This window comes from Pleurodeles waltl, chromosome 1_1 (genome assembly GCF_031143425.1).
Source record: "Pleurodeles waltl isolate 20211129_DDA chromosome 1_1, aPleWal1.hap1.20221129, whole genome shotgun sequence".
NCBI classification, from domain to species: Eukaryota; Metazoa; Chordata; class Amphibia; order Caudata; family Salamandridae; genus Pleurodeles; species Pleurodeles waltl.
Genome location: NC_090436.1, coordinates 627,243,940 through 627,316,028, shown reverse-complemented (window position 1 = coordinate 627,316,028; position 72,089 = coordinate 627,243,940).

Sequence of the window (72,089 nt, the reverse complement as noted above, 5' to 3'; positions counted from 1 at the left end):
ATGTATGTAATTATTATTTACCACCTGTCACTAAAAGTGGGAATATGAAGAAAGTGTGGAATACATTGTGAATTCTTGCCCACTGACTCACCTGGACTTATATACGATGTTCTTTGTTTTTTGGTATAGTTTGGTTTATTGTATAATAAACATTACAAAAAAATCTCTGAATGGTTGCATGGGAACACCCATGGACCACTTATAGAACGCCCTGTTGAGGCAAAGTAACACAAAGTGCTTTTTTTACTGTACCATAGAGCTCTTTTCCAACGCAAACCATAGGGTGAGGAACAGTCTAAGCTAATGTACCCTGCTTCAGAAAAAGGATGTGTGTCTGACTCCAGCGACCTCTAGTAACAAACTAAGGTACTGCAGCCTATTTCTAGCAAGGACATATAAGGACTTCTGTTAACAACCTACGATACAGCATTATGCTTACAAAAAAAGATGTGTTTCTGACTTCAGGAGCCTACTAAATAGTTAAGGTACTTACAGCCTGCTACAGAAAAGGATGTGTTTCTGATTTCTTGGACAGTGTTTAAATTGAACGAATTGTATCTCTCCATTGTTGAAGTCAGAGAATTGATTTTCTTTTTGCACGTTGCTGTACCATTATTCATTTGCTATTGGTCTTTTTGGTCAGCCTCATTTCCGTACTCGATGGGGCTGATTTACAATTTTTTCATGCAATGCAGCGCAGCAACCTAATTGCAGCTCTGCATTTCATGAAAGGGAAAGCAGTACAGCACAATTAAGCTATGAAGCTTCTGCTGTCATCCCCTATGCTGGTGCACTTTAGACTGCCTTGCGTCAGTCACACACCCTTTTACTATATATCTGACTTGACTCTCGTGACCAGTAGTAACGGTTGCAACCTTACAGCAAGGGCATATGCATGGATCCAGGGGTCTCTAGAAAACGGGTGACTCCAGTGATCTCTAGAAAAATGGTAAGAAATGGTAAGAAACAGCACTCTACTTCACAAAGATGCATATTTGGAGCCAGGAACTCATAGTAATGTACTGCAACATCCTACAGAAAAGGATTTGTGTCTCACACCAAGACCGGCACAGAAAATAATTTTGTGTGACTGAAATGACCTTCAGTAACTACCTAAAGTAGTGGAGCCTGCTACAGCAAGCGCTTATGCTTGATTGGATCGGTCTTTAGATAAGAAAACATCAGCAAAGCTGATAGGTCTGGCTTGTATTTTCATTTACAAGTTAGACCTATGGCTTTGGCAATGCTTGTTATCTTTTGGGATGCTAATAAGAAGGAATAAGAGCGAATGTAATGGCCTACAGTGAAGAAAGTCTAATCTACCAGGAAAGTGTCCTTTAACCAGCATGGTTCTGGTCTCAAGGCGTTTAGTACAGTTGGGCCAATCCGGCATTAGCCTACTGAGCAAATGTTCAGTCTATCCCTGCCTGCACACCTCTGCAGTGTTTCAGACCTCGATTCGTCGAGACCTGGTTGGTTCTTCTTGCAGTTTATCATCTCTACCTATAGCTTCCCAGAGAACTGAGTACTGGCTTTCCGGAGCTCAGAATTTAATAATGGGTGAGTGTGTCTGCTATCAGACAGGGAAAAAAGTGAAAATCACTTGTTTTCACCGGGATCAGGTGCTCTCCAGGGTCTCACTTTGTTTAGAAAAGTAAGCACAACTGTGTGACCCCTTTTGAATTTACCTTAAAATTATATTTCCTGAAACGCTTTCTTTGCACTGCATTATATTACAATCAAGTAATTTCAAGTATGGTTTTATGCATTGAGCTTACTTTATTACGGACCCTCAGGCCCATGTATACTAACCAGACCATGTTGTGACAGCTAGCGCATGCAATAAAAACTGCAGAAATGAGGAATAGTGTTGATGGGTGAACAGATGCCACAGGGGTGCCTGCAATGGATGCATTCCATTAAAATAAATCCAGCAGGCCTCAACAGGCCTAGCCACATTCTGTCAGGGGAGCGGATAACTAAGCACGTCTTGTGACAGCTGAGATTCCAAACGCTGTTGGCGTCATGGGTAACACTACACTAGTTCAGAAGGGAAGGTTTGGCAAATTGACAGCTCGTGGCGCACAGAGGCGCAGTCCGGAAAGCTCGCGCGGAAGAAATGCCCCCTGTGTCAAGAATAGGAGCGGGGAATGGCAGATACGTCCAATGTCTTCCATTCTCATTCTTTCATTACTTTTCAATGTAAGAGGTAGCAAAAATAGCATGACTGTACCTTATCAGTGTTTTCCAGAGACATAGCAGAATTCCGCCAGAAGCTTCAAACAAAGCTTTAATTCACAAATCTTCCCCGAAAAAATCTACGTAATTAAAATGTTAATACAGGATTATGGGTGTGATAAGTGTGAAAAAATAGGATCCCTGCTCACCTAATCAATCACCACAATACAGTAGGTTGCACTGAGTTGTGGTGTGTGCTCCAATTGAATTAAATTCATTTGATGTCAGCTTTGTGTTTGGGTTGAAGATGCAGAACACAGACATGCAGTCGATTTGAGCTTTGCCTTGTGCTGTATAAGAGAAGAGGAAAGTTAAAACTTGAATAGGAATACAAGAAACAATTAATAGCAGTTGAGTGGTTACTGGAATAATATATTAGACCTAAATAAACAATTAACTTATTTGGACTATGAAAGCCTTGCTCCTTGAAGCAGAAGAACACATCAAGCAAGGAAATCCTGAACCTAGACTTGAGTTCCCGCAATCCTTGCTCCTGACGAGAAAAATCATTATTAATATTTAATTAACAGCCAAATTAAATGTTCCTCTTTTTTATTGTTGTTTCTTGATGTGTATTAACTCACAAACTGTCTAGTTTAAGTCAGTCAAGCTATGCGCATGCCCAGCTTTCCCTACAATGCCCCACAAAAATAAATCAAAGCTGTGCTACCCTGCCTGAGCAGTTTTGGTGCGTCATCTTCTGGGAACTGGAATGAGGCAAAGGCAATTATTGCACATTTTCGCTACAATACGGATGATTCATTAATGAAGTAGTGGAGAATTGCATTCTGCTGTAATCAAATGTAAACTTGCTGCAGAAAGGGGCATCAGCACCAGGTTTTATAAGGTTCTGAGGCCGGGTCCCAGCCATAATCCTGTTTAGGACCTTTCTCCATCTTTATACTGGAGTAACCTGGGCACCAGCGAAGTTCACTTATGCTATATGCCAGGGTGGAGGGGTAGCAAAACTGAACAAAAACAAATCCTTTCATTTGCAGATTGATATATTGTCATGCACCTGCAGTTAAGAGGTCATATAAAGGTGTTAAATCCGGTTGTGAGTTTTTCTAAATGCTGGTCGAGTAGTTATCAGCGTTTTAGCACCAAACCATTAGCACTTTTATCTGACAATTTGTTCCGAAAATACCCCTTTTTAGGTTGAAAATAGCAGCTGTCAAGCGCTGCTTTTCTGACGATTTGATATTTATGTGGGCTTTTAACCACGCCCATCACTTTCACTCGTTCGTGGGCTTGCCTTTAAAAAATCCTTTGTTATCATTGGTAAATGCTTTACATTTGTCCCTCCTTGTGGCGGTTTTGTTACCACCTTGGGGACCGACCCTGTTACATGGATAATTGCACGTTTGCCGATATGTTTGATTGTGAGCTAACTTCTTTTTCCTTTAGTGTCTCTCCCTTGCACTCACACTCATGGCGGCCGTGGCGCTTTGAATCGGCTCACTTATGTAAACTTGTTGGACCTGGCCCTTTTTGCAGGGTCATCCCAAAACTTTTTGTCTTTCTCTTCTGAATTTTTCTGACTTCTTGTTGTTGGCTCTAGGACTATGGGCACTTTATCACTGTTGATCAGTGCTAAAGTGCAGGTGCGCTCCCTTCTAAAGTTGGTATGATTGGCTGACACCCAATTGGCACATTTAACTTACCTGTAAGTCCTTTGTACAATGGCATCTTTATACCCAGGGCCTGTAAATTAAATACTACTACTGGGCCTGCAGCGCTGTTAGCACCACCCACAGAAGTAGCCTCTCAAACCTGTCTCAGACCTGCTAGCGTAGGGCCTGCATGTGCAGTTACTGCCACAGGGACCTGGCATCTCAATTTACTTGCCAGGCCTGGAACTCCCCTTTTACTTCATGTAAGTCACCCCTAAGATAGGACCTAGCTAGCCCTATAGGCAGGGTACTATGCATGTGGAAGGCAGGACATGTGCCTGGTTGTGCGGCCTGTCCTGTTAGTGGCAAACAGCCTATTTGGTTTCTCACTGATGTGAGTGCTGCCTTGCTCATGGAATTGCATTGGAAATGCCCTGCCTTATCTCTAGGGGATATTGGCTGATCTATGGAGGGTAGAGTAGGCATGTTTTGTATGGTTGTAATGGTATTGAGAAATGCTGCTTACTGGTGTAGGTGGATTTTTGTATTACCATTATAGAAATGCCACTTCTAGAAAGTGTGCATTTCTCTGTGCTTATGACTCTGGTGTTTTGCAGCTTGACTCCAATCCACATCTGGGGCAGATTGACAGCTGTACTTTGTGCATACTTTTCAGACAGCCTGTATACAAGGAGGGTGGATGTGTCACAGAGGTGCATCTGCGTACTGAATGGTCTTCTGGGGCTGTGAGAAGAGAAGGCGGGGCACACCTACATTTGTAAAGGCTGTGCCCTGGCCTCACACAAAGGGCTTGGTTATCCCCAACTGATGTCTGGAGCCTGTACTGGAGGAGAGAGGGGACACTCCTAGGACTAGTGGAAACTGGTTGGCACCTCTTCTCCCACTCTTTGTAAAAGTTGAGCAAAACTGAGTATAGGTACAGGGGTTTTTCCACATGTTAGAGAGACACTTTGAGAGATTCTTGAAGGACTGTCCTGGACACAGAATGTTGCTGGAGTGACTCACCAGGAACCACCTTGGACTGCTGCTGTTGTGCTGACCTGTGACTGCTGAGTCACTAGGAGGAACTGCCACTGACTGCAACCCCTTGCACTGTCCTGTTTGTTGGGTCCTACCGCCCTGTGCTTCCACTTGTCTCCAGGGCCTCGGTGCTGTGGGCTCTACCCCATGCATCTTTATTGCTTTAAGTGCAAGGAGAGCTTTATTGTATGAAAAACCATCTGGACAGCACTTTCTGTCAGCTTTTTTGAGCGCATGCTAAGCGCTCCTTCTTGATTTGTGCTTGGTGCCTGGAAAGCACCCCTGTATCACAGTGGATGGCCCTACCCCTTAATGATGCCAGGAAGAGGGGCAGCCTCACACCTAGCTTGGACAATGTGCACTCTTTCACATTATGCATGGGCAAGGAGCACTTTCAGGAGTCGTCCTGGGGTATAAGCATGCACCTGCGGGAGAGGAATCACCGCCGCTACCCAGGCAGAAACTGGGAAAAGGAGCCAGCCAGCCCTGCAGTCGTCAGGGAGGCTTCCCCAGGCTCGGCCACCTTGTGGTGAAGAAAGGAGCGGCCCTGGGCGTGCACCTAAGAAGGATCACAGTGTGCCCGGAAGCTGCCAGCAATTGAAGCCACCTCGAGGACGCAGGCGGCTGCTAATGGAGTGTGAGACTCGACATGGGGAGATCAGGAGAGACCTCCCTGCCGAGGAAGAAGGTGTGTGAGGCCCTTCCTGTCCACCCCCGGAGTGGAATCCCTAGGGATCATGGTGGCCTTGTTGTTCAAGGGGGAGGCTGGTGTGGACAGCTGAGCAATGTTGGTGGCAGGCTGGGGTGGTGACCCTCAACAGAGATCCCCGGTCCTGGAAGTACTGTGCTGGGTGTGTGCCTTATTTTACACACCCTATAACATATGAGGGAAGCAGACATGCTACAACCTTCGTGCACAAAGTGTTTTTGCTGATCCACATGTTGCTTGGGGGATGCATTTCTTTCAGTGGGGAGGATAAGAATCTGCCTAGGGAGGACTGTGTCTTATTATGAGGTCATGGCCTCCATGTTACCTACCAGGAACATTCTTTGGTGATACTCTCACATTATATGCAATCATGATATTGTTTTACTGTATGCTAATGCCATGAGCTTTTGTGCTGTGTCATGCTATGCGCACTCATGATAATGTTTTGGGAATGATCATTATATGGTAAGTATGGCATGTGCATTCTTTTAGTAATGGTTACCTGACTACTGCTTATGTTGCAGTATAACCAGTAACCTACATGTTTTATGTGACTACTGATGGCTTTTGCAGAGTAATAATACTGTGTAATGTTCTGACAACTGCTTGGGGAGCTGGGTATTACTGACATGTTGTGTTTGGTCTAATGATGTTGTGTACAATACAGTTTATTTTTAAATAACTTGGGGTTGTGTTTCCTTTGTGGTGGGGATAGTGTGTCACATGTGTTGTTTGTGTTGTGTAATCACTTTACACATTGCCCCTGGAATAGGCCACTTTACACATTGCCTCTGGGATAGGCCTTACTGCTCGTGTCAAGCTACCAAGGAGGTGAGCAGAGGTTATCTTGGGTAACTCCCTCGTCCTGACTAGTGGGTGAGTTCTGCCTGGCTTAGGTTCATGGCACCCAGTAAAGCCATTTCCAACAATTTTTTTTACTTTTCGTTTTTCCTTTTGTGTGTCTCCTTTGCGCTCACGGCAGCAATGGCGCTTTGAATAGGCTCACTTATGTAAACTTTTGTACTTTTTATTTTTCCTTTTGTGTATCTCTGCGCTTATGTCGGCTGTGGCGCTTTGAATCGTCTCGCTTATGTGAACTGTTTTACTTTTCATTTTCAATGTGTGTGGCAAGAAAAGTCCAGTTAGGAATTTGCAACACCAGTAGCTTTAACTCGAGCAAATGTGAGACCCATTGTATTGCAAACGCTTGTATTTTGGAGTGGGGGGAGTTGAAAACTTTCTAGTCAGCCGTACAATTCTGAGTATTTGCCGAGAACCTAGAACTGAAGGTAGTTTCTTTTTTTGCACATGAGTGTATAGTGTCGACAATTAAGCACTAGCCATAGGTGTAATGAGGACAATGGGCAAACCTAATGTAACTCAGGATGAGAGTTCAGTAAAGAGTGATTTTGAGCTGTGTTGCAGCCAGTGCTGAATATGTGTTGGCCTGTGGGCCTCCCCGATCTGGCATGTAATGGTGTGCTGCTTGCAGCTTCCTACAGCCATGGAATTCCGGGATTGGTAGTTTAATAGGGCTCTTAGAGTGTTCTACATTGGCTCACGTTGAGTTCATGCAGTTCTTGAGAAAGTGGAATGAGGAATCCTTAGGCCTGGCTGTGCCAGGCCTTTCCAAAGAAGCAGTTGCCATGGGTATTTAAGGTGCCCTTGAGCACGCTGACAGGGAAGGTTCCATGTTACTTGGCATTTGTGTAGCTCACTAAACCAGGATTTCTTAGGCCTTTCCCTTGCGTGACCCTCTTGGTTTAGCAATTAATGTTCTACAGAATTATGAACCTGCACTTCCGTTTTCGATATATTAACTTTGGTGAGACTTGTACAATTGAAACGGCTCCACCAGAAGACCTCATTGCAGCCTTTAGCAGACAGCTGCACCATGCATCGCTTGCATCCTGGTCCACTGCGTGGTTGTAATGTTGTCACTTTGCCATGAGTATCTTTTAAATTAAAAGGCCTTCATTAACAAACGAGCTATCCGTTTTCGTCTCTCTCCAAAATAAACTGCTGTGTTAGGTTGCGAATAGGACAAACATGACACAGGCACACACTTGATAGCTGATCCTTGTAGGCAGTCACTTCAAAAACTACTCACCTAAACAGACAGTGGGCCTCATTCTGAGGCTGGCGGGCGGCAGTAGCCGCCCGCCTGGCGGGAACCGCCATATGGCCGCTCCGCGGTCGAAAGACAGCGGAGGCCATTCTGGCTTTTCCGCTGGGCTGGCGGGCGACCGCCAGAAGGCCGCCCGCCAGCCCAGCGGGAAACCCCTTCCCACGAGGAAGCCGGCTCCGAATGGAGCCGGCGGAGTGGGAAGGTGCGACGGGTGCAGTTGCACCCGTCGCGAATTTCAGTGTCTGCCAAGCAGACACTGAAATTCTTTGTGGGGCCCTCTTATGGGGGCCCCTGCAGTGCCCATGCCATTGGCATGGGCACTGCAGGGGCCCCCAGGGGTCCCACGACAACCCATACCGCCATCCTGTTCCTGGCGGGCGAACCGCCAGGAACAGGATGGCGGTATGGGGTGTCGGAATCCCCTTGGCGGCGATTCATGAGGGCAGCGGAAAACCGTCGGGAGACCGCCGGTTTTCCTGTTCTGACCGCGGCCAAACCGCCGTGGTCAGAATGCCCTGCGGGGCACCGCCAGCCGGAATGACCCCCAGTATGTATTCAACAAAGCAATGTGGGGCATATTTATAATGCTCTAGCGCCACCTTGCACCACATTAATGTCATTATTTTTTAGGTTAATATGGCCCAAAGAAGCCGAAATCCCAGAGCCTTATTTACAGGGTGGCGCAATGCATGCATTGTGCCACTCTGTAACCCGTTGCGCTACATTATGCCTGCGCCAGGCATAATGTATGCAAAAGGGGCGTTTCCCCTTTAGGGGAGCCAGAAAAAATGGCATAAGGAAATTTATGAGATTGCCTTGTGCCATTTTTTTATAGCACTTTTAACGCCTGCTCAAGGGCGTTAAAAGGGGGCTTCCAGTCTTTACAATGGGGACCTATGTACTCTGCAGAAGTAGCGCCAATATTTTGGCGCTACTCCTGCAGAGTACATCAACAGCGTCATGAAAAATGATGCTATTGCCTCCTACCCTGCGCCATGCTGCACCGTATTTTAAACAAGACACATACAGGGTGGTGGTAGGGGGTTGCTAAGTGGCGCAGGGAAAATGGCGCTGCAGTCGGTGCAGTGCCACTTTCCATAAATCTGTCCCAGTGTGTTAAGATAAAAAAAAAACTTCTGAATTCTATAAGGAACTATTGCCCATTCTAACACTTTTTTTGCGCTGCATTTGCAGAATTGTTTGATGCAAAAGCAGTGCAAACTTACAAAATACAATTATTTTTTAAGTTTGCGCCACTTTTGCATAAAAAATGACGCAAATGCGGTGCAAAAAAAGTATAAATATGGGCCTTTTTTGTTTTTACTCTACATAAAACCAAGGTGGTCATTACAACCCTGGTGGTCGGTGTTAAAGCAGCGGTAAAAATTTTGCAATTACGACCTTGGCGGAAACCGCCAACAAAGACATCCACTTTAACACTCCGACTGCCACGGCGGTACAAACAAACAGCGCGGCGGTCACCGGCACCAGACAGGCGGAGGACAATGTACCGCCCACAGTATCACAACCTACCAATCCGCCACCTTTTCCGGGGCGGATTCACCGCAGATAAAAACATGGCGGAAACAGGATTCCGAAGGGAAAACGCTCACCTCTACACACCCCACGAAGAACTAGGACACCATGGACCCGGAACTCCAAATTCTCCCTGCGATAGTCTTCCTGCTCCTCTACCAGGAGCACGAACACCGTCGGCAAAGACCACGGTGAGTACTGCACCTATGACACAGGGGAGGGGGGAGGGAAAAAACAGGGACACACACACGCAACACGCAACACCCCCACCCCCACCCTCACCCACGACAATACACACACTAATATTGATACATCACAGTTACAACCCCCCCAGAAGAATGCAAAGACAATAGAAAATGAGTGTAACCATTGTAATATATTAAAATCAAGTAGGCAAAAAAATATATATATACACCATTAACAAAATATACACCAAGCATAGTAGTCCAGGTAGTGCTCCAATTAAGTCCGTGGAACACTGGGCCCACACGGTATGGGCGAGGCCCACACAAGATCCCCGACCATGACGGAGCGAACACTGCAGGGGCATCAGAGAGCAAGAAAACAGGCACCTCAGGGGGAGGGAAAGGGGGGGCACTTCAGCCGCTTGAGTGCACGACGCCAAATCCACGAGAGGGCCACATGCCCAATGTTCAATCCTGGGGAGTGCAAAGCCACAGTCTCTCAAGTCTCACAAGTGAGTGGTCTGCCCACTGCCATATCCTGGGGAGTGCAAAGCCACAGTCTCTTAAGTCTCTACAGTGGGTGGGTTGCCCACTGTTCCATCCTGGGGAGTGCAAAGCCACAGTCTCTCAAGTGGGTAACAGTCTCCACTGGTTCTGGAGGGGGCCTTGTGCCCAGAGTGATTCATCCTGCTAAGGACAGAGGTAGTGGATGGATCTCTCCACTGGTTCTGGAGGGGGCATGGTGCCCAGAGTGCTTCATCCTACTAAGGACAGAGGTAGTGGATGGATCTCTCCACTGGTTCTGGAGGGGGCATAGTGCCCAGAGTGCTTCATCCTGCCCGTGACGGACTCAGTAGCGTCAGTGCCCTTGGCGCTCATGGGCCAGCGGTGCTTGAGACGGCGGTGCCCTGTTCAGCGGTGCTTGAGACGGCGGTTCCCTGTTCAGCTGTGCTTGAGACGGCGGTGCCCTGTTCAGCGGGTGCTTGAGACGGCGGTGTCCTGTTCAGCGGTGCTTGAGACGGCAGTGCCCTGTTCAGCGGTGCTTGAGACGGCGGTGCCCTGTTCAGCGGTACTTGGAGTGGCGGGCTCCTTTGCAGTGACTCAGCTGCTGGCGGTCCTTCATGGCCCAGCGGGGCTCGTGCTGGCGGTCCTCTCTAGCCCAGCGGGGCTTGTGCTGGCGGTCCTCTCTAGCCCAACGGGGCTTGTGCTGGCGGTCCTCTCTTTCCCAGCGGGGATGACGGCTGTGGCCTCCTGGGCAGCCAGGCTGGTGCTGGCGTGGCCTCCTGGGCAGCAGCGCTGGTGGTGGTGGCCTCGGGGGCAGCAGGGCTGGTGCTGGCGGTGGCCTCCTGGGCAGCAGGGCTGGTGGGGGTGGCCTCCTGGGCAGCAGGGCTGGTGCTGGCGGTGGCCTCCTGGGCAGCGGGGATGATGGTGGTCTTCTCCTCTGTGCTGCTCTTCCCAGACTTGCTGAGTTTCTTGTGCCCCTTCCCCACCTTGGAAGGTGTCGCAGCTGACTCCACACTCCCACCGGGACCCCTGGGAGCGGCTTTGGTGGCTGGAGTCTTCCCCCTCTCCCGCCGGGCACTGCCCAACTTCTGATGCTTGACAGGTGGGGGACTGTCTGTGCTGTGGCTCCGTGCCACACTGGCTGCCCTGGTGGCCGGTGCACTCCAGATTCCGGTGACTACAGGCACCACTGGTCCCGGAGATGTTGTGGCTGAGGTGCTAGTTCGGGACCTAGGAGACGGACGGGGTGGGGGAGGTGTGGGAAAGAGGTCAAGGTTGGACAGGAAAAGTTTTTGGGAGACACTGGGATGGGTAGCTGGAGGAAGAGGTTGTGGTTGTAGGAGGTGTTCGTTTGCTGACTTTGGGTGAAGGTGCATGCGCTGGAGGCTGTTGTGAGGTGGATGGCTGTTGGGTGTGTGTGTGCCTGCGTTTGTGTATCTTGGGAGGGGGCGTCACAGACACACTGGGAGAGGAAACAGGGGACGTGTGAATGGTAGTGGGGGTGGAGACTGCACGTGAGTGCGGTGTGGTGGTGGGTGTGCTGGTGATGGCAGTAGTGGCTGTAGAGGTAGTGCATGCAGGTGTGAGTGTAGACGAGACTGGGAGGGAGGAGGGAGGAGGGAGATGAGGAGGAGGGGGACACAGTGGAGGCAGTGGATGTTGGTGTGTCTGCATGGGTATGATCCTTGCGTGAGTGCCTGTGGGATGTGTGGTGCTTATGTTTGCCTGAGCTTCCCTTGTGTGTTAACGTGTGTGCATGCTGGTCTAGAGGTGTGCTTGGGATAGGCTGGGTTACAGGGGATTGGGTCTGGGTGGAGGAAGTTGGAGGGTGGAGGCTAGAGACAGGGACAATGGCTGCCATCAGTGCTGAGGCCAGAGTCTGAAAAGCTCGCTGAAGGGCCCCCTGACCAGAATGAATGCCCTCCAGGAATACATTTGTTTGTTGCAACTGCCTTTCTACACCCTGGATGGCATTCAAAATGGTAGACTGCCCAACAGTGAGGGACCTGAGGAGGTCAATGGCCTCCTCACTGAGGGCAGCAGGGGTGACTGGGGCAGGGCCTGAGGTGCCTGGGGCGAAGGTGATCCCCACCCTCCCGAGTGAGCGGGCACGGGGCAAAGGCTGAGGGGCTGCTGGGAGGGCGGTGCTGGAAGGGGGGGTGGCAGCTGTACCTGTAGATGGGGGGGCACAGATGTTGCCGCCACCACAAGGGAGCTCCCATTAGAGGACGAGTCCGTGTCACTGGTCTCAGCTCCTGTCCCCGCCGTGGAGCTCCCCTCGCCCTCTGTCCCACTGGTGAAGTCCGATTTCGTAGTGTGGCCCTCCATGGCCATGTGGGATACAGCCCCCTCGTGCTCCGGTCCCACAGGTGGGGGACGACAGAAGAAAGACATGTTGAGTGCATGCATTACCGCTACCGTTGGCGGACACGACAGACACAGAAGCCCCCTGCACTACGCTGCGCTCTTGGGCTCCTATGTTCACTTCCTGGGAAATGGCCTACTAGGCTATGGACGACATCTGCACACATGGATGACACAGGGGCATGACTAGGTGTAGTTGGCATTCTACAGAGGTGCGGTAGGGTGCCACATGGCCTGCCTTACGGAGGGATGTTGCCTACGGAACTCGCCCTGGCCTAGGGAAACCCACAGCCCATCTTCCCCACCCAGACCCCTCCACTGCGAGCTAAATCAGCAGAATGAGAGTGTACTCACCCACGTGTGGCTGCTGTGATGCCCTCAAGCGCCCATCCAACTCCGGGTACGCCACCGCCAGGATCCTTAACATCAGGGGGGTCATGGTGCGACGGGCACCCCTCCCATGTTGGGAGGCCATCCCCAGCTGAGCCTCCGCCGTCTTCTTACTCCAGCGGCGAATGTCCTCCCATCTTTTCCAGCAGTGGGTGCTCCGTCTGTGGTAGACCCCCAGGGTCCGGACGTCCTTGGTGATGGCACGCCAAATATATTTTTTCTGGTGGACGCTGACCTACATGAGTTGTACAGGGGGAAGAGAAACTTATTACCAACTGCACCGTCAAAGTGATTGGCCCCCATCCCTACCCTTGCCATGTGGCACATGCACTGACTGTTGTTTCATGCACGCCGCACTCTCCCCCCTTCCTTCTTACATCCACCCCTCTCCACACAGGCATAGCCCATACAGCATACTCCCAGTGTACTTACCTGTTTGTCTGGAGGACCGTAGAGTAGCGTGTACTGGGGGAGGACCCCATCCACGAGTTTCTCCAACTCCTTCGATGTGAAGGCAGGGGCCCTTTCCACAGACACTTGAGCCATTTTCTCTTCCAGACCGAGGTCACAGCAGCACTTGCAGTGTAGGTCCTCTCCAGTCGAAGATCAGGTATCGAGTGATTGAACAGATAGAAAATGACGGTCACGTCCGCGGCGGTGCATACCGTCACCGCCGGCGTACATCGTCATTGGCTCCTGGGACCCACAGGGTCCAATGTTAACCAATGCAGCACTGAGCCGCGGTCTTCGATCGCCTACCGCGATGGTGTACAACACCAGCGCAGTTACCCCACATCCCAATGTCTCACTTTACAGGTCAGGCAGCCGCCATTTCAGGGGCCCACATGGCTTAATTTTCAACTGCGTCACACATACCTAGGCCTAGACTCAACACACATACAGGCCACTTTTTAGATTATGATTGGTGTTCTGTGTAAGCTGTGGGTACGTACCTCTGAGTTGTTTGACTCTGTGCTTGCTGTTGTCCTTCATAGGCACCGTCGCTGGGACATGTGAGGAGATGGCGGCATCCTCCGGTGTACTGACCTTTGGTGGACCTGTCGACAATGGAGGAAAGACATGTGATAATCACATACAGGCTTGACCATGCCACAATCCAGGAACTGTGTACCCAGTTGGAGCCAGACCTGATGTCAGCTATCCGCCATCCCACAGGAATCCCCCCTCAAGTGCAGGTGCTGTCAGTACTCCATTTCCTTGCAAGTGGGTCATTTCAAACAACAGTGGCCATAGCATCAGGGATGTTCCAGCCCATGTTTTCCAACGTGTTGTCCAGAGTGTTGTCTGCCCTTCTGAAACACATGCGGAGCTACATCGTTTTCCCTCAGGTGGAGGATTTGCCTACAGTGAAAGGTGATTTCTATGCCCCGGGACATATCCCCAACATCATAGGTGCCATTCATGGGACACATGTGGCTTTGGTACCCCCCCACAGGAGTGAACAGGTGTACAGAAACCGGAAGAGTTATCATTCGATGAATGTACAGATGGTATGTTTGGCTGACCAGTACATCTCCCATGTGAATGCCAAGTTCCCTGGCTCAGTGCATGATGCCTACATCCTGCGGAATAGCAGAATCTCTTACGTGATGGGTCAACTCCAGAGGCACCGTGTGTGGCTATTAGGTGAGCACATGGAAGCTAGTCAGTGGGAATGGTTGTCTGGTCTGGGGATATCCCTCCAGGTTAGTGTGTGTCTAACAGTTGTCCCTCGCCATTTGCAGGTGACTCTGGCTACCCCAACCTGTCATGGCTACTGACCCCAGTGAGGAATCCCAGGACAAGGGCAGAGGAACGCTACAATGAGGCCCATGGGCGAACTAGGAGGGTGATCGAGCGGACCTTCGGCCTCCTGAAGGCCAGGTTCAGGTGCCTCCATATGACAGGTGGATCCCTATTCTACTCACCAAAGAATGTGTGCCAGATCATCGTGGCCTGTTGTATGCTTCACAACTTGGCTTTGCAACGACAGGTGACTTTTCTGCAGGAGGATGGTCCAGATGGCGGTGTTGTTGCAGCTGTGGAGCCTGTGGACAGTGAAGACGAGGAAGCAGAGGAAGAAGACATGGACAACAGGGACTCAGTGATCCAGCAATATTTCCAGTAAAACACAGGTAAGAATAAAAACCTGCCGACTACATGTACTTAAACACTACTACCTCTCTACTGTCCGTCGATTTCACCCAGTCTATGGTCACTGAGTTGTCACTTTCCCTTACGATTTCACAGATCTGCATCCCACAGTGTGACATCTGCTTTGATTCCTCATGGACTAGAGCTGTGTGACATAGGTATGTTGACATTACAAATGAAAGAGCTTTTTGCCACAGTAATTGCTAATACAGTATTCCGAAATCACAGACTGACTCCAGATTGTTTTGTGCTTTAAGGGTGTTTATTTTAGTGCTCAAAATTGGACGGGGTAGCAAAATGGTGAGGGGTGATGGCGGAGGAATGTCCATGGCAGAGTCAAGTCTATTAGTCTCACAGGTGCATTGCCCAAATGGGCATAGGAAGTGGAGCTGGGGCAGTTTAAGGATGGACAGTGTGACAAAGTGGGACAGTAGGATGACAATCAGGGTGGTCTCATTTCTTGGCGGGGGTCTTGGCATCGTTCTCTGTCTTGTTCCTGGATGTCAGGGACCGTTTGCGAGGTGGTTCTCCCTCTGCAGGGGGTGGGATGCTGGTGTGGTGGTCTTGTCGTGGTGCCTCCTGTCCACTAGCGCCGGCGGAGGTGGTGGGCAGTTCATAGTCCTTGTAGTGCCACAGTGTCCCTACTGGTGTTGAGTACTTCCTTCAGCACCCCTACGATGGTGCCCAGGGTGGAATTGATGGTTCTGAGTTCCTCCCTGAAGCCCATATACTGTTCCTCCTGCAGGCGCTGGGTCTCCTGAAACTTGGCCAGTACCGTTGCCATCGTCTCCTGGGAGTGGTGGTAAGCTCCCATGATGGAGGAGAGGGACTTGTGGAGAGTGGGTTCCATGGGCCTGTCCGCCCCCTGTCGTACAGCAGCCCTCCCAGATCCCCTGTGTTCCTGGGCCTACGTCCCCTGGACCGTGTGCCCACTACCACTGCCCCCAGGTCCCTGTTGTTGGGGTGGTGGGTTAGCCTGGGTTCCCTGTAGTGGTGGACACACTGCTGATTGACGTGTCCTGGGGACGGAGGGATGGGCCCGCTGGGTGGGTGCTGTGCTGGTGTTTCCAGAGGGGGGAAGCTCTGTGGTGGCCTGTGACTGGGTGTGGGGAACTGACTGTCCTGAGGTCTCCGATGGGCCGGGCTGGTCATCTAGATCCAGTTGGACAGAGGTGCTGTCATCACTGTTGGCCTCTTCGGTTGGTGGTGTGGACATGTGTGGACCCTCCTGTCCGGTGACGTTGGGTAGGGGTCCTGCGGGGGTATAAAAGGATGTTTATTACATCTGTGTGTGGCATGGTGTGCAATGGGTGGGTGACCGTGTACCCCAGTGCTTGCATTCCTGTGTGGGACCTTGTGTGATGATGGTTTAGGGGGGTGTATGGGTATGTGCAGTGGGCATGCTTTAGTGATGGGTGTCTATGCTTTGCTGTTGTATACAGGGCTTGGGTTTAGGATGTGTGGTTTGTGATGTTGGGACATTTGTGAGGAGTTGGAGTGATGGGGGTGAGGGTGGGGGTTTGTGATAGCATGCAGGTAGGGTGGGGGATGTAATAGTTAAGATTTGACTTACCACAGTCCATTCCTCCACCTACTCCTGCGAGGCCCTCAGGATGCAGAATCGCCAAGACCTGCTCTTCCCAAGTTGTTAGTTGTGGGGGAGGAGGTGGGGGTCCGCCGCCAGTCCGCTGAACCGCCAGGTGGTGTCTTGAGACCACGGAACGCACCTTCCCCCGTAGGTCGTTCCACCTCTTCCTGATGTCCTCCCGATTTCTTGGATGCTGTCCCACTGCGTTGACCCTGTCCACTATTCTTTGCCATAGCTCCATCTTCCTTGCAATTGAGGTGTGCTGCACCTGTGATCCGAATAGCTGTTGCTCTTCCTAGACGATTTCCTCCACAATGACCCTGAGCTCCTCCTCCGAGAACCTGCGGTGTCTTTGCCTTGCCATGGGGTTGTGTAGGTGATGGGTGAGGTGGTGTGTGGGGTGATAAGTGTGCTGATATATAGTGGTGTGTAGTGTGAGGTGCGTGGAAGTTCTGTGGGTGATGGTGCTGTGTGCCTGTGGATGCTAGTATTGTTGATGGTGGTGTCTCTCTCTGGCCTTCGTTCGTGATTTTGGGTTGTAGGGGTTTGTGGGTGATGTGGGTGTGTGTTATATATTGTATTGGGTGTGTGGGAGTGGTGTGTGTATGTGTATAAGGTGTGTGTATTTTGAATTGTCCAATGTGGCTGTGTTCTGTAAATTTGTGTGTATTTTGAGCGCAGCAGTGTGTACCGCCAATGGAATACTGCGGTTGGAAGACCGCCGCGTGGATTCGTGTGTCGTGATAGTGTGGGCGTATTTCTGTTGGCGTGACGGTGGAGGTTTTGTTATCGCCAGTTTATCACTGACCTTTGGTGTGGCGGACTTGTGTGGGTGTCTGAATTTTGGCAGATTCCGTGCTGTGGGTCATAATGGCTGTGGCCGTTTTCCGCGGCGGTGTGTTGGCGGTCTTCTGCTCGGCGGTATGCGGCTTTTACCGCCAATGTTGTCATGACCGCCCAAGTGTCTCACCGGCTGGTTTTAACAAACATTGCCATGTTTGAAGAAACACCTTTTTCTTAATAGCTGTAACAAAAAAACACTGAACAAAATACAGCCAGCACATGCACTATGCCCCTGTATTGCCAAGTCCCGGTTCAGGTGACATTTACAGACCTCTCACTCTTTTGTTTACTGTATCACCAGCAGGCGCAGCCTGTCCTTTGGGGTGGAGACGCCAGGCCCCCCACCACCTTTTGTCCCTCATGAAGAGTGCCTGTCAGGCTGAGCAGAGGTCAGCCCGACAGACACACTTCATGTTCAGCTCAGGCAGCCAGGAGTGAGACATGTGCGATTTGCACAAACTCCTGACTGCCTGAGCTGAACTTTGCTGGGCTGAAGAGGTCACAGCTCCTGTGGTCGTGGCCTCCTCAGCTCAGCAAAGGTGCCTCGAGGCCCTCCCCTGGGTGATGAGGGAAGCGTCACCGATTGACTTCGACTGGGGCGCTTCAGGTTTAAGCCCTGACGCGTCTAGGGCAAGTGTCAATCAGTGACACCTCGTCACAGAGTGCGGTGGGGTCAGCAGTCTCACTGACCCCATCCCACTCTGTGACGAGTTGGGACTGCTGCCTTCCCTCATTAGTTGACCTAATGTCAGCCAGTGAGGGAAGCCAGCAGTCCAAACCCTCCTGGGACCTCTGAGTTGAAGGTAAGTGTGTGTGTTTTTTTAAGTGAATGTTTGGTGCGTGCATGTATGTTTGAATGTTGATGAGTGTTGTGAATGGATGTGCGTGTGTGTGTGAATGAATGAGTGTTAGTGTGCTTCCCGCCCACCCCCCTTCCTCCTAAAATGCTGGCCACCACTGATCACCAGAACCTAGAACCCCCTTACTGCAACCAAGGACCCATGTATGTGGAATAAACCAAGGGAAGTACTGCAGACAACTGGTAAAATCACATTTGCCTGTGGCCTCCGCAAGAGGCTATTGGGAAGACAAAAGGTCAAAGCAGAGCCAAAGCAGAGGGTGTTCTCAATCAAAACAACGTTTATATCTTTCTGTTGAATTTCTTGTATGTGAAAGCCCATTGTGAAGAATTTGAGTATGTGTGAAATTCAAGTGTGGTCCTTTTTACGGCCCTGCAGTGCACACCCTCTGCAGAGCACCAGTGCAGTCTCCAACACAATGGAAATGATTACACTTACATCCTCCACATGGAACACAGACTCTAAGGAGAAAGATCGAATCACAAGAAACTAGCATAGGCTACGCCCTCCTTCTTTCTTGCCTCCCATTGTTTTGGGAGCTCTTGGTACGACAAAATTTCCAGTCATTGACTTAACAGCCCATGTAGTCAAGTCCAGTTGCATTATGGTCAGTGCATTTTTTTTTACAATGTGTTATATTACCTCACATTTAGCTTCAATGCAAATCAATTCTGCCATTATAATTATTCATGTGATAATACAAAGTCTACCCTGCAGTGATAAACCAGACGAAAAGCACGGGTTTGTCCTATTGTAATGTGTTTTGGAATTCAGTTGTGGCTTCTTAAAGCTGACGGAGATGGCCCAGTGGGGGAGTTCCCTTGCAAAAAAAGGATATTTACGGTACTGAAACATTATGCTGTAAGAATGTAACTGCTTTCGAACTTTAAGATTTAATAAAAGTGCCTTTGCACTATTTTTTTTTAATTACTGATCCAACTCTAAAAAAAATATGTGTGCATATATGCACACTACAAAATTATGTGGCTGCCGTGTCTTACTGCTGTGTTTTTTAGTTTGTTTTCTTTATCATGCTGCACAGCATCAGAGATGCTGCAGAACATGGCTAAATACCAATGGGATCCCAAAGGTGTGGCCTAATGGCTTTGCTAATGCTCATTTAAATTTTCAAATAAGGTGCCTTTTTCTGCAGTTGTCTTCAGCTTCTCATCTGCAAATTGAGCTCATGGATACAACACTGGGAGGGCTGGCACAACCCGTAACTGTTGGCTGTGTAATACACATTTTTAAACATGTCCACTAGACAGCCACACAGAGGTTTCTACAAACACCTATAGGTAGAGCTTAATTTGTGCTTTAGGTTGGGGGTTGTGGACACTGGCACTCATTTGAGACTGAGCTGTCTGTTATGAAGCGTATGGTGGCTTTCCAAGAACATAAAGGGGGCTGGAGCCAGATCATTACTTACCAATGGTTAGCTTTCCATGTCACTCATTTGCCTGCTTCTTATTTGTGCCCCAGCTTGTCAAACTTGTTTGTTACTTCACTCCAATGGAGAATGTACTTTTAAAAATCTGCTTAATTGGCTGTCACCACTGTTCCTATTGCTTGCCTTTCAAGGGCTACTTTTTAGGTCGAGCGTGCAAGTGCTTTGACCTGTTGGAAGTATTGTGGGCTTTTAACCACGCCCACTGAACGACCATCACTTTCACTTGTTCCTGGCCTTGCCTTTCAAAAATCCTTTGGTATCATTGGTAAATGCTTTAAGTTTGCCCCTCTTTGGGGAGGTTTTGTTACCGCCTTGCAGACTACCCCTAAAACATGAATAATTGTGCGACTGCTGATACGTTTGACTGCAAGCAAACTTCTTTTTCTTTTTGTGTCACTCCTTCGTGTTCATGCTCATGGCGGCATGGTGCTTTGAATCGGCTTACTCATGTCAACTGTTTTCATTTTCATTTTCAATTTAAATGGCAAGAAAAATTCAGTTAGGAATTTACTATGCTAATATCTCTAACTCAAGCAAACTTGAGACCCATTGCATTGCAAATGCTTGTTGTTGTCTCGCTGCAGCACTGATACTGATATTAAACAGCCTAAGTGCTGTATTGTCAAACAGAAACAAAAATCCTTTGAGAATTACTTATACTGCTGTTGCCAGATGGGGTGAGAGGGCAACTGCTTTCATTGCAGGTTCCATTCTGGGAGGGGTACTGCCAGGAATCATGTCCAAAGGCATGGCTTGTGGCTGGGGCCGCTACACTTCAAACACACATATTGATAAAATAAAAGTAAGGTATATTTAGTGGCACAGTCAACACTCTCTTGGCAATTGGATAGATAGTTTTTGTGGCTTTTTAATGACAAGTATAGTCAGTTAATTTCACAGAGACTCTGTGAGCAATGCATTTACATTTACATTTTAAAATTGAGGGAAGGGGATGACTTTTCACCAATAAGCCATTATTTCCATAGGTATGTGCTGTGTACCATGATTCTACTGTCTCATATGGCATGTCCGATAATTATGTGAGGCATATGTATTTTGAGACTTACAAGGGACACAATGACTGATATACATACCTTCTTATTTCCTCTCACATAGTTACCCTGGAATGAGGATGGGCAGACAACCTCCAGTGTACCGTCCACTGGTAGACCTGCAGATCATGGAGGATAGACATGTGATTCAAATCTACCGCCTGGATAGGCAGACAATCATGGATCTCTGTTGTCAGTGGGAGCCAGATTTGATGCCTGCCATTCACCATCCAAATAGCATACCATCCATTGTAAAAGTAATGTCAGTGCACAGGCTCCTCCAAAATACAGTGGCCCTTCCTGCAAGGATGTCCTAACCTATTATCAGTCTGGTTTTAAAGGATGTACTATCTGCATTGTTGAAACACCTGGACAGCTACATCAGATTTCTAAAACGTGAGGATTTTGCCCATGTGAAGGAAGATTTTTATGGATTGGCACATATACCACATGTAGTGGGAGCTCTTGATTGTTCCCATGTAGCCTTGGTTCCACCACATGGCAATGAACAGGTGAATCGGAACAGAAAAATCTTCCACTCCATAAATGTCCAAATAGTCTGTTTGGCAGACCTCTACATTTCCCAAGTATGTGCATGGTACTCAGGTTCAGTCCATGGTGCCTCCATCATGTGGAACAAAAGAAAACAAACACATCTATCGTGTGGAACAGCACTATCCTGCAGCTGGTGACACAACAGTACGATGGTCTGGCTGGCTGGTAGGTCATAGATGTCATGTATGATAGTATTCTATGTCTGCTGCCAAATGTAAGGAGGTCCAATATTAAATTTTGCACACATCACCATTCCTTACAGGGGATTCTGGCTACCCTAACAGTCCCTCCTTGTTGACTCCAGTGAGGTACTCAACCAAGCGAGGTGAAGTCCACTTCAATTTGGCCCATGGAAGGACACAAAGTGTTGTGGAAGAGATTTCTGGGCTCCTGAAGGCAAGATTCCCTTGCATTGATTATTATGGTGGAGCTCTCCTCTACTCACCCACCAAAGTGTGCCAAATCATTGTGGCCGGCTGCATGCTCCACAAACTCGCCCTGAGATGTCAGAGCCCAGATGAGGGGGAACCAGCAGTTCCAACGGGTGAGAATGCAGAATGCCAAGTGAGGATGTCAGTGATGAGGATGAAGGTGGAGAACTGGCTGATCTCATCAATCAGTACTTCAACTGACTGTAGGTATGTGTTGGTCTGCAACAAGGATTGACTTAGTGAGACTTTGGGGGGTTAGGGATGTTTGAGAAGGGTTTTTGAATGACCATCAGACAAGTTATAAGTTGCTTAGCAGTACGTGCTTCAGGTTTCCATGCAATATAGTACATGGAGTTGTGAGAAACATGGTGATCTACTTTGTTAGTGTTTGTCACAATGCCCAGTCAGAGTGACCATTGTATTTGGGACATGTATTTCTAGCTCATGTTTACCATTACCTGCCGAAACATTTTGTCTACAGTTTTACTTTTCAGATTTCTTCGCAATGTCATCCTCACGTGGACATTTCTGAATTGTGTCTCTGCCAGGTGGATTTAGCAGGTCTGACATGTGAAATGTACATGGATTGATCCAGGTACTGTATGACATTGTACTGGTGGTGTCTGAGTGCCATGCCCAGGATGTCAGGACAGTGGAATGGCAGTGTTCTGTCCCACACAAAAATACCTGTTTGCCATGGTATGTGGGTCCAATGGTGTCATGTGTGTGGTCTTGTGTCCATGACAGATGTCTTCCTGTGCAATACATACCCCCTACCTTCTCATTAGTTTGATAGTGATAATAACATACTTGTATGCAGCTGTCACCGTGTTTCCTCATTGCAGGCCACTTTGCATGTGTGAAGCCTGACATAAGTGAGTAGCAAGGCTCCCTGACCGAGGACAGTTGTACTGACCTCTGTCTCTATTATGGGGTATGTTCATTTTGTAGTTTTGGTATGGGTATGTGTTAAGGGTTTAGCTGATGACACATTGCATCAATCTGTTATACAAGGTCTGACATGTCCCTTACTTCAGTGGTATGTGGGATGTTAGTTAAGAACACCTACGCTGAAGCACAAATTTGTGAAGATGTACTTCACTGTGTGATCATTCGCATGTGGGCAGCCTATGTGCAGCACTGTGCTATAAATTTGGATCGATGATTGTCCACTTGTATCAATGTGTATGCATTAAATCCAGAATCAACAGCACATGTGACTTGTCCCTTCCCGCATTTGAAACATTTGCGTATGTCATGTGTTAGCAAGAAATTGCACTGTTAACTTTTCAAAATAGATGAAATATGACTCTCAAACATATTTTGTGGTGTAGTAGTATTTATTTACAAGTGCACAGGAAAATATTATGAATGGGATTAAAGCAATAAAGTGCAAACAGTGAACGGTTCAGTCATTGTGGATGTTATCATCAGGGTAGCTGCTACAACACTTGGAATCTCAAGTCAAGTGTCCTATTATCCTTGGAAAATGGACAGTGCTCATAGAAGAGTCAATGGGCTGTATCAGTGGCACACACGGAGAACAAATCAGTAGAGGATCAATTCCTAGCAGTGCTTGTAGTCTTGGCATCTGCTCCTCCTAGTTGTTTGAGTGGACACCCACATTTGCTGGCGAGTTCTTGAGCGATGGAGGCAGGGGTGTCTGTGCCATGTCCTTCTTCTGGCAGAGCCTCCATTCCACTGGCTGCCACAAATGTAGAAGGGAACTGATGTTACATGGCCAATGGAAGGGGTCTGGTGTTGTAGACACACCATGCTCAGGGTGGTGTTAATGTTTCTCAGCAACCCTGTTAGGGAGGCCATGTTGGCATTGAGGGCCTCCCACTGTTACATGGCTTCCTGGTGGTTGTCCCTCTGCTTGATGTTCCCCATCATGACAAGTACCTGACCCATCACGGCTTGGGACTGTTGGTAGGCTCCCAAGACTAGGGAGATGATATCCTGGCCGGCTGTATCCCTAGCAGCCTCAGTCTGCTGGCTCACACTATCCTTCCCACACACCCTATCCCCACATGCCTGCACCCTTTGCACAGTTTGCCCACTGCCACTGGTGGCAGGTCCTTCATTGTTAGGGTTTTCTAGTTGTGACTCCGGTACCTGTACTAGGGGGCACATGATGTTTGTAACTGTCCTTGGGACACAGGATTGGGGGCAGTTGGTTGCTTGGGGTGTAGATGAAACAGGGCCGGGAGGAGTTGATGTAGGCAGGGTGAGGCTGACAGTTGTAGACTGACCAGGTATCCCAAATGGGCCAGAGTCGTCCTTATTGTCCACACATCCAGGAGTGCTCTCTTCACTGAAGGCTTCATCTAGGGAGGAAGTGTCTGTCTCAGGTGTCCTCTCCATGGTCCCAATGGCAAGTAGACATGTTGACGAAGTGGAACAGACAGTTACAGATTGTAATTCAGCATTGAGCCATCTACAGAAAGGCTTTGCCTGATCCCCAGATATGACAGTGACCCCTGCTTTCATTCCTGGGGAACAGCTATATGGGATACAGGGAATTCCTATTTTATTGCATACACCTTGCTACAGGATTTTCGTGTATCTTAGTAATTGGATGTCTGCTCACAGAATCATATCTTGCATGCTGTGTAGCTGTCTATTTTAATGTTACCTCCCAGTTAGCAGTAGTTCAGCACTGATTCACCAGACAGCTTCACAATGTAAAGTGGACACTGAGCTGTCCATCAATTTAGGAGTAAACATTCCACCTGCCCATATATGTGAGATTACACCAAGTACAGCACACCGCATATATGTGTGTTCCCCCAGGTGAGTATACTTCAGTAGGTGATGGGAGGTAGTAGGGCCAGTTTAGCTGAGGACACAGCTGTACCTGTGTGTTGGTGGTATTGTACTGCCAGATGTCCATAGTATTGCTATCATTGCCATAGACTGTGCTATCGTGGAGCATACAGGTGGGCTTAGTCGATTGGTTAGTTGGCATGGAATGCAATTGTCATTGTGGTACACTGTTCTGGTTTTCTTAAAGGTGGTACGGGGCCTGCTGGGAGTTGTAGTGCTGTCAGTCTGTGTATTACCCACGCCATACACAGACACTGTGTCCCAGGGAAGTTCAGTTGACATGTGGGATGCCAGACAGGGGTATTCGGACAGTTGGGCACAGGGGTGGTGTTAGAAATTGGGTTTTTGGTTGGCTAGGGTATGCACCTCAGCTAGGCAGAACCCACCCACTCTAGTCAGGGCAAGGGAGTTACACATCCAAGATAACCCCTGCTCACCCCCTTGGTAGCTTGGCGGGAGCAGTCAGGCTTAACCCGGAGGCAATGTGTAAAGCGTTTGCACAACACACACAACACATGTGACGCAATATCCCCACCACAAAGGAAACACAACACCAGATTATATGAAAATATACTGTATTGTACACAATGTAATTATTAGACCAACATCACATAACAGTAGTATCCTGCTACCTTAGCAGTTGTCAGAACGTTACACATTAGTTACTCTGCGAACTAGCAGTAGTCACAAATAACACACAGGTTACTCAATATTCTGCAACATAAGCAGTAGTCAGGAAACACGTTATCACATTAAAGCACTTGTCATAAGAATATCATGAAACGCCCATAGTAGGAACATTAGAAAACATATGGCAAGTTAGAAAAACATATTAGCAAGTCATGCCCATAAAAGGAACATTTGCAGACATATCTAAAAACACATCAAACAGGTAGGCAACATATAAACTAGCAAAGTCTCTAGCAAGAACTTAGAATTTATATTGTCTCTTTAAGAGTACCTGGTTTGATGAAGTCACCTCCAGTGCCTGAAAGACGAACAATGGGGCCCCCCGGTGCTCCTCTGAGCAAAACGGGTGCCTCTGACATCCTTTGAGGAGAGGAGGGCGGCACGCACCACCCCTGTACAAATGATGGGCCCCTCTGGGGACTGTGATTACTGGGGACTCCCCTAGGCCTCCACCGGCCCTCACAAGGGGGGCCCAAGTCAGGGAAATCCTCAATGGAGGAGGGGGGCGCCACACACCCCCTTCGGATTTAAAAAGGCCCTTCCAGGGACCCGCGAACTCCTGGGGTCTCCCCAGGCCTCCACCGGCCCTCACCAGGGGGAGACCACCAAAGAAATGCCACTGGCCCACGAGGGGGCCAACAAGGGAGCCAGCGGCACGGGCGAGCCTCCGGTGAGGCTAGCGCCCGTCCCGCAAATCAATGGAGAGTCCTCCAGGACTCCCGCATGTGAGGGAGAGGGTATCCTCCTCTCCCTCCTGCTCCTGATGACGTCTTGGCCCAAGGCAGGGCCTGCCGGTGCCCGGGGGTGCTCCATGGAGCGTTCCTCGCCCCGGGGGCACCAATAGGAGCACGCTTGCTCCAGGGCACAACAAGAAGGTTTTCATTGTGCCTCGGGGGCACTAGTAAGCGCGCTCCACTTGCGCTAAAAGGAAACAGCCTCCCCAGGCTGCGGAGGTGATCTCTGCCACCACAATGTGCTTTTAAAAGCGCTTTTGCATTCAACGGAGCCAGGGTCGCGGCAGTGATGTCTCCCTGCAGTAGAGCGATTTTCAAAGCGCAAAGGAACAACAGGGGGCAGCGCTTAGAAGTGCTACTTTTGGTGAAGAAGCGAAGCACTCCCCGTGCTGAGGATGGATACAGGGGTCAGGGGCCACAGCACCCTGCCCCTGGGGAGCAGATCCAGAGAAGCAGGCCCACATGTGGAGGGGGGCTCAGCAACAGGCCAGCGCAAAGAGGGTGCAGGCTAGTGGCAAGTCCTTACAGTGACCAAGCAGGTCACAGGTCAGCACAGCAGCAGCAGTCCATGGCGGTTCCTGGTGAGTCCTTCCAGCAGTCTGTGTCCAGTTCCAGGGTAAGTTCAAAAAGTCTCCAAATTGTGGGAAAAATTCCCCTGTACTTATAGTCAGTTCTTACAGTGTTTTACAATGGTGGAGAGAGGCAGTTCCAACCAGTTACAACTGGTTCTGGGAGTGCCCCTTCTTCTCCTTCAGCAAAGGCTCCAAACATCAGTGGGGGGTAAACGGCCCTATTGTGCGAGGCCAGGGCACAGCTTTAACAAATGTAGGTGTGCCCTGCCTCTCCCTCCTCTCAGCCCAGGAAGACTATTCAGTATGCAGATACACCTTTGGGACACCTCCACCCTCCCTGTGTCCAGGCTGTCTGAAAATTATGCACAAAGTCCCAACTGTCACTCTGCCCAGACGTGGACTGGAGTCAAGCTGCAAAACACCAGAGTCATAAGCACAGATAAATGCGCACTTTCTAGAAGTGGCATTTCTGTGATAGTAATAAAAAATACACCTACACCAGTAAGCAGCATTTATTATCACCATCACAACCATACCAAACATGCCTACGCTACCTCTCATAAATCAGACAATACCACTTACACATACAGCAGGGCATTTCTAATGCAATCCTATGAGGAGGCAGCACTCACAGCAGTGAGACACCAAATAGGCTGTTTGTCACTACCAGGATAGGCCTCGCAACCTGGCACATGTCCTGCCTTCTACGTACATAGCTCCCTGCCCATAGGGCTAGCTAGGGCGTACCTTAGGGGTGACTTACATGTAGTAAAAGGGGAGTTATGGGCCTGGCAAGTACATTTAGATGCCAGGTCCCTGTGGCAGAAAACTGCGCACACAGGCCCTGCGCTAGCAGGCCCGAGACAGGTTTGAAAGTCTACATCAGTGGGTGGCGCAAGCAGCACTGCAGGCCCAGTAGTAGTATTTAATTTACAGGCCCTGGGTATAGAGATACCACTGTACAAGGGACATATAGGTAAATTAAATATGCCAATTAGGTATAAGCCAATCATACTAACTTTAGATGGGAGAGCACCTGCACTTTAGCACTGGTCAGCAGTGATAAAGTGCTCAGAGTCCTAGAGTCAACAGCGAGAGCTCAGAAAAACCAGGAGGAAGGAGGTAAAAAGACTGGGGATTACCCTGCGTAAGGGAAAAAGTCCAACAGGTGGTGAGTGGGTTGGTTGTTAAGATATCAAAAGGTGATCAGTGAGCATGCAAGGCAAAGCTTTTGGGTGCTAGTTTTGTTGTTGTGACTAACCTGACTCGACTCCCCCATGTATTCCTGTTAAGCCCTCAGGATGCAGGATGTCCAAGACCTTCTCTTCCCATAATGAAAATGTTGGGGGAGGAGGTGGGGGCCCACCACTAATCTTGATAACCACCAGCTGGTGCCTGGATGCCATGGACCAGACCTTCCCGCTGAGGTTGTTCCACCTCTTCCTGATGTCCTTCCCTTGTGCGTGGATAGCTGCCTTCAGAATTCACCCTGTCAACTATTCTTTGCCACATCTTCATTTTCCTGGCGATAGACGTTTGCTAGACTTGAGCTCCAAATAGGGTTGACTCTTATCTGATGATTTCGCCCACCATGACCCTCACCTCATCACCAGTGAAACAGGGATGTTTTTGTGGGTATATGGTGGTGGTGGTGGACGACACAAAAAGGTAAAGAAAATAAGTGTTGAGGTGTGGGTGCTGTGTTGTGAGTGGTTGATAGTTGGTGTCTGATGTGTAGGGTACTAATCTGTGTGTTGTGTATGTTGTCCAGGTGTGGGATGAATGTTTTTTGAAGTGTGGAGGTGTGCCTATTCTATGATTCTAAATTTATATTTGCGACCTCTATCCTGCTGTGTTTGACTTTCTGGTTGCAAAGGATTGTGGGGTGTGTAGGGTTGTGTTTTATAGTGTAGTTTCCAGGTGTGTCAGGTGTGTGGATGTGTGTCAGCTGTGTGGAATTCAAACTATCTATTGTTGTGTTGTGTATTACTGTGATGACCGCCGACTGCTGCGTTCCACACCATCATTGGTGTTCTGCCATGGAAGAACCGCTATTGTGATTTGTGGGTCATAGTAGGTTAGATGAAATTTTGATGGGCTGGCAGTGCTGGTGGTGCAACCGCCTCTTTCACGGCCTCCAGAGTCCTGGTGGTATTTGGATTTTGGCTGTCTTTTAGAGGGGTTGGCTGTGTAACTCAGAATACGGCAGTCTAAATGACCACCAAAGTGGGGTTTTTTTGGTGGCCGCCACCACAGTGGTCTTGCCGTCAGACCATCAAACTCATAATGAGGCCTTAAATCCTACAGCACTTGTGTGGAAGAAGGAGCACTGGTCTGTTATTTTGATTTATTTTCAAGTGAACATATAATGCACTGGTATACAGCTGTACTAAGCTTAGCCACTGGTGGCAGCAGAGAGTCCAAAGGAATGAAAAAGGGGTCTTGGGCCATGGGCCTTACACCAAGCCAGGACCTACTGAGGTGCAGAGTCGGAGGAATTTACTGAAGAAGGCATACTGAGCTACCACATGCTAAGCTGGGCACACACTCTACGACCCAGATCCACTGCACTTGCCCTAGCCACACTAATGGTCTCTTTCCCCTAAGATTGCTACTAGAATTCAAATATACCCAGAAATTTTACACAGAGTAATCACTGTTCCATATGCCAGCATTCATCAGGATAATTGCCAGTAAATTTGAAGGGGACAATCAGATTTAAAGTGACAGAGGCTTGGGAACACTCAGGCTAAGGTTGATTGAGCCTTCTGCCCAAAATGTAGCATTGCCCAATAAGTAACCTAGGGCTTGATTTAGAGTTGGATCGCAATAGAGAACTAACGTTTCCTATGCAAAAGATCTCTCATTTGCTTAAGTAAGAGCTATTGCCATTGTAAATTCATAATTAGAATTTTCTTGCCACATAAATTGGTCAACCCTGCCTCATAATTTCACCTTTTCCTGCCATATAATTCCAGTGGCCCGCCATATAACTAAAGCACTTCCATTTACCTTCTTCTAGCTGCAGGAAAAATTGAAAATGTTGCCATTTAGCATCCTAATCTAAATCTGCTGTGCTAATTCCAATAGAATACCACTTTCACCACCCCACAATTAGAGTTGCTTGCTGGCTAACACAATTCCCCCCGAAAAAAAGACACAAGACAGCCACAGAGGAAAAATAAACTAGAATGGTCACCAAAACATATCAAGAGTGTTTAAACAGTCATTGTGTGGTAAGGATGCTAAATTGGCCTGAATCATGGTCGTAATTGTAATAAGGAGAGATTATTAATACATATAAAATTATCATATAAACCTTTGTCAGAAATAAACTTTTGGCGTTAGACTGTTATGCTCAAAAGAGCCCATAGAGCACCATAACAAAAATATCACTTGTAAGAAACTTGGGGGGTCATTACAACCCTGGCGGACGGTGTTAAAGTGGCGGTAAGACCGTCAACAGGCTGGCGGTCTTTTTTTTAGCATTATGACCGTGGCGGTTACCGCCATGGTCATCCGCCACTTCTCCGTTCCGCCCGCTGGGCTGGAGACCTGGGTCTCCAGCCCGGCGGCTGTGACAATACCGCCGCCGGTATTTTGACCCGGCTTACCGCCGTGGATTTCCAGCGGTAGGAACCGCCATGAAATCCATGGCGGTAAACACTATCAGTGCCAGGGAATTCCTTCCCTGGCACTTATAGGGGTCTCCAACACCGCCCACCCCCACCCCGACTACCTCCCGTACGCCCCCCACCACCCCTGCCACACCCCACAGGGGGCAGGACCCCACCCGCCACCACGACCCCCGAAATTACCTTACACATACACACCCGACACGCACGCAGGCACCACCAACACACATACACGCACACACACCGACATACATGCGAACATCCACACACACAGCCAGACACGCACACCCACATTCAAACATACACGCACACATCCATACAGACATACCTACAGACATACACTCACTGATTCCCAAAACACGCAACACCCCTGCAAGCATACACGCACTCACACACCCCCTCTACATACACAGACGCACACCCCCATGCACCCACACAACACACAATACCCCCCTCCCCTAACGGACGATCGACTTACCTGTTCCGTCGATCCACCGGGAGGGGACAGGAGCCATGGGGGCAGCTCCACCGACACCACACCGCTAACAGACCACCGCCGCGCCGAATCACAGGACGTGATTCGCTTGGCGGTGTTCTGTTGGCGTGGCAGTGGAGGTGGAGCAACCTCCAGTTCCCCACCGCCCGTCAGTATGGCTGTTAGCGGCTCTCCGTTGGAAAAACGACGGAGGGCAACCAACAGTCATAATACGCCAAGCGGCAAACCGCCACTACTGGTGGTCTTCCGCACGGCGGTCCCTCGGCGGTCTTGTTAAAATACCGCTGAGGTTGTAATGACCCCCTTGGTCATGTAATCATATTGTTAGCCCCTAGAGAACATAAAAAAAAGAGAACATAATGCAGTATAACCATATACTTAACCCCTAGAGAGTGTTTTTAGAGCTAGAAGGTCTACTTCAATGATATTACAAACAAGGCCTTTGTAAAAAATAAAAAAAATAAAAAATAAACTTCTCCCAGCTGTAAAAGCTTAGAAGACACTGAATGGTTGGAGAGGTTATTACTTTGGGGACCCACTAACCTAGTGTGGGGACCCAGAGATGATGTAGTCAGAAAGAGCATTTTGAGGGTAGTCCCATTCTCCTAGGACCACCACAAGCTGAGTTATGAGCAAAAATGTTTTGCAAAAGTAATGCCCTGCAAAGCATTATGGGGCATGTTTTTGTGCCACAAATATGATTATAACATATTGACTGCAATGCTCAGAACAGCCCCTAGAGAATATTACTATAAAGATAGCATCTGGAAGAAACATGGTTATGTAACCATACAGTGAGCCCTGAGAGAGCATAACCACATGGAAAAACAACAGGAGAAAGTAATGTAGTGTACCCATATATGTAACTTGTAGAGAATGTAGTGCTTTACACATTTTCAAGGCTAGCAGCCCTATTATAATGCTTTTTCAAACAAGGCTAATTAAAAACCTGCTCCCACCTGTAAGACAAAAGTTCCAGCTATGAGAAAGCTTAAAAATATAATAAATAGTAATGGGGGTTATTATTTTGGAGTCCCCTCTAACATAATGAGGGGAATCCATAGATGATGTAAGCAGAAAGAGCACATTGTGGTCAATGTTTTGAAGGTGGTCCCTTTGTCCTAGGACCACTATAGGCCGAGTTCTGGGCCAAAATGTTTTGTAAAAGTAATACCATGCAAAGCATTATGGGGCAAGTTTACCTAGAACAGATATTTTGGAATGTTGATATGACTGTAATGCTTAGAACAACCCCTAGAGGACAGCACAATGAAAATAGCAATTGTAAGAAACATGGTCATGTAACTATATAGTTAGCTCCTAGAGAGCATGACCACACAAAAAGAAAATGGCAATAAATAATGCAGTGTAACCACATATTTAGTCACCTGGAGAACATAATGCAGTAAATATTTTCAGGAATAGCAAACCTATAGCAATGATATTATGAACAATGCACTTAAAACACAAGTTATTCCCAGCTTTAAAAAAAATAAAAAAAAATGTTCCAGGCATGGGAGTGCTTAAAAAGGCACTGAATGGTGGGAGAGTTATTATTTTGGAGTCCCCACTAACCCAGTGTGGGGACCTGGAAAGAACATGGTGTGCTGAACGCTTTGGTGGTGGTCCCATTGTCCTAAGACCACCACAGGCTGAGTTATGACCAAAAACGTTTTACAAAAGTAATGCCCTGCAAAGCATTATGGGACGAGTTTCCTGAGTGCAGGGAATATTGTAGTATCAGTTCTCTTGCTGTGCCAGGAGAGCTGCTTTCACTTTGAGGATTTCTGTTTTAGGTAAATCATTTACCAATTTCAAGTGTTTTGAGGGGAGAGTCACAAGAAATTACTCTGATTAGGTAACTGCAAACAATGTGACCAGCACTCCAATAGCGCCGATCGAGTTCACACTGTTGTGCCTGTTCGTGCTGTGAGCACCATGGCCGCCATGCAGCACAAAAGGGATAGACAAAATAAAAGAATTGTTTGCCCATGCTGAAGTATATCGGCAATCATCTATGTAACAGGGGCAGTCTGCAAAGCATGACAAAAACAGCCTCAAGGCGGGACAAATGTAAAGCATTTATAAATGACATCAAGTGATTTTTAAAAGGCAAGCCGAAGAATGAATTGAATTGATGGGTATGAGATGGATGTGGTTAAAAGTGCACAATACTTACAACAGGTCAAAGCAATTGCGCGCTCGACCTAAAAACGTCTTATTTGTAGAGGAAGTATTTAGGACATCCAAAGATCCTGGAAGATTTTCTGTTACTACCAAACTGCTCCGTGTCTGTTGTGTGAAAATAATTACATAGCTGAAAGGATCTTGCTCTCACAAAGTTATTTTTGCTATAAGTCAAATATTTAAAAAAAAAGTTTTATAACAAAGAAAACATAACTCTGTCACCTAAAACATCAATTGGAACAACATCAAAATAATAGCACCTTATTAGTAATTCCATATTTATACCATGTTGACTATTGAAGCTAGCTCTTTAATAATAAATGCTGCTACCAAACAACTAAATGTTATTCATGTGTCTAAACATTGAAAGATTAAAGGCTGTGTTATCACCATTGTCCTGAAAGTTTGGCCTTGCAGGTAGAGAGTCGAGCAACTACCCTTTGAGTTACCTTACCAGATGGAACAAACATGTAAGTCGTATATCAGATGACTTTACACTGTTCACAAAAGCAGTATTTTAGTGGTTTTTAGATCTCACCTGCAGACATTTTAGCTGTATATTGAAGACATATTGACTACAATTTAATACTTAGAGAGTGGGCTTTGGATCTGGCCCTTGCTCCTGATTGTTGGCTTTTTTGTTCATTTCAGTTCCCTGCTGCATGTTTGATGGCTTCCGTCCCTATTCTTGGGTTTGCTCCACCCGGGGAGCATTTCTTCTTTACAACTTTTTTGACTAGATGATTTGTATTTTCCCTGCTGACATGAAAGGACTATATTTTAAGATTTTTCTTTCAGCGCTCTACGGAAGTTCATCACCTTTGTCACTCTTTTGCCTTTTTCTCCACCCATCTTTTTTTATTATTTATTTATTGAATTATTTATGGATTATGATTTAGCCACACTATGCCATCAGGCTACACATTTGTCCTATTCGCACAGCATCCTTGCTGCTTCAAGAAACAAAAACAAATATGGCCGCTGATTATGCATGGGCATGCACAGTTGCCAAGTTTGAAATACATTTTTTAATGCATAAGAAAAAAACAATCCACAACTGCAAACGCGCAAGTGTGTTCATGCACGATAAGCAACTGAAAATAATTTTTCTTTAGCTTAACAAAAATCATTCAAAGATATTCATTGTGAAATATGTGTATCTTTAATATGCTAATACAGGCAAATTGCATTTGTGCATGCCTGTGGTAGAATGTGTTAGCACCTCAAGACAGACATATTGTGGTTCCCACTAATAGATAAATTGACAGCATGGACAAGTGTGACTGTAAATATGTTGTGGCTTTCTTAATTGACCGCACAGAGGCTGTATTCTAAAATGTTTTATAGCATAAAGAAGGCTTCTTCAAAGAGCATCTTGTGAGCCACTAGTAACTCCCCATCTACGTGTAAGTAGCTCTCCTATGTGCAGCCCAGCCTACTAAACTAGAAGCTTTTGCATTGTTACATTAATATGTGTATACCAAAATTGAAAGTGTGTACTCAGAACATACCTAGATTATGTGATGAGAAAAAAGGTTTGCGTTTTCAAAATATATTTCAAGTTATCTGAGTGATAAATCATGCAGCGTTGAGAAAACTTATTACTAATATCAATAATTTGGTGGCATGGGCATTGCAGCCATGACTGTTATATGTAACCCATGTAGAGACATTCCACATTTCACACTGACAAAGCATTTTTTTAATGTAATGTTAGCAACCGTGACTGATGGACTGAATTGATCACTACTGACAATCGTGCAAATTGTGGTCACTAATGTAATTGTGTTGATGTGGCCATTATTCCAACATTAATGACAACAGAAGCTAGCTTGGGATGCTTTCTCAGAACACTTAGCTCTTATTGCTGAAAAGATTGGAGAGCCCTGGCATGAAATCACCTGCTTCAGAGATCTTGGTGTGCCCAATAATTTTCACGGGATATGAATATAAGATGCTCTGGTGGTCAATGCATTTTCTGGAGAGATCTGTTATGATTTGGTATGATTCATAAAGTAGCGTAGATGGTTAATATGCTTGCTGCAAAGCGCACTGTGTAAAATTCATATCACAAATTAGTATTTTATGTAGATAGGTAAGTGAGTTGCTGCTTTTGGCACAAAGATAAATTCCTTCTAAAATAGCCTGGTGAATCTATAAAATGGATTTGAGGAGTTGCACGCTAACTGCAGGGTATGGGGTTAGAATCTTATTTTTTCTCAATCGGCCATTATATCTAGGTCGCTAAAAAGGGATCCTTTTCTGTAGTAATAAAGCCTTTTTTAGTACAGACAACCCCAACCACTGTATTTTTAAATCCTGACTTTGTGTTTCGTCCAACCATGTACTCTTAATATGCAATGCCTTCCAGTATGGGCAATATTTGACTCGTACATTTTGTAATCCTGTTTTTTTTTTATTAACATTTCCTGTACATTGTTTTACACACTTAAAATTGGTTGTCTCTGTATAAGGTGTGTGTGTTGCAAAACGCTCTGCACTGGAATGAGTAGCACTAGAATAGAATTAAACAAAAATCGCAAATGTAATCATTATTTGTGTAATTATTCATACAGAGATATCTGACATTCTTACAGTACATGCATGTCTCTCTTGTACAGGGGCTGAACAAGCTGCAAATGTGTCTCTAAATCATAGTTTCTCTTAGGTACTCATGAGAACAAGCTGTATGTCCTCTTTATCCTCCATTGCTCTGGCCTCTAGGTGCTAGGCACCCAGCCAGGATGATAATGGAACAAAAAAAGGCTGATGGCCCTTTAAATTAGGCCTTTGTTTTCAACCCGGTTGGAAGTGAAAATATGAAGCTCCGCTATTACCTGCTGGTTTCTACTCCAAGCGGAGGGAACGTGAGGACGCTGTTGAACATGTCTCAGAGACAAGAATGAACACCAGGACAAGGTCAGAATATTTAACGGGATCCAGCTGGATCCCAGATCCAGCTAAATAATACCTGCCAGATATGGGTTCTGACGTGATCACCCCAATTTTCTGCACTGCTTTGACCTGAAATCGGTTAGGCAAATATAACATTTGTTTGAGAGCTAAACTGGCCTTTTATTCCACTGGGTATGTCCCTGGTAGGCTGGTCCCTTCCTGACAGGTTTTAAAATCTCTTTCTCTATCCGCCTGAAGATAATTGTATCAGGCAAGGGGAGACTTCAAGAGAGAAAGAGAAAGCAAAGAAGCAAGTGGGGAGGTAGACAGAAAGTGATCAGAGAGGGAGAAGAGAAAGAGGAAAAAAGGATAGAGAGAGAATAGATTGATGGAAAAAGAGAGTTTGCGGGAAAGTACAAAGGAAGAAAGGCTTTGAGCATTGTTGCCAAGGCTGGTTTTTGGTTCCCCAGTCCAGACCTGATTGGTTGTGTGTTTTGTCGCAACCACAGTCTGGTGCCATGTCCTGACTGTGTTTGGGTCCTACTCTTTCAATCAAGGACCTGAATGCATGTGTGTTTTTTTCGGATAACAAGCATTTATGCTACTTGATTTCTTTCCATCGGAATGTTGCATGTTCCTCTCACTGCCCATTTTCTTGTATCTGATCCAGTCACAGCTGGCAACTGGGCAAAGTGGCAGGCTGGGGGAATAAAAAAAAATAAAAATAAAAAAACTTACCTGAACCTCACTGCCACCCTGCCACTCTCTGCTGCACTCCAGGCACGCAGGCTGCCCTGGGGCCAATCATGATGCTGCTCAAAGTATCTTTATGATTGGTTGGAGCGCCCTGACTGGACGCTTCAATGCACACTGGGAGCCTGGGCTTGCTCTCTCTATCACGGCAAGACACTGCCGAATTGGAGAGAGCTCTTGTGCGAGACTGCCGGCCAAACACACAAGTGCGCTGAGGTGAGTGCATAGTGCAATCCCCTCACTGCTCATCACCCCCATGGCCCGCCCCTTTAAAAATACAACTATAATAAACAGTATTTTTATATAGTTTTATTTCTAAAGGTTTGCAGCTCCTGCTACTGGCAGGGGGTGACAGTCCTCTGCCACGGTGGAGGAGCCGCCCCTGATCTGATCAACATATTTAACGTGTGCAGTATCCCAAAGAATTAGTGCAAGGTGCTGCTTCTCTTTGCAAGGTTACTCTGTTAAAGGCGGAGTGCTGAATTGAAGCTAATTTACTCTTAGCTTGCTAGATTTTCTAGCCTAATCTTGTTGTGTTTCAGAATCGTTTCTGGCTTTTTAAAGTTGTTTCTAATGCGCAATTGTGAAAATCCAGATGATATATATCCCCTTTTATTGTTGAGAAGGGAAATATATTTCCATGTAACATGATAGTCAGAAAGGCAAAGGCACAAATATATTTTGCTCTTCATCCCACTGAAGAAAATAGAGAGTGCAGTGGTGACCCTTAAGAGTCAGACTGTAATTTAATGTCTTAGCGCAAGGCAGCGTTTAGCTCTGACATCATCTTAAAAACAGGCCATGGTTTAGAGTATTACTGCAGTATGCCTCCACAGGAAGCAGGAAAACCACATGCTGCCGCCCACTATTTGCTTCTATACTGAAATCATAATTAGATGAGACAATAAATGGAATAAGCTGTGGAAATGTAAATCAATATACAATCTAAGCTCACACACTTGATAGTTCTGTATCCATGGCAATTTCTTTAACAAAACATGTTGTTCTGAACAATCTGAGAGCTTCTTCTGTTACATAAAGAAAAAGCAGATATTGACATGCACTAGTATGTGTGTATGTGAATAACCTTGAGAAGTGACTTGCGTTTTTACACACCCATGTCAGTTAGCATATGCCAAAATGTAGATATTGAAGAAAAATCAAATATGGATGTAGATTTAGTTAATTGCAAATATTCAGACCTTGAAGCTGAGTGGGTGACTCATTTCACGATTGTCTAAAGTAGCTGTCACCTGACCTGCTTTTGGTGGGTGACGCCCTCGGTTAGGGTGTCACACTGCTCACTCCAGTTGCAAAGCTCCGATGCTGAGCAGGGCTATGTGCATGGACGGCATTTAGGGGTCGCCACGAGTCTCAGCTGCGACCGCTGGCTTGCCCCTTGCAACCCCTAGCAGTGCCTTTGTGACCCCTGGCCTCAGAGGGGGCAAAATCAGTGCCAGGAGTGTAAGGGCAGCTCGCCCTTATAGATGTCGCATGGAGTGCCACTTTCCTTGTTTTCTGTCACATTTTTATCACAGTAATACAGAATAATATTTGACTAATCATCATTGTGGTAAGAAAATAATGGATTACAGTTAGCTGGAATATGTCCATCGCTGGCAGCTAAGGTAAGCAAAAATGCTTTTTAAATATATGTTGTGTGCGTGATTGCAGATGAGAGTGTGTTTAGGTGAGAGAGAATGTGTGTATGTGTGAATGTGTGCATAAGTTTAAGCATTTATGCAATTGTGAATGAAAGAACTGGCATGCAACGTTACGTCTTTTACCACTGTCATTTTGGTGATTTGACGTTCATGGCTATGTGACCAAACCACGTGCACATAATTCCAAAGCTGGTTGGATGAAAGTGCAACATGAAGGAGGCCACTTATCAAACCGATAATACGTTATTGTTAGACTTGGCATCATTGTCATGGTCTCCCCTAACTTTTTGCCTCTACTTCCCAGGTTGTTTCTGTGTGCTGTATTCTGTTTTTGCTGTTTTGTTTGCTCTGGACATTTTACCACTGCTGTCCAGTGCTGAAGTGTGTTCCCTGTAGATATTTTATGTGTACACTGGCTTATCCATAATTGGCATATTTGATTTGCTAGTAAGTCCCTAGTAAAGTGCACTAGAGGTGCCCAGGGTCTGTAAATGAAATGCTACTAGTGGGCCTGCAGCACTAGTTTTGCCACCCACATTAGTAGCCCTGTAAACATGGCTCAGACCTGCTACTGCACTATCTGTGAGTGCAGTTTTAAACTGGCAGTTCGACTTGAGAGGTGTACCCACTTGTCAGGCCTAACCCTTTACTTTTTATACATGTATGGCACCCGTAAGGTAGGCCCTAGGTAGCCCCATGGGCAGGGTACAGTGTATATTAAAGGTGGGATATGTACTTATGTGTTTTACATGTCCTGACAGAGAAATACTGCCACATTTGGTTTTCAATGTTGCATGGCCTATCTCTCTCAAAGGTTAACATGGGGGCTGCCTTTAAATATTATTAAAGTGCAGGTTCCCTTTGGGAGCAGATAGACATGGAGTTTGGGGTCTCTGAACTCACAATTTGAAAATACGTTGTTAAGTGAAGTTGGTTTTTAGATTGTCCATTTCAAAATTCCACTTTCAGAAAGTAGACATTTTCTTGCTTAAACCATTCTGTGACTCTACTTGTTTGTGGATTTCCTGTCTGGGTCAGTTTGACAGTTGTACTGCTTGCATCTCTCTGTAGACAGTGACACAAAGGGAGCTGGGGTGTCAGTTTGACAGTTGGGCTGTTTGCACCTCACCCCTAAACAGTGGCACAAATGGAGCTGGGGTGTAACCAGCACATCTGGATAGGCCATCTGGGCTGAGGGGAGGGGAGGAGTCATTACTTACACTTGAAAAGGATGTGCCTGCCCTCACACAATGAAATCTCCAACCCCCTGGTGTGTGTCTGGGGCCAGGCCTGGGCCTTGAAAACAACAGATAATTCTCTTAGAAGTAGGCCTACTTCAAAGGCAGAAAGGGGTATAAGAAGAGCAGCCAAAACCCCTGAAAATCAGATTACTTTTGGAACCAAGAGGAACCTCTGCCAAGGAAAAGAGCTGGAGGAGGAGGAATACTGCCCCTTTGCCTGTGACTGTGCTTTGCTGGGTTGGCCTGCAGTAGCTGCTTCTGCCTGGGAGAGTACAAAGACTGACTTTTGTGTGTCTTCCCACTGGTGAAGAATCTCCAAGGGCTTGCCTCCTGTTCTTGAAGACTCAGGGACAACAAAGTCTTCTCTCTGCCAGCACTTGGACTTTTTGCTGAAAGTTCTGCCTGCCAAATGGTGCCCTAACCTGTTTCTGGGCCCTTGAAAGGAGCAGCTGGTGGAAAAGGGCAGAAATCCATGCAAAGACTGACATGCAGGAAAACTTTCGACGCAACACCCGCCTCACGGCTGATAAACAACGCAAGGCAAGCATTGCAGCAAAAATCGATGCTCCACCTGCATCACGGCTGGGAGATCGACGCAATGCGGCTGAAGAAACGATGCACAACACCAACAGAGGCTGCTGCAAGCCCCACGCAACGCTCTTTCTTGACACCGTGTGACCGTATTTCAATGCAACATCGCTGGGTGTGGAAAATCAACGCAAAGGCTGCCCGGACCCGGGGTGCCTGTCCAGATCGACGCATTTCTCTCTTGAAGGGAGAGAAGAAATGACGCACGCCAACCTTACCGGAGGAGGAACGGCACACAGTCTCGATTGCAAGTAAGAAATCGACACATTGCTGGCCTTTTCCGATGCACACTCACCCGTGCCGCTTTATTTTGATGCTACCCAGGTACTTTTATGTGCTAACAGCATTCTGACTGTTTTCTAAGGATTGTGTTGTGTCATCTTGTAGTGTTTTCACTGAGTTACTGTGTGTGTGTTGGTACAAATACTTTATTCATTGCTTCTGAAGGTAAGCCTGCCTGCTCGTGCCAAGCTACCACGGCGGTGAGCGGGGGTTAACTGAGGCTTATTCTCCTTTACCCTGACTAGAGTGAGGGACCTTGCTTGGACAGGCAGTAATCTGACTGCCAACTGAATACCCCATTTCTAACAGTTATTAAATTTAGCATGGCACTAGAATAAATGTTTGTATGTGCTTTAAACAATGGTCCCCTATTATATGGCAGAGATGTAAATTAATGTAATTTTAGATTAAATTATTCATTTTCTCTTGCTGTAATTGAGAGTATTGATTTGCATGAGCACACATCCAAGATGCTGCTTAAGGTTCATAGGTATGAAAGTGACATATATAATGCCAACAACTGACTTAGATGCATAGAGAGCTGTTACTGAAATGACGGCGTAAAGTAACCAACATTACAACTATTTCCATCCAGAAGCCATCATTTACGATAAAAGGACTCTTTTATTTGGTAATTTTCTTTTGAAAGAACACTGAAAGCAGGTTTTGGGCAGCCACCTCAGTCATTAGGTGATTTGGGCCAGGCAGTGCTAATTATTAAAATAGTGTCAATAACATCTTGGATCAGTCTGGGGAATTATTTCTCACCATCATGCTATTGGTTAGTGGGTGAATTTGTCACTCCTAAGTAGTGATTCCATTGCAGTGCAGGAGGTGCATTGTTTTCAGCATCTGACAGGGAACGTAGGTGAACACAGAAGACATCCTGAAAAAAAAGGCTTCCAAGGCAAAACCAACAATTTCCTTGTATGGACAAACACACACATAAAGCATTTAAATAAGTAAATATGCAATATATTATTTTTAAGGTGTCCTTTGTAATAAAGTCATTGATTTTTTTGGTGATAAAAAAGATACAACTATTTAGTTTGAATATGAGACCTGACAAATACAACAGTTTGTTTACATACTTACTTGGAGGATACTTCAAATGTTCCATTGTTTTCATGTACATTTTTCATTGCAGTGTACCCAAAGATGGCAAACTGCTCTGAATGTTTATGAAGATTCTTTAATTGAGACTTCATTCAATGAATTTTCATTTCATTTGGTCCGTAATTACTACGACCACTAGGCCCTTAGGTAGTCAGGTGCTCACACCAATCCAACAGAACTAAGGGCCAGACATATGATCTTTTGCTTTGTGACTTGCAATTTGCAATCCATTTGGGAATCGCAAATTGCGACTGGGGACAGCAGATCACCATAACTGTGACTGCTTTTTAAATAAAGCAGTTTTTTTTTTTTAATGCAGCCCGGAAAGGAAAAAAGGATGCATTTCAAACAAAAAAATGAAAAGTTGTGTTTTCATTTTTTCAGAGTAGGCAGTGGTCTGTAAAAAAACATATTTGTGCTTCCATTCACTTGGGGACCCCTTCCCATTTGTGAATAGGTTAGCATCAATTTGAAACTGGTGTTAACTGCGATTGTTTTGCGACCACATTCACAGTTGCGAAACAATCATGCACACCATTTAGATTTAGTATCAGGAAGGGATGCCCTGAACTCGCCCCTTCCTACTACCGAATCGCAAATCCCAAATTGAGATTCTGTAACAAGTTACTGAATCACTTTTTGGGCTTTGAACATCCCAAGAAACATTATTCTAGTTGCAGATGGGCCAATTCTGCAAATCAACCCGTTTGACGCTTGAAAAATGCTTTGAACAGGTGGTCCTGAATGTATTGGAGGAATGCAGGATCACTTTGGATTGGTTTTGGCTTGCTGGAGGAGTTTTCATTTAACTACTGGTTGTTGGACCTCACATACTGTGCAGAATGTTGTTGTTGGTTTTGGAAATGCTTTGCAGTTATCTGTGGACTGTGATGTGCTGATGATTTTCCTCAGCATGGCATTTACCTGGCTCACATGTTTGTGCCATTGTCAACTTCATCCTAATTTGCAGACAATTAAAAGGAAAAAATATTTTGCAATGAAACAGTTACACAACCTGAAGGAATTGATCCTTAAAAAGCCCTGGTTTACTTAAACAAGTAGTCTTTGTCCAGTATGAACCAAAACAGTATGGAACAAGGGCGTGTTCTCTGCTATGGTGGAGGAGCGTCCTCCCCCAGAAGCAGCAGCAGCTGCAAAACTTTTACAGTAAAAACGAAATAAACTAGGTTTTTACTAGGTTTTTACTGCAAAAGGGGCGGGCCACTGGTGTGACAGGGAATGAGGGGGATTGCACAGCACTCCCCCTCAGAGTGCTTGTATGTTTGGCCGGCTGTCTCGGGCCGGCCAAACATACATGCACAATAGGCTCTGTCCAACCCTCACTGCGGTGCCAGTTTGGAGAGAGCAGGCAGAGGCTCCCACTCTGCCTCAGAGCGCCCATCCAGGGCACTCCGTCCAATCCTACTGCAGCGTTTGTGCTGCTGGCAGCATGAAAGCAGCGTAGGACTGGGAGCCTGAGCCTGTCCTTCCAGATGAAGAGTGGGGAGCGGTTCCGAGGTGTCGTGGTGCGGCGAAACAGATACTTTTTTTTTCCACTCCCCCCCACCCGGCGCCACGCTGCCCTGCCCCTTCTCCCTCCTTTGAGCCGCGACTGGTATGGACAGCTTCTTAAGGGGCCTTTCTGCTGATACCAAAGTGAGACCCAATATCTACCTCTGGAGCTGCACTTTTTCTTCTGAATTCTCTACCACTTACCTGAGTTACTGTGTCCTTTTTACTGATTTCTGATGGACCTATATTAACGACCTGAACTACTGCATGCTTTTTAGCGACTTCAGAGAGATCTCTAGAAACAACCTGAGGTACTGAACCATTTCGGCTGACTTTTAGTAATTACTTTAAGACTGCATCATTTCTACTGACTTCAGAAGCACATCTAGTATATGTGAAACTGTGAATCTGTGTAGCTTGCAGCATAGGAAGGAATGATCAGATAAAGATTCACTATTTATGAAGAATGGTCATGGGTGTAGTGTCATAAACACTCATCTATGTTTGTAAAATCTTTTAATAATATTAGCAAATGTGGCATTTTTGTTGATATTTTTGCAGAAGAAATATGTTAGTATAAATGAGTGAGAATACATGTTCTTAGAATTAGTGAGTGATGGTGAAAACCATAACATGCCCTAATAACTACTGGGTGGTGCAGCACATGCTCAATAATTAATGATTAATAGTGTAACTCTGGCATGCAGCCAAGTCTCTTAATGGTGCACATCTACACTGGCATCTGGGAGGTCTAAGTATGAATCTGAGTAAAGATTCAAAAGAAATGAGGAATTGTACACATCTAAAGATGCAGAAAGAATTATTGATTGGTTGGGCAAAATTAAACATGTACTAGTGATCACAGAGTAATGGTGCAAAACCAAACACACCTTTAGTGATAGCAAGTCATGGTGCAATCTCTGTGTTTAATAAGGACGTCTGAGTGCTAAGGGAAATTTGAACATGCATTACTGTAGTAATTCTTGACATACGGCAGGTAATTTGTAATGATGGTGTCCTTCCTTTTTTTTGTGAATATTTCTTCATTGCCATTTTCATGGCACATAAGAAGTTATGCATCGAGGATGTAGGCAAACATTGTATAGCAAACAACCAACCAAATCAATGCAGGTTTAACACCATGGGCAAGATGTATCATGAAATGGCCTTGCGAATCGCAAATAGCGTTTTTTTAAGAAATCGCTATTTCCGAGTCGCAATAGGCCATGTATCACTATTGCGAATCAGAATTCGCGATTTCTTAAAATTTGCTATTTGTGGTTTGCGAGGCCCAAATACCGAAACGCAATTTGCGATTCGGTAATTGAAAATCGCAAATTGCGAGAGCGCACACCTCTAGGAGCCTGATGACATCACAAGCAGGAAGTGAGTCATCCCACGCAGTTTGCAGGTGCCACACCCAAACTAGCACTCAGAGAGAGTCAGCCCAGCCACACTGAGCAAGTCTCTGAAGAAGGCAGCACAGCAGAACCAACATGGACACCTCTGCCCAGGGAAAGGAGAAGGGAGAAAGGAAGCGCAAACTGAAGTTTAGTGAGCAAGAGCTGTAGGTGCTCACAGAGGAGGTGGTCAGGAGCCATGACCGTTTGTTCGGCAAAAGCTCACTCCAGGTGCCTGAGAGTGAAAAGCGCTGACTCTGGGCAGATATCCAGACCAAAATCTGTGCTGTTGGAGTAACACAGCGCTCTGTCGAGGAAATAAAGAAGAGGTGGTACGACCTGTGGTCCCGTGCCAAGGAGAGGGTGGCAAGACAACTGCAGGAGGCCAGGAGCACAGGAGGCAGACCACCCACAGAGACACCCTCCACCCCGATGAAAGACTTAGTGGAGTCCACACTCCTCCCAGAAGCAGTCAGTGGGGTCACTGACATAGACACATCCGGCACACCAAGTACAAGTAAAGGTAAGTGCAATATTGAAATGTAACCCCATATATGTATGCCCAAAAATAGGAATTAGCAAGTAGTTTAAAGCATTGTGAGAAGTAGTCCATTCCAAATCTTAGAAGCAGCACAACAATGCCTTATGGTAGTGGTAGTCCACAACCCAGAGCTGAAAGTAGCACATACAATGTAATAGGCAGAGCGACACACAGAAGAACACAACACCCACAACATAGTGATGAGAAGTAAATGTAAGTTTATTACCATTGTGTGACCATTATTGATACGTACATAACTGACATGCTGCATATTGTCATTGCAGGCGGCCCAGGCCCAGCAGCTACAGCATGTGCCATTGCAGGGGAAACAGACACCCATCCTGCTTCGGACTCAGGCCTAGGGCACTGCCACTACCAGAACTGAGCCAGGACTCTGATGAGCAGCAGGATGACTCACATACACCTTCCCCAAGTGGCAGATGCACTCGGATGCAGGAGCCCCATCCACAGCAGAGCACAACACCCCGCAGGAGGCCTACATATGCAGGCGCACAGGCTTTTAAGGCAGGTGAGGGACCATCATTGTTTGGTGGTCTGGAATCGGCTATGTTAAAGCAGCAGCATCTGCAAAACAAAAAAATCTCTGCGTTACAAAGGCAGATGCAGGCACATAATACAAACATGGGGGGCTGCATCGCCAGCTGGAGTGTCTCAATGCCAACATCAAACAGCTGCATGAGGGACAGATCCAAGCATCGCAGGATACGAGGGAGCTTACTAGTGCTGTGAGGGAACTGTGTCAGGAGCTGCGCCACGACAGGGTAAGCCACCGCAGGCAGGAGAGACGATTCATGGGTATGTTTGGTGGTTTCTGTCACTCTGTCACTAGGCTGGCAAATTCTACAGCCCTAATATTGCGTTGTGCTGTGGCCGCACAGGTAGAGGCTGCGCACAGCAGCAGGGATGTGGCCCAAGGACTGGTCCAGATCACGAATGTGATAGACAATATTATGGGTAACCGGTCAGCCACACCATGTGAACTGGGACTGGGGGACACAGAGGACACATCGAGCCTCAGCAGCTTAGCTGTGCCAACTACGGATGCCAGACGTCGCAGTGCCAGGCACAGCACCGTCACAGAGTCAGAAAATCGAGGTGCCAGTGAGGCAACTGCGCACTCGAGTGGCTTGCGTGGCCGGAGGAAGTGAGTGTATTGGCCACAGGGGACTGTACATTTTCTGGCATAAGGAAACTATGAAGGAATAGTGATTTTCTGTTGACTGCTTTTGTTTATTGTCACAATTACTTTTGTTGGTACTAGTGGAACTGATATTACCTGACATTAAGGTAATACATTTACTTACTACAAGTACATTTGTCAGTGGATTTGTGTTGTTCATTCTTACATCTGAAATGGTTGTGTGTGATGTCAGCACGCCTTTGCCTGCCCTCTGCTGCACTGGTCCGGTCTGCTGGCTGTAGGGGTGGTATGGGATCATCATCCTCGTCAGAGTCTGAATCAGATATTTCCACAGGTATGCCCCTGGTGGTAGCTATATTGTGCAAGATTGAACAAGTCGCCACTATTCTACATGTTGTCTCTGGCCTGTACTGTAGTGCCCCTCCACTTTTGTGGAGGCACCGGTAGCAACTCTTCAGCAGCCCAAAGGTGCGCTCCACCACGTTGCTGGTCGCCCTGTGTGCTGCGTTGTATCTCTGTTCAGCAGGTGTTATAGGATAGAGGTAGGGCTTCATCATGTAGGTGCGCACTGCGTAGGCACTGTCTCCTGGAATGAACATAGGGTATAATGAGTAAGTGAGCCATCTGACGTCACACTGCCATCAATGCACCAGTGTGCAGAGGGACAATACCTAGTAGATATCCTTCACCAAACTCCCCAGCTAGCAGTCTTGTGTGAATGCCGCTGTTGCGAAAGATGTATGAATCATGTGTGCTCCCTGGGTACCTGGCCTCGAGATCAGTTATGATATAGGAGGCATTGCATATCACCTGAATATTCATGGAATGTTGGTATTTACCGTTGCGGTACACACATTCTGTGGCTGATGGTGGACAGATTGCTACATGTGTCCCATCTATGGCACCTAGGACGTGGGGAAACTGTGCTATCTGGTAGAAATCTATTTTTGTCTGCTGTATTTCCTGTGGGGTGTGGGGGAATCTGGTGTACTGGTGTAGTCTGCTCAGCATGGCATTGATAAATGCATTGAAAAATCTAGAGAGGGTACTCTGTGAGACCCCTCCGGGCTGCTGCTATGACCCCCTGAGAGCTCCCTGAGGCGAGTAGGTGGAGGGAGCATAATACCTGCACATGGGTGGGGATGCTATGAGCCCTATGTGTTGTGCGCTGCAGTATGGGTTGTAGCTCAGCTATCAGGTCGAGTATCATGGCAGAGCTCAACCTGTACCTCTCAAATATTTCCTCCTCTGTCTGGTCAAAAAGTGTAATGCGCACTCTAAAAATGCGCTCCTGTCTCCTCCTCCCTCTCCTCAAACCTGCTAAGATCCTCATTCTCCTCGTCATCACGTAGAGTGCAGCCATTGTGGAAAAGAGTCTGAGGCATTCTGGGCCTCTTTATATAGGTTTCACCTGCTTACCACCTGCTTTCACTTAGTGGTATTTTGCATGTGCAAAATGCCATTCTGCGAAAAATCGCACTTTGCGATTTTTTGGTGCATCGAATTGCAACTTGGTTATGCGAGTCGCATTTTGCGCCTCGCAATTCCCTACTTGGAATTCCGAATCGCTAATTGCGATTCAGTATTTCATGTCACAATTTGTGAGACGCAAAATGTGACTCGCAAAACCAAGTCGCAACGCAAAAATTCACAATTTTTGCGATTTCTTATTTCTGGTCTGTGAATGCCTTTCATGCATCGCAGACCACGTTTTTGCATTCGCAAACGGCCAAATTTTGTGATTCGCACCGTTTTGCGAATGCAAAAACGATTGATACATCTGGGCCCATGAGAGATCAGCTACCCAAAATGTAACCAGTAACCAGTTAACAACGGGAGCTAGTGCTGGGTACTAACTATGACCATGAATATCAGTTAGGATGGGCAAGGTGTTTATAGAAAAATGATGGATTACTCTTGGGGCTTTAACAGCTACAGTCATCCCTCTCAAGGTCCATTGTGGGCCCATCCATGTATAAACATGGGGATGGACAAGTTCCCTCTCCTGTGGCCTCAATTCGGTGTTCAGGAATGGGCAAAGGCTCCTATGTGCCTACTACGAATTCCCATTAAGCTCACAGTGCCCAGGGAGGGATGGGTTGGGGCCGCATCTGTTGAGTGAGGTGGACTAGTGAGGCTAGAGGGAGGGAGGAGGTGGGACTTAGATTCAAATATTTATTCTCTCACAGATGATTGGGTGGACCCTTCCATAGGTAAAAGAGGCGTTGGAAGAGTCCCTAGACAGCCTCATAAACTCCCATTTGGCCTTTAGGTTTGTAGATTAAGATGGTGCCACTCCTGTAAAATGTTTTCACTGGTATAATGTTGGTAAATATTTACATATATTGTTAGCATTCTTCGCACACTGTGCTCTGTCCTGATATAATGCATGTTTTGTCATAATCATGATAATTTTGGGGGTTTTTATTACACTACTGCTGTCTTAGTGCATCCATCTGTGGTTTACTTATTCTTCCCTTCATGCACATATAGGTCCTGATTCACAAAGGTAGGACAATCCTATATTTTTATGCTCAGAGGCTCTGCAGTCGTAAAGCCACTACTCGTAAAATACTTTTTATAAATTGCAAACACTTGTAAACCTACACAAAGAGTAAGTTTACCTTTGTGAATCAGGCCTATAAACTCACTCACCCTATACTCACCCATGCATTAGACACTTACACATTCATCACTCTCTGCACCCACTTGTCTATCCAACCAGGGTTTATTGTCACATTTACCTAGAGGCACATCCACACACACGCTTGCTAATAAAGGAATAGTTTATTTCACTAATAAAATAGGTAGATCAGTTGTTGTTAAAGGGTTGGCAGCTGCGCCGAACAGTGGTGGTGGTGTTATGTTTCCCATCTCTCAAAGACCTGGCACACATGCCATACTTGCACTTTTATGGAAATCCTAGACTTAGGAACATATAGGTAAAAATCAATGCGTAAAGAGAGCCAACCCCAGGATAAGGACCAGTTTAGGGCTGGGCGTATCAAAGCTTTTTGCATTCGCAAACGGTGCGAATCGCAAAATTCCACTGTTTGCGCATGCAAAAAACGCCTTTCAAGATTTCTGAAAGCATTCGTGGTGCAATTTCAAGAATTGCTAAAAGATTCCCTGAAATGACGACTCCATTTAGGGAATCGCAAATTACGATTCTCCAAATAGGAAATCGTAAATAGGGAACTCCTATTTGAGATTTCCAAAGCACATGTATCATGCATTTCCTAAATGCGAATTGAGCATTTAGGAAATACAATTACCACCAAATCCAATTTGATGGTAACCATGTGCAGTTTTTAAAATGCATTAAAAATGCATTTGTAAAAATGACATGCAGCACACACATGTCCCTATGGCATGTATGCACTTCACAAGTCCACTGATATCTTTTTGGGGTGCATCAAACTGGGATTTGCATGACCTAATTTGCAAATTCCTAACTGGAATTTGCAAATTCGGAACTGCAAAACCAATCGCAGCTATGGGCCTACAGGCCCATAGGGATGAATGGAGTCCCATTCCCTAATTGCGATTCGGTAATAGCGATTACTACTTTTAAGAAATCGATATTACCAAACCGCAATTTTCATACATCCAATTTTGCATTTCTTAAATAGCGATTTCTTAAAAATCGCTATTTAGGAATGCAAACCGGGAGCTTGATACATCTGGCCCTTAGTCCCAAAACACAGTCCAAATTCCTCTTGTGGGAGAATTCACACCTGATGCGAATAGCACCAAAGTGTGGATTGGAAATAGTCTGAAATGACTGCATTTCAAGACTTGGACCACATACTGAGAAACAGTAAATAGTTGTAAAAGACATAAATCTGCTCTAACATGGGGCAAATAAATTGTTTCGGTGGTATAAAACACTATAAAACTGAAAGATAATGCATGAGAAAATCCTCCTAAAAAATCTGCTGGTCTTTCACATTCTTAGAATGCCAATTCTGCTGAGGTCTGCGGCATGCTAACCCTGCATTGCTCTTGGATGTTCTGTTTAAAGTGAAAGGAGCTTCATTTTCCATGCAGTACTTGCAGTTGCAGTCATGCTTTGGCAGGAGGTGAAAACACTAACCTGACACTGGAAGGTGTTTAATATCTAATGCCTATTCTCCTGTATGGGAACTTTAAATGTGAATGTTATCAGTCCATTTACTTGGATCGGTACGAAGTGGTTGGCACAGTATCATCTTTTTCATAACCAAAATAGAAATTCATGTGTGATTTAGTAAACCACAAAGTAATTTACTAGTTTACTACCCTGTGCTTTCCTATGTTAAAAAAAGTAACCCAAATTCTAAATTCATAATTTCTAAATTTGGATTTCACAGCCCCAGAGTAAAAAATGTACAAATACAAATATATTTCAATTATTTTGTTTGATTTTGAGATAAGGAAGATCACCTGGTTTAATTATTGTCCAGCTTGCACTCATTTCAATAGATAAAATAGATTGGGGATTCGCATATATCTAATTAGCTCATTATAACGACCCACTTCAGCTGCCAAAATCCTGGTAGTCCAAAGGCTTCCTGAGACAAAGGACGGGAATGAGGACATTCTAGTGGCGTGTTGCTAACAAAGAAAACGCAGCGAATACAGTATATGTGTATTTTTGTTGCAGATATTTGCCTTCTTTGAACTTGTTTTCATCTAGGGATGTTCATTTTCTGTAACATGCAGTCCTTCGCAGAGGCCATTTCGGTATCTGGAGTGCTAGACTGTAAACATCAAAGGATGTACTTATATCACTGTGCTGCAAATATAAATGTGTGTCATATGGGAACTATTTAAGCCAGAAGTTCCTAAATCAATTGTATAGCTGGTTATCCTCTTCAAGGGCTCAGAACGTCCACTAATCCCTTATTCAAGACTGCAAAATGGAAAGAATCATTGAAAAACATTCTATCATTTGACTAGAGGAAATGCTTTGAGATTTTCCAGATTTGTCCCCTTGATTTTCCTCACTAGAAAGAACTTGGGCAACGATTAACCCAGTTAGTCAGTATGTCTTTTGAAGCTCACATCCACTGTGTAAAGTTTACTTCAAATGTTTGCTCTTATAGTGAGTGGTGTAAATCAGATAAAGCCGATGACCAGTTTGAGACTGCCAGTTAACTGTTGGAATCATGAATTTAAACAGCAATTCCGTGTTGACAGACACGTGCAACTGTTTAACTCAGTGGAAAAAGTTACTGCAGGAGTACGTTTTCGTTTTTAGGAAAACAGGTAGAAGGAAAACTGCTTTTAAGCCATTTTTAAAACTTGATTTATCACAAGTCCTGATACAAATGTTGATATTGAAAGTGAATTTGTACTGGTCTGCGTTTTCACCATTGTCTTTTCTAGTTCAAGGAGACCTCATGTTGAAGGCATTTGCCCTTGTGAAACTCATATTCAATACAAGCTCCAGGCTTGTGCCACTAAAGGTTTTTGACTAACATAAAGCCTGTTTTGATCTATCTGGGGTACAGAGGGCTTTGGGGGAGTGTAGTAGTGGCAAGATCCCAAGTCCAGACGGATCCCTGTGGATGTTATGGGCGCATATCCTCATGAATGTCTTCAATGCCAATGCAAGAGGTGGGCCTGACTATATGGTAACAGTCAATCATTATCCCAATAAATAAAAAGGGGGACAAGTCACAATCTTCGAATTAAAGACCTATATCTCTACTTGATTCAACTGACAAAGTTATGGGCAGGATCTTGTTACATAGGCTGGAGGAATGGGCTACAGCCAATAACATTCTAGCAGATACTTCATATGGTTTCAAAAAGTGTTTAGGCACCATGGACTAAGGCCTGAACCTGAGCTTTATAATAGGCAAGTATGTAGTTGCAAAGAAAGGTTTGATTACTTTTTGAAGTTCATGGATTTGACTGCCACGTTCAACTGTGTGGCCCACTCTATACTCTGGGCTTTCATGTCTGAGATGTGTATGAAGGCTGCCATAATAAATTTCCTCAGGCAGCTATACTCCAAAGCAAGCGATTGTGAGTGATATGGCAGGGAGAGTGAGTGCACACAGCCTTTCAAGATCAAACCTGGGGTTAGGCAGGGTTGGGTGCTTGCCCTCTTCCTCTTCCCCCAGTACATCAATAGAATAGAAGCAGCACTGGGGAGGAGATTCAGAGATGTCCCATATATTGGTGCACACCCCCCCTTCTCATCTTCCTCTATGGGGATGATACAGTGCTTGTGGGAAGACTTGGACGGGCACTGCAGGGTTTAATTGAGGATTACACCACCTACATGCAACAGCTGGATTTAAAGATGAATGAGAGCAAACCTTTACTGTGACCTGCAGCAGTGGGCCCAAAAAAGCGCTCCTTCTATGCCATCAATAATTGTGGGGTGAGTGATGCCCTGAGCTTCTCATACCTGGGCACTCTTTTTGACTCTATGTATACATGGAAATCGATAGTGTCAAATAGAGCAGCCATGCTGGAGAGGTTGGTCTTGGCTCTGCAGAATTTTAGCAAGAAGCTCGGTGTTAAACTAGTCCACGAGATTCTGACGATTTACGTTGCCAAATCCATAGCCATTGCCACATACAGGGTAGGGATCTGGGGCATGGGCCAAAGTGTAGAGGACTCCTTTATAAAAAACTTTTATCTGTCCCATGGAGCTGTTCCAACAGCGTGTGCCATGTCGGGTTAGGTTTTCCCCACATTAAGGACAGGATTAAACTTGCCCCTCTCTTACTCTGGCACTCAATTTGAATAAGGGAACAAGCCAAGCTCACTCAACGGGTGCTCGAGGGCTGTCTGAAATTAGATGCAGACCTCGAGTTACGCTGGTTTTCGTACGTAAAATTGACCTTGAAGGAAATTTGGCTATCGGAGTTATTTACTTCTTCTCAATCATGCCTATCCTACAGTAAAACAAAGCTGACGCAGGTTTTTTTTCCGTAAGCCAAGGAGAAAAGATTGGAGTCTAACAAAAATAAAGCAGCAGTACTTTTATACAGCCAGACTCCCTGGTATGAGGGTCTTAAAGCTTATTTATTAGGTAGTCAATGCATACAGCACCAATTTGTCCTTACCAGGTTCCACCTAAATTATATACCCTTAATGTTGGGCTATCCTCATAGGCGCCTGCCCGAAGGTGCCCTGAAAGAGTTAGGTCCCTGCCTCTGTGATAGTACATCCTTCAATCAGATTTGCACTTCATTGTTTTCTGTTGGTTTTACAAGGTCCCTCGGAAAAATCTTATCGTATCCCTCCTAAAAGATTATAATTTTAGACAATGGCAGTTGATGGCTGTTTTATCTGTCATTGTCTGAAGTTGAGGAAAGGGTTATTGCTTTGATTGTAATATATTTGGGATGGGATGTGAACTGTATTTTTAGTGGTTGGTGCTTTAATGAACTTGCTTTATTTTAACTTAGATGATTAATTTATGCACGGTTGTAGCTCCATTGTGTGGTGGGACCTTACCGTGGGGATATTTTAAATGCATGGTAATGGTTTCTGGATGTGTTATGGCTTTACCTACAAGTTTATAATAAAATGTATTTTCTTGTTATTTTTAATCTTTGTGTAATTTTGTACTTTTATGCTAAGGAAATGTAGTGAAGAAAGGTTCTATTGATTGATTGATAGACTGACATAAACAGTAAAAACTTCACACCAGCAAAGACTTTGACCACAAGTGCTAGAAAGTGAGCAGTTAGTGCCTTTTTCAAAGTCATTTATATGGAAGTCGCTTAGAAACATTTTCTCTATTTTGTCTATCCTTTACAATACGTTTTACAATTATTTTTCATTGGCGATGTTTTTTACATGTTCATTTAATTGTTTAATGCTTTAACATGGCATAGATATTTGGATTTTTTTTGTTATTGCAGTTAAGTAATGCTTATAATGTTAATGTTAAGTGCAGCACCTACATGCACCAAAGGTGGGCAGAGGTTAGCCTCACCAAAATATATTGTCCTTTATTGCTCTACATATGAAATATATCCCCATGAAAATAAACACCTTTGCCTACATACACATCAGTTTTGGGTGTGTTCACTTGAAGTTCCCATCAGGAAAGCAGTTTACTACCTGGTTTGATAGGAACAAAGCTCTATTTCCAGTGTAGCAATGGGTTGCAGTTGGGTTTGTGAAAATTTACATACCATTAAGTTGTTCTGGGGGTTCTCAAACTTTCAATGGTATCTCCACGTCTGAACACACACTCCCTATCTATGGAAGGGAATTTACTTATGCATAATTTCTAGCTGTTTTGGGGTAATAATACTCAAGAGCAAATTGATTATGGAAATGCTTCAACTCCTAAATTAAGCCATTCACATGTATAAGTTAAACATGCAAGTAGCTCTGAGACTCAGAGCCTGAATTTGTAGTTTTAGTTAGAGAGAAGCAAGCACTATTAATGCAGGCAAGCAATGCATTGCTGAGGCCACAAGCATAGATGACTATTCATGTCCTGTTACCACATGATATTATCGCAAGTATGCCTGATACTTGGGCAGTGGGCGTCTGCAGGTGTCTGCATTGCCAGAGGTGAACCTTTCATTAATATAAGTACAAATTCAGAAATTTAGCCTCAACTGGGTGAGAAATTGAGTTCTTGCTTGAAGGTGATGGGAGCCCCACTCAGGTAATGACCACAATCCTTGTCAGGGTAAACCACAAAAGTCATTAAATTAATCTGTGCCTACCTTTCTGGTAGTTTCTCACAAAAGCAGTCGGGCCTTAACTAAGAGACAATGTGTAATGTATTCATGCAGCGCACAAAATAAAGCAAAAAGTAAATGCAAGAGAAATCCCAAACCTTATTAGAGAAATAGGGTACATTTTAATAAAAACAATGATACCATAATGACAAAACTACAATCAGTAGAACTAGAAATATTCAATTTTAAAAATTCACAAGTTCAGGCTGACCCTGATGGAGTACGTGTTGGACCAGGAAAGTCCACTGAAGAGTTACCTTCTCAAGTCCAGCGCAAACAATTTTGTTTATGTTTGAGGAGGGTGCCAAGAGAATGCTAAGCATCATGGATGGTTGATGCTGTAGCACAAAGAGCAGGTTGAGCATTGCGGATGGTTGTTACTATAGTGTTGTGTTGCCGGTCGTTGTGGACTGTTGTTGATGTAGCATGAATTGCATGTCTCACACACCTGCACCACAGACAGTCATCATTGACACGAAGAGCATGTTTCACCGGATCTTTGCATTGGTGATCATCGTGGGTGGCAGAGTCTTGGCACAAGAGAGCCCATTCACGAAGAGCCCAAACCTCTGGATTTTCACATTTCGTTCCCGGTGGAGCTTCCACTGATGCTAGTTAAATCCAGGTCCTGGGAAGGGACCTCTTGGGGATCAAGACTTTCTCCAGCATAGGCTTTCAGCGGCGCTCAGGCAGTTCTAGTTGCAGCAGGTCAGACGGGTGCAAGGAGGCCTCCAAAGCTTGTTGTGTCCCTATAGCTCACACAGGAAGTCAGACTCCCTCATATGAATGTCTCCAACCTTATTTATTAGGTATTGAGAACCTACGGCACTGATGTTTCCTTACCAGGTTCCGTCTAAATTATATACCCATAAAGTTGGGCTATCCTCATAGGTGTTACTCCCTGAAGGAGCCCTGACTCTTGTAGGCACTATGGGTAGCTTGGGAGTGCTGCAGCACCAAGAAATCCTAGCTATTACTTCAAACTAAATAGTGGATTTTGCGCCATAGGCCAATGGATCGACGCAACATTGGTTTGAGGGGATGTCATTAATGAATGTTATATTTATCAACAATAATCAATGTATTCAAAAATCCAAACGCAAAACAATAACCGCACCAATTTATTAAGAAGGATTGTGAATTTATTTCCCTATATTAACAATGCTAAGGTCATGAAAATAACTCTCAAACATAAATGATAAGCGTATAGAATCAATAATGGCTGATTAGAACATCTTATATATCTGAGTTTAATCAAAGCAAGCAAACAAATTATCTCAAGTGTCATAACACTGCTTAACAACACTACAATTGGCATCAACAATAAAGTATACATCAGAGCAAAAGATTAAAGAATGTCAATATAAATCATGAGCAGGTGAAGATAAATTCCCTCACTAACCACAAATTAGGATTAACATGTTGGACTTCATGTAAAAAGAATTTAGAAACACAAATTTAGAAAAAAAACAACTAGCTCGGGTTATTCTAAAAAAATTAACATTGGTATTATGCAGCAATTAATCGATAAGTTGCAGCTGGTACCTGGAAAGCAAAAGAGACACATATCAATGCAATGGCATACATTACCCATAGAACAACAACAACATGCAGTCTACTTCAGCAAGGGGACACCATCAGGTAAGTCTTCAGAGGATCTGGCCTACATCAACAGCTAAATCCACATCGCTAATATGACTCAAACCACCATTAAGAACTCCCTCAATCCGCACTAATGAAGAATGAAGAAGAATTACTAAAAGATAATCTCCCCAGAACAGATGACAGAATGTTATATTAACTCTTGAAAAGTTCACAATTGGTCAGTATATGGGGTGTTTTACAATTCAGCCAATGTACTACTATTAGATAATCAAAAGTACGCTGACAACAGTATTAACTAGGACACAATTATAACAGTAGCTTCTCTTACGTCTCCTCTGTGGCTCCATTGTTCAATCTCACCTAAACTTCTCTTCTTAGGAAAAAACGTCTTAATTTTGTATCATCTACTTCCATCCTCGAGGAAGAAACCATGTATTAGTGACCATTTCAAACAATAGAACAGTCAAACTTGTGTAATGACTTAATAAATCTGACCTTGTAAGACATAATGCAGCAACCCACTAGGGGTAGCTGTTTACACATCTACACTCTTTCAGGTAAGCATTGAGCAACGGAAAATAACTATGATTTTAATTGATGATTTGCTTAGAGAGAGAACAAAATTAATTATGGTGACCATTTACAAAAATCACCCGTTTTCACAGGGTAATTCATCAATGATTAGTACATTATTGATTAAAAAGAAATCATAAAAAATTTCCTCTCCTGCAGGAGCAAGGCAAAAAGGTTCAGTATTCCTTCTTCAGACAGCAGGGTAGTCATTTAAGAAGCAGGGCAGTCCTTCTTCTGAATCTTCCACAGGTCCAGGAATGTTCTGATACATGGCTCAGGAGGTCTAGTATTCCTACTTGGTGCCAGTCTTTGTGTCCTTCTTGTCTTACCCAAAAACTTTTTATGGAGAGTTCCTTTCCTTCCCCTCGTCAAGGCCCCAAACTGTCTGGGGTGACAAAAGGCAGGATAGGCCTGGGGTCAGGTTTCTTTTTGTGTTTGTAGGCAAAGCCCTTTTAAGTGTAAGTGAAGCTGGGCACAGCTCCTCCCCAGCCATCCTGTCAGGATGGCCCATCCTATCCGCACCTAAGCCCCCTTTGTGTCACTGTCTGGAAGTTATACACAAACCCCCAACAGCGGAGCCATTCACAGAGCCATTCATTGTCATGTGACCCAGGACACTGGCAGAAAGGCACAGTTGTTTGGGGCAACTAAATGTTAATTTTCAAAAAATTGTGACTTTACCAATTAATAATTAATTGCAATTAATTCAGATTTAACCAGCATATGTCTACTAGCTCCCAATCTAAAGTTAGCACTTATTTAATCTAATAAGGCACCCCCCTGTTAGTCAATGGGAAGGGTAGGCCTTATGACAGTGAAGAACAACTTTACTAATTGTTCACTGTTAGGATATGTAAAACTTAAGTATACATGACCTACTTTTCAAATACAGTGCACCATGCCCTCTGAGACTTTACATCCTACCTTTTGGGTCACTTATTAGTTTCAGAAATGATGGCGTAGGCCTGGAAAAGGTTTATTTTGTCAGGTTGAAATGGTAGTTTTAAAACAGCATACACAGACTGCAGTGGCAGGCCTGAGATATGTTTTACAGTGCTACTTTAGTGAGTGACACAATGAGTTCTGCATTTAATTGGCATTCCCTGGGTACATGTAATACCATTTATTAGGGGCTTACAAGTAACTTGAAGGTAACAATTAGGTATATGTCAATTGTACTATGCTTTGGGGGGGAGCACAAGCAATTTGCCACTGGTTAGCAGGGAAAAAGTGCGGGTAGACATAATGCCAACAAAAATTGATTAAGCAATAGAAAGAAAAAAGTGACCTTGCAGAAAAGGCCATATCTAACAAAGCACCTTCATAATTTTGCCCCATTTCTTCTATTCTGCATGCACCTACATCCTGGATATATGCTGTAATCATGTGAGCAATCGGTTGAGCAAATCAATAAGCAAAGTACACAACTAATGCTCTGAGCAAGTTGTGCACATATGACTGCAAGCTAGTTGAAGGGGATTACATTTAGAGGAGTCCTACCTCCCCAAAAGTAAGGCATCAGATTCTACCTAATTTAATTAGGGGAAGCTCTCTTTCACCAGTAGTGGATATAATAGTGGCATTCTGTAACATTATTGAATTGTTCTCCAGAATGATCTGAATCTGTGTTTCATTGGTATTCATTTGAAAGTACACCTAATGCTGATCACAAATGTGTTCAAGATGGAGCCAATAGATACTGAAGTGCAAAGGTGAGGGGGCTCTGAAGTGTGGCATATTTCACATTGCTTAAGGATAATAGTAATTTTTCATTTTATACATGCTGGTTTTGATTATTAAGATTAGATCCAGACATCCAGGCCCATTTGTTACGTCACTTCGTTCTAATAATTCAGTCAACTCTATTTTTGGCAACTGAGTGTTTGAATAGCATCAATGTAGCTTTTTGTCCTTCACCGTGTATGATGAGCAGATTTTCACTGAGTGCTGGCGTAAGACATCTTGTGGAAGGCTGGCAAGATATTGATTTGCTTTATATATTCTTGCATTTGTCCAATTAACTCCCTTTACAAAATCTTACTTGAATATTGGAAGTTCGAAATTGGTCATTATTTATACCAAATCTGAAGAACTGCTAATGGCTTTCTCATCACATCAGGAGCCCTTCAATGGCGGAAGCATGCAGTAGTAGGAAAACATGAAACTTCAAGGGCAAAAAAGTGCTTCTCCATCCATGTTGCTGCTCACTGCTCCACTCGTAACATAGAGATTTTTCTGGGCCACACCTCGGGTGTCCTCATATGTTGTTGTGGTAAGTAATGGTTAAAAAGGAGCATAATGAGGAGGCTAGCAAGGTGAAGGTGTTATGTTGTTTGGAATTGATTCTTGTGTATTGTAGATCAAGAAGACTTAACAGTTTTGTTAAGAATTAGAGGAATTCATTTTTAATACTTTAGGTATCGAATGGTCTTGTAGATGTTGACTGGGGATGGGAGGATGCAGAGAGCACTCCTCCTATGGGAGTCCCTGAGACGATACCGGAGTGCCCCGTGGGCACCGAGCACAGCCGGTTTTCACCCAGAAGTGCTCGGCTTACGCCAGCTGACGCGTAAAGGATACAAAACGCTATAGGAGGTCAGTGGAGGCGCTCAAAGAGAGACAGAGAGGAGAAAGAGTGAGGAAGTCAAGCAGCAAGAGAGGGATGAGGAGAGAGAAGACAGTGTGCTACAGAAAAGGAGACAGGAGGAGACAAGGAGAAAAGAGGAATAAGAGAATGAGCAGAGAAAAGAAGGACAGGAGTTGAAAGGTTCCCCTGCGATACTGGACCTGCCAGGAGAAGACCCTAAAGACTGGACCCACTGCAACACCTCTCACCAGAGAAATGGGTTAGGGATGGTAGGGCTGAGGAAAAAGGGTGCACTATAATAAATTCAATCACCACGAGGTACACAGGGAAATTAAGAGATTAGTGTGGTGTTTTCAATACCTCTTTCCTCTCACAGACTCAGACCCAACCATCCCTCCCCTTTAGTTCTAAGAGCCAGTATTATTAGAAAAAACCCTTACCTAACTATGCATCTGTTGTTGTCTCTTCACTTATTTGAGGGTCCTCCACCAACTGGAGTCATTCCCCAACTGATAGAAGGCTTGGTCCTCGGAACTGACTATATTGACTTCCCATCCTTAATACAGACAGCATTTTATCTCCAGTCCCCACTCAATGAGACCACAGAGAAGGCCCTTTTCTGTTCAATTAAAACACAGACTTCGGAATCCTCCTCCTTAGATAAAGAACATATGGGAACCACAGGTAGAATACTCCCTGCTAATATGCTATATTTTTCCCCGTCAGAAAAAAAAGCCTGAAGAGAACCCCAGACGTTTCTGTCTCGCGCAGAGGGAAGATCCCACTTTAAAGCATGAATGGACTCAAGTGGTTCCAGACCTATCCCAACAGGTAGGACTTTTTTCACTAAATATAGAGGTCTGTTATTCAGGATTGTAAACACTTCCGAGGGGTCTAAAAGACAACTTATAGTCCCACGTTCCTTTAGATCACAGGTTGTTCACCCAGCTCATAACAAAACAATAGGGGAAGACATTACAGTAGAGAGAAGACTGAGAAATACTTGCTGAATCAGTTTTATTGGCCCGGGGTTTATTCTGATGTTTGAAAACATTGTGCTTCAGGCACCCAATACTAATTCACCAACCCGCACAGTGTTTCCAGGGCTCCTCTACAACCCTTCCCATCATAGATGTACCTTTTACAAGAGTAGGGATGGATCTAGTAGGCCCCTTAGTAACAGCAAGTAAAGACTACCAGTATATCCTAGTTCTAGTGGACTATGTTACTCGATCCCTGGAGGCAGTCCCTCTGAAAAGCATGAACACAAAAACAGTAGCACAAGCCATAATTGAATGCTTTGCAAGAGTTGGACTCCCTAGGGAATTACTAACCGATCAGGGAACCTTCTTTATGTCAAAACATACGGCCGAGATCTGCCACTTATTAGACATGAAGCATCTGAGAACCTCGGTTTGTCTTCATCAAACGGATAGCCTAGTGAAAAGGTACAATCGCACCATCAAATCACTCCGTAAGAATATGATTACCGATGCTGGGAGAGACTGGGATAAGAAGTTACCTTTAGTACTCCATGCTATTCGTACACATGAACAATCATCCACTGGATATAGCCCGTTTGAACTGGTGTTCGGTAGACAACCCAGAAGTCTTCTAGATATGGCAGCTGAGCAATGGGAGGAAGAGGCAGATGAGGGTAAGGAGTTAGTAGAGAATGCCAGAGATCTTAAAAATGACCTAGCGACTACCTGGGACAAGGTTCATAAACACCTTCAGACAAGTCAGAACACACAAAAATGTTTGTATAATCACACTAGTCAACTAAGAGAACTGGCTAGAGGTTGCCAAGTGCTTGTCCTGCTCCCGACTGCAGATAAGAAATTACCAACAAAATGGCAGGGACCCAATAAGATTCTAGAACACCTCAGTCCTGTTGCCTACAGAGTAGCAATACCAAATACTAGACAAGATGGTCAGATATTCCATATTAACCTCCTCAAAGAATGGATAACAAAGGAAGAAAGGTCAACCCTAGGGGAGAGTGCTGTGTCTCTCATCAATGTCACTCAACCCTTAACTATTCAGTTTCACCAACCACTCCGAGAGATTGGTATAACTTACCCCAATAGGAAATCACCTATCCCAGACCCAAAGGGAACAAATACTAGGGCTAGCAAAGGTCCATCAAGATGTATTCTCGAATCTCCCAGGGAAAACTTCCCTAATCCAGCATGAGATAAGGACAGATGTTGAAAAAGTAGTGAAGCTATTACCATACCGAATTCCAGAAGCTAGAAGGGCAGCTGTAGAAGAAGAGGTGACAAATATTAAGGGCACCTTTATAGAACCTTCTCAAAGTCCTTGGTGTTCACCGATTGTACTAGTACCGAAACCGGATGGCAATTCGACAATTGAAAGCCATCTCCAAATTTGATTCCTAACCTATGCCCCATGTTGATGAACTAATAAAACTAGAGGAAACAGCAGAATACCTGTCTACTTTAGATCTAAATAAGGGATATTGGCAAGTTTCCCTAGCCACTACAAACAGAGAAAAAACAGTCTTTTCCACACCATCAGGGCTATATCAATTAGTAATTCCGTTTGGGTTACATGGATACCCAGCTACTGTCCAAAGATTAATGGATCTTCTTTTGCGAAAACATCAACAGTATGCAGCTGCGTATCTAGATGACATAGTGATGCATAGTCCCTCTTGGGATTCCCACCTAGATCATCTTAAAGTCATATTGTGTACCCTGAGACAAAAGGGATTAACAGCCAGCCCAGAAAAATGCCACCTGGCTAGAGTCTCTATCCATTATTTGGGATACATCATTATTAAAGGTACCATTAAACATCAGATAGAGAAAATACAAGCCATCAAAGACATTAAGCCTCCTTTTACAAAAAAAGAAACAAGATCCTTCTTAGGCATGGTTGGTTATTACTGACGTTTTATTCTTCAGTTTGCTGAAAAAGCTGCGCCCTTATTAGACCTATTGAAGAATAACAAACCCAACAAAATAAGGGACCTCAAAGAACCAGAAAAAAACAAGTTTTGAGTATCTAAAGACATGTCTCTGCCGTGACCCCGTCCTCCAATGTCCCAACTTCTCAAGACCTTTTGTGCTCCAAACAGACGCCTCAAATCAAGGGCTTGGGGCCGTCTTATCTCAACTAGATGAGTCCACCCTACTGCATCTGGTGGTATACATAAGTTGCAAGCTATAACCTCGGAAAACGAAATATCCCAACATTGAAAAGGAGTGCCTTTGTATCAAATGTGCCATCGAAGCCTTGTAATATTATCTTTTAGGCAGAACCTTTACTCTCCTAACAGACCATGCACCCTTAACATGGTTGGCAAGACATAAAGATACCAATGCCCATATCCTGCAGTGGTTCTTAGCACTACAACCTTTTTATTTTCAGACATGTCATATACCTGGATCACAACAGACCATAGCTGATTTATTGTCCAGATGTCCTGATCCACTCTGGCCTGATCGTCCAGACTCGATGGAGGAGACTTTGGGACGGGAGGATGCAGAGAGCGCACCTCCTATGGGAGTCCCTGAGGTGACAACGAAGTGCCCCGGGGGCACCGAGCAGATCCAGGTTGCACCCGGAAGCGCGCTGCTAACACCGGCTGAAGCGGAAAGGATGCAAATGTTACTGGAGGACGGTGGAGGCGTGCAGAGAGAGACAGAGAGGAGAAAGAGCAAGGAAGTTCAGTGGCAAGAGATGGTGTGCTACAGAAAAGGAGACAGTAGGAGACAAGGAGAAAAGAGGAAAAAGAGAACAAGCAGAGAAAGGAAGGACAGGAGTTAAAAGGTTCTCCTGAGATACTGGACCTGCTAGGAGAAGACCTCAAAGACTGGACCCACCGCTATACCTCCTGCCACGTCCCATGAGGGATGCGGCTTAGCCAGGTACGGGCTTGGGCTGGCATTGCTGGGTCAGGGATGGTGGGGCTGAGGAAAAAGGGTGCTCAATAATATATTGAATCACCACGAGGTACGCAGGGAAATTAAGAGATTGGTGTGGTGTTTTCACTGCCTCTTTCCTGTCACAGACACAGACCCAACCCTCCCTCCCCTTTAGTTCTAAGGGCCAGTATTATTAGAAGAAACCCTTACCTAACTATGCATCTGTTGTTGTCTCTTCACTTACTCGAGGGTCCTCCATAATTGGTCCACCACACCCCAATGCTTTGGAGGGAAAAGAAGAGGAGACATAAGTCAAAGACATTAACTTCGAGATGACCTATCCTGTGTTGCAATACATATACAACAGACAATAAAAACTGAACCACGCTCCCTGATCCTAATCCTATGTGCTATATTAATTTCCCATAGTACCACCGCCCCTATCCTGCCCTTTTACACTGACAATTTAATTAGTTTGGCTTTGCAGGGTACACCGTTTTTGCCCTCTATGCTTCCCAATGGTATGCCATTAATCCCCCCTTACATATAGACTTGACAAATTTCATCAATTAGATGTGTTGTTTGCATTCTGGGTTTTGACACTTTCTCTTGAATTTGATACATTCTAGATTACATTGTGTGTTTGTGTGTTTAATTAGCAGTGAGGTCCTTTCAGCTAGCACATAAACATCTTGTTTAATGTGTTAAATGTTTTGTGGGTTAATGATGTTTAAAAATATATCTGGACCATTCAGGGTATAATCTCTTGAAAGTGCTGCTTTCTAGACTGGAGGAACCTGCCCATCCTTTAATCATTCAGCTGATATGGTTCAAGAAAGTTGGATTCACATTTGATAAGGTAAGATTGATGCAATAAGTTTCAAATGTGTGGGTTGAGTGATACACTGATTGTGAAACAAAGAGGTAGTATACAATCACTTTTTGAATGTTCCTAGAGTTCTTGTTCTGTTAGCATAAGTAAATGTGATTTGAAAATGTAATAAGGGAAAGCAAATTAAACATGAATATAAATATTTTAACAGCAAATATCTTTAACAAGTGGATCATATGGCCAGGCTATTTTCTGCAAACCTTCCAGTGCCCCCAATTGCCCCCAAACTCTGAATGGAAATTAGGAAACTGCAGCGGATCACAGCTGGCTCCTATGTGCATAAGCTGCCTATAGCACTGCAGTCACTTTGGAAGAGGGATCCCTCTGCATCCCTGGTTGCTCAGAAGGGCATGCAGCCAGGCAGACAGCTCTGTTATGTCATACTTACTGAGACTTTGATGGTTGTCTTAGCAACTATCAAAGCCTAACGCAGCAACTGATCCTGAATGAAGCAGTCTCCTTGGGATGGTAATAGCTTCACTGCATCAAGGTAGAATTACTCTTTATGATGGCAGCCACATTCAGATCCAGTTTTTGAGCAATGCTTTTGGTAAATCATATGACAAAACAGCAATTGTGGACCTGAAACGTTAGACTCTCTAAATGAATTCAATCATACAAAATGCCCACTTTTACTGGATTAGATCTAGAGTTAAGTCTCAGTTTCATGAGGCTGTGTGTCCCCACATTAAGGCTCCTCTCAATTCATCAAAATATAAAAATATACTCAAGTAAATGGGCACACTAAAAAATTAAAAGTTAAAAGGTTTTATTACAAAATCCAAACGCAAAGTAGTGCAGTGTCAATGTCATGAAGCCCCTCAATGAAAAAGGTAATGCAGAGAAATGCAAAATTAGAAACTAGACCAAGTCCCAAATGGGCAGCAAAGTCCGGAGAGTAACTGACAGCATCCCAAGTAGAAGAGGAAAATCTTCTAGCTCACCCCCAAAATCGAGGGGGTTTATACATTAATTCTGCAAATGAAATTAACAGAAATGGAGAATCACTGGGGTGTAAGCAAATGTATTATTCCATCAGCAAATCAGAGCACACGTAAAAATAAACATCATATTGCCTTAACACTTAAGAACTGTTCCACTACATATATTGTTATACAGCCCTCTCTATGCTAATGTTGTCCGCAGATGCTAGAAGTAGATATGTGAACACCAGATTGTTACATAAATGATTATCTTATGGGTGAACCAGCCGAAAGACCTTCAGGTTATAATTGCAGTTTGTGACTAAGCAGGATAAAGTTAATTGAGAAAAGTATAAACAATGACAGTGGAAATAAACAAGTATACCTCAGCTTGACTGTGTGCTGCAGAAATTGAGAGGAGAAATGTGGGCAAATGGGTAAGAGATGAGTGACAGGGTTGACTTCCATCTGGGAAGATATGGAGTTTATACCTAAATTGATATCTAGACCATAAGTATTAGAAAATTGCACTTTTAGAAATAATAGAAAATATACTCAAGTAAATGGGCACACTTAAAAATTTAAAGTTAAAAGGTTTTATTACAAAATCCAAACGCAAAGTAGTGCAGTGTCAATGTCATGAAGCCCCTCAATGAAAAAGGTAATGCAGAGAAATGCAAAATTAGAAACTAGACCAAGTCCCAAATTGGCAGCAAAATCCGGAGAGTAACTGACAGTATCCCAAGTAGAAGAGGAAAATCTTCTAGCTCACCCCCAAAATCGAGGGGGTTTATACATTAATTCTGCAAATGAAATTAACAGAAATGGAGAATCACTGGGGTGTAAGCAAATGTATTATTCCATCAGCAAATCAGAGCACACGTAAAAATATACATCATATTGCCTTAACACTTAAGAACTGTTCCACTACATATATTGTTATACAGCCCTCTCTATGCTAATGTTGTCCGCAGATGCTAGAAGTAGATATGTGAACACCAGATTGTTACATAAATAATTATCTTATGGGTGAACCAGCCGAAAGACCTTCAGGTTATAATTGCAGTTTGTGACTAAGCAGGATAAAGTTAATTGAGAAAAGTATAAACAATGACAGTGGAAATAAACAAGTATACCTCAGCTTGACTGTGTGCTGCAGAAATTGAGAGGAGAAATGTGGGCAAATGGGGAAGAGATGAGTGACAGGGTTGACTTCCATCTGGGAAGATATGGAGTTTATACCTAAATTGATATCTAGACCATAAGTATTAGAAAATTGCACTTTTAGAAATAATAGAAAATTATTTTTAAAAGTCACAGTACTATAAATGTAGTTTTGTGTAATTGAATATGAAAATGTATAATGTGTGTTATTACCGATGCACAAAAAATCCAAACACTTAAAATCTTTAGCAGTGCCACAGAGCCGTATGCCTGATGGCCATGTCGTCTCTGCAACTGAAGCCACTGCAAGGTGTGCCACTCCTGATGGCATGGCACAACATGGCTGCAGGTAAAGCGTGTGAGGGTATGGAACGGGCAGCTGTCCAGTCTGGGTTTTCCCATTCCATAACCCTACATCCGATCATTAGCAATTTTGCAAACAAATGTATTTTCCTTGTGTACACCTGCAGAAAAGAGTATATACCAAATACATAGTTACAAACTTTAAATGTGTGCAATGTGTTCTGATCCAAAAGTCCATGAGCACTTCCAGCATGACTAGCTAACAAGGGGTGTTCCATTACCCCTCTTTCTCCACATTACCATGCATTGACAACAGAAGATCTAACAGACACCTTAAACTGTCTTTGAACAAGATAAAAATTGTGAAACCATGACAGGTGTGTTGTGGGATCGGGCTAGGATGAGGCCAAAGCATTCTGGGGAGCGAACATGTGTAGTTGTGGTTTAGAAGAGAGTCAGTATATGTAGGAGGGAGTGGAAGGACAATAGGAGAAAGAAAGTATGAGGGTGAAGTACAAGGTCTTCATTTTGTTCAATTTGGTTTAACCATATTCAATGTCTCATAACTAAGCAGGAAAACATAGTATCAAATACAATTGTAAAACATTAAGGGGGTCATTCTGACCCTGGCGGCCGGTGGCCGCCAGTGCCACCGACCACGGGAGCACCGCCAACAGGCTGGCGGTGCTCCCGAGGGCATTCTGACCGCGGCGGTTCAGCCGCGGTCAGAAAGGGTAAACCGGCGGTCTCCCGCCGGTTTACCACTGCCCGTTGGAATCCTCCAAGGCGGCGCAGCTTGCTGCGCCGCCGAGGGGATTCTGACACCCCCTACCGCCATCCTGTTCCTGGCGGTTCGCCCGCCAGGAACAGGATGGCGGTAGGGGGTGTCGCGGGGCCCCTATGGGCCCCTGCAGTGCCCATGCCAATGGCATGGGCACTGCAGGGGCCCCTGTAAGAGGGCCCCACTTGTATTTCACTGTCTGCTTAGCAGACAGTGAAATATGCGACGGGTGCAGTAGCACCCATCGCACCTTCCTACTCCGCTGGCTCGATTACGAGCCGGCTTCATCGTGGGAAGGACGTTTTCCCCTGGGCTGGCGGGCGGCCTTTTGGAGGCCACCCGCCAGCCCAGGGGAAACCTCAAAATACCCACCGCGGTCTTCCGACCGCGGTACGGTATTTTGGCGGCTCCCGCCGGGCGTGCGGTGACCGCGCCCGGCGGGAGTCAGAATGACCCCCTAAGTGCCGCATTATAAACGCAATAAATTTGAAAAGAAAATTGATGGAACTGCAAAAGGTATAATAATATGTAGTGCTTTATTTAACAATAAAAGTATCTTATATTGCATCCCATTCTCTCTTCCCTTTCCCTTTCTCTTCCCCCCTCTCTCATTCTCCATCCCTCTCACCCCCTCTCTTTCCCTTTCCATCTCAAAGCTCCCTATGCCTGCTGGAGTTACCCTCCGAAACCTGTGAAAAGTACCTGAGTCACCATAGTGCGTTCACAACTTGCAATTCGTCCCCCCTCCCCACTAAACCACCTCCTAAGGAAAGAGACAACTTTGATCATAGTGGTTCAATTGAGATGTAGCCTTTTATTCACACAGTATCAGCAAGAAATGAAAACCATAGGTAAGCAGACATTGTTATGAGAATACAGGATGCAAGATTAGCAAACAGCTCAAGCAATATAGCAATTATCTCCACATTTCCATTACAGCGCAACGCTCCAGAATGCATAGTGCCAGGATGCCCCTTTTTCCTATCCATCACCCATGCCCTCCACCAAGGGCATCAGAGAGATTATTGTCAAGCATACATTAGTAACAGCTTCCCCTCCGTCTCACAGAGGTAAGGGCAGTACCTGCAGATCCATACCAACACATGCACAAGGGCACTGCATAGTGCTACGTCCCTGCCAGGTACCTGTCACCAGGCAAATCCTCCAAACAATGTTCAACTCCAGGCATCATGGGGTAGGGCAGAAAGGACCATGGCCACCAGGTCAGTCCCCCCCCCCCGTACCATCCCAGTGCCCACACAAATCAGTAACCCACTAGGGGTCAGTCCTGTAAACCAGTTCAAATGTTTTGAGTAGCGCACTTTTCTCCTTCTAGAAATTCCGCCTCCCTCCAGGAATGGGTGGGTCGGTGTTTGATCTGGCATGCTGGTGGGCAATGGACAATAAAGAGGCCGATTCCTCGCCTCCTGGTGCCTTAAATTCTCCCCTCCTGGGCACCTCCTGGTGATGTCACCACTTTCCTTCAAGACGAAACAGAGACAACAAACTACTCACCATGGCACAACTAATGCACCCTTCCGCTATTTGCAGGGCTCGCCCGGCCAGGAGTGGCCCTGGGCTTTCAAAACTAGCCCGGAAGGGCCTCAGGCCACGGGGAAATGCTCAAAGGAATAAAAGGTCTGACAAGCCCTGTTTGTTCCCACTCACTTGAACCACTTGGTCCATGTCCTAAAATATTAAATTATTCACAATATGTTCTGAACACCTGTTTTCACAGTGTTCATGGCTTTGCTTGTATATTTGGCCTGTACAGTATTAATGCTCCTTTGTCGAGGACTTTTTTCATTGTTAATTGCTGTTAAACTGCGGGACTGCTTAACCTAACTCTAGCTCCCAGCAGTTAACATAGAAATGAACTTCTTCCGGTAAACACTGAGCTTAATTGGGTCATAAACTGAAAGATGAAATGCATGCTGTGCTAGCTGAGCTAAATCCACTCTCTATGTTTGCATATTAATTCAATTTTGGGAAAAAGGATTGCTATCCCCAGACCATGTTGGAAAAATGAGCACAAAAAGCGGACATATCCTAGACTGATCAAAGCGAAGATCACACTTACAGATATGAGCAGGCAATTAGGCAGAAAAGCTTCTCACTTAGGGAGACATAGTGAGCACGAGCGGGGTCCAAAATAACACAATTTTCCGCTCGTGCTGTGTCCATACAACAACGAGTCGTGCATCAGTTTTGAGTCATGTAACGGTATATTTTTCTGCTCTTTTTATCTAAATGTTTTGTTATACTGGGAATGTTTTATATGTAATTGCACACTCTTGTCCCTCTTTAGATGTTGATTGTGTTCCTGCCTCGCCAAAATCGTTTTCCCTCTCTGAGTCTATATCTGGGCCCAGGCAGAGTACAGGTGCAATAGCCACCCATCCAAAACTCAACACAGGGCAAAAACACCTGCTGCATCAGTGCTATTGTGTTTTTTGTTTTCAAGCAACAAATTCCAACTTTGGAAATGTTTCAGTGCCAGCAGGGGAGACGCCGCAGCCATTCTCGACTGAAGGCAGAGATCTCTGCCTAACAGGCCTTTCTAAATATGGTGAGCATTCCTCCACCAGGGGAGGATTGGTACTGTTTTCCTCCGCCGAACCTTGTCCCACTGCAAGAATAGGTACCTCAGAAACGGGAAGTTTATATTATGATCACTGGAGAAGATCTCTTGGTCCGGGCCAAGTGGCTTAGGTCCAATAATCTTGGAAAGTGACAGGTTCCTATTTCTAAGGCTAAAAATCTGAGCATCAAGTTTGCTCAAAAAATGAGTGTAAATGTGCATGTCCAGAAACTTGAATGTCTACTGTGGTTACAAATATTGAAATAGATTATTTTATGTATTCCACAGAAGAACGGGGCCCTTGAGTCTGTGGTTCTTTTAGTGGCGCTACTTCTCTCTGATCTCTTAACTCCCACGTTCTTTTGTGAGCCTTAAGATCTAGTTCTCTCTATCTGTTGAAGTTACTTCACTTCAAACAGAATCTTTCTGTCTCCTTTAAATGTGGAATGCTCTCCAAATCCAGCCAAGAAAAATCGTGGACTTCACTTGTATCTGAAACCTTCTAAAACGAATCATACCTGTTAGTCTATTGTTCTATTCATATGGTTTGGCCTTCTCTGTATTGTCCTCATCCCACAAAGACATTTCAGCGAAATTCGGGGAAAAACAAAACACGGCATCAACAGTATTGGAGCTCTCCAATTAGCCCCTCACCTAGTTTTCCGGATCCATAAAATACTTTTAGACAGATAATAAAGGGAGCTTAACATAGAATTTCAAGAAAAACCCAGTCTCTTGCATTGAATAGCTACATCCTAGGTGTGGTATTCCCCTAGATGCTCTGGCTACACCCCCATACCTCCCCACATTTCCTTAGTTTGTTTTTGTTGGCTTTAGGACTTTACCCGTACTAACCAGAGGTAAATTGCTTGTGCTGTCTTCCCTTCTACATGATAAGATTGGTATAAATCTGATTGGCACATTTGATTTACTTATACGTCCCTAGTGAATGTTACTACATGTACCCAGGTTCTGTTCATTAAAATGCTATTAGTGGACTGCAGCACTCATTGTGCCACCCATTAAAGTAGTACTGTAAAACATGTCTCAGGACTATCACTGCAGCCTGTAGTGCTGCTGTAAACTGCCATTTCGACCTAACAAAATAAACCTTTTACCAGGCCTAAACCTTCCTTTCTAATACTTGTAAGTCACCCCTAAGGGATGCCCTAAAGACTCACAGAGTAGGATGCATGCCACTTAAAAGGTGGGACATGAGTACCTAAGTGTTACTGATCCTGGCAGTGAAAAACTCCTACAGTTGTTTTAGTTTGCAGCCTACCAGACAGTACAACTGTCTAGGTATGTGAAAGACATCTTGGGGAGTTTCAGAAAGTTGACCTGTGATTTCATTCTGCAGCTGCTAGCCATTGGCTATGTAACTTACGTATTCTTGTTTTTCATTTCCTGGCTGAGTGGGCTCCAGGTTCATTTCCTCCCTCCCATGCCAAAGCGTTCTTTACAGTATCCTTCCAAGAGCGCCATTTACATGAGTGTCACTTTTGGTGTGGCTCAGGTTGCGAAATGCCCTGTGCTGTATTTCCAAGGTGGCATGAAGCCACTTCTTGTGCCCTGACACCACCTTGTATATAAGCCCTTTCACATGCAGCACTTTGCTTAGAAGTTGTGTGCCTACCACCGTGATGTTGCTGCAGTAATGCTGCATGTACTCATACAAATGGCTGCTGCCAGGACCTTTGACTCCACATCTCTGTCCCCTGAAGTGCGTGTGGCCCCCTTTACCTCTTCAACAGCATCGGCCAGGGCACAGGAAGCACCACACACATCAGAGGATGAAGATGTGGAAGGAATAACATTCACAAGGAAAAACACCCAGTACCACCAGCCTGTGCCACATGGACAGTTTTTCCTTAGTTTTGGAATTAAGATCATGCCAGTGTTGTGACAGTAGGAAATGTGCCCTCTTCACCTAACCAATGTTGTTTGTCTGCTATGTACTGTCATTGTCTCTTTCATACTAATTGGCAATGTTTTTAACTCCTTACTAATGCACACTACTCCTAACCATGTCTCTTGACGTCCCTCAACCCAGGACTCTGATTGTGCCACATATGGCTAACACTCACTCATGGGATCTGTGAACAGGACATTGCGTAGAATTCGCAAATACAATTGCACCT